Source organism: Mus musculus, chromosome 1, assembly GCF_000001635.26.
Source record: "Mus musculus strain C57BL/6J chromosome 1, GRCm38.p6 C57BL/6J".
In the NCBI taxonomy this organism is placed as follows: Eukaryota; Metazoa; Chordata; class Mammalia; order Rodentia; family Muridae; genus Mus; species Mus musculus.
In genome coordinates this window covers 174,010,160-174,082,248 of record NC_000067.6, presented here as the reverse complement: position 1 = coordinate 174,082,248, position 72,089 = coordinate 174,010,160, and the positions used below count along the sequence as shown (strand labels likewise).

The 72,089-nt window shown below is 37.8% G+C and overlaps 4 protein-coding genes and 1 pseudogene across 4 annotated transcripts; 1 reads left to right on the top strand and 4 right to left on the bottom strand.

Annotated features, from left to right (window-relative positions):
* Nucleotides 1–11,995: 11,995 nt before the first annotated feature.
* Olfr430 (olfactory receptor 430) lies at nucleotides 11,996–12,949 on the bottom strand. The gene has a single exon (NM_146718.2). The coding sequence runs from the start codon at nucleotides 12,947–12,949 to the stop codon at nucleotides 11,996–11,998; it is 954 nt and encodes a 317-aa protein (NP_666929.2).
* On the bottom strand, nucleotides 29,709–30,617 carry Olfr431-ps1 (olfactory receptor 431, pseudogene 1; annotated as a pseudogene).
* Olfr432 (olfactory receptor 432) lies at nucleotides 30,936–31,874 on the bottom strand. The gene has a single exon (NM_146716.2). The coding sequence runs from the start codon at nucleotides 31,872–31,874 to the stop codon at nucleotides 30,936–30,938; it is 939 nt and encodes a 312-aa protein (NP_666927.2).
* Nucleotides 31,875–39,312: 7,438 nt separating this feature from the next.
* Olfr433 (olfactory receptor 433) lies at nucleotides 39,313–40,316 on the bottom strand. The gene has a single exon (NM_146717.2). It carries the CDS (start codon nucleotides 40,295–40,297, stop codon nucleotides 39,353–39,355), a length of 945 nt encoding a protein of 314 aa, NP_666928.2. The 5' UTR covers nucleotides 40,298–40,316; the 3' UTR covers nucleotides 39,313–39,352.
* A 10,177-nt stretch (nucleotides 40,317–50,493) lies between these two features.
* On the top strand, nucleotides 50,494–70,251 carry Ifi205 (interferon activated gene 205). Its single transcript, NM_172648.3, has 7 exons — nucleotides 50,494–50,625; nucleotides 53,767–54,051; nucleotides 54,923–55,056; nucleotides 55,563–55,721; nucleotides 64,593–65,015; nucleotides 67,102–67,290; nucleotides 69,961–70,251. The coding sequence occupies exons 2-7, from the start codon at nucleotides 53,787–53,789 to the stop codon at nucleotides 70,003–70,005; spliced, it is 1,215 nt and encodes a 404-aa protein (NP_766236.2). The 5' UTR covers nucleotides 50,494–50,625; nucleotides 53,767–53,786; the 3' UTR covers nucleotides 70,006–70,251.
* The last annotated feature ends 1,838 nt before the right edge of the window (nucleotides 70,252–72,089 follow it).

Genomic DNA, 72,089 nt, shown 5'->3' with positions numbered 1-72,089 from the left:
AGAGGACCGCTATACCAGGCTCTTGTTAGCAAGCACTTCTTGGCATCAGCGTCTTGGTGTCTGCAGATGAGATGAATCCCTAGGTGGGGCAGTCTCTGGATGGCCTTTCTCAGTCTTTGCTCCTTCTGGGTCACAATGCTTGAGATGGGTGGTTCTGAGTATGATTCCATCTCCCCTTTGTTGGGTATTTCAGCTAATGTCACTCCATTTGGGTCCTGGCGACCTCTTGCTTCTCTGGCATTTGAGATTTTCTAGTAGCTATCCCTAGTTTCCCATCCCCCAACCACTACACATCTTCATTCAATTTCTTGAGGCTCTGTACTTCTTCCCAATCTCCTCCCACACCTGATCCTGTCCCCTCCTTTTCTCTCCCCCATCTTTCTCCCTCCAGGATCCCTCCCTTCAGCAATTATTTTGTTCCCCCTTTTATGTAGGCCTAAAACATCCACATTTCAGTCTTCCTTCTTCTTGAACTTCATGTAAGCAACAAGTTGTTCCTCTTTCTCCACATTCTGGCCAGCATCTGCTGTCACCTGAGTTTTTGATCATAGCCATGCTGAGTGGTGTGAGGTAGAATATCAGAATTGTTTTGATGTGCATTTCTCTGATGCCTTAGGCTGTTGAACATTTCTTTAGGTGCTTCTTAACCATTTTATATTCCTCAGAGACAGGAAGGTATATCAATGGACTAGAGTTGAGGACTCAGAAATAAACCCACACACCTATGGTCTCTTGGACTTTGACAAAGAATCCAAAACCATCCAGTGGAAAAAAAGACAGCACTTTTAACAAATGGTGCTGGTTCAAGTAGCAGTTGGCATGTAGAAAAATGCAAATTGATCCATTCTTATCTCCTCTACAAAGCTCAAGTCCAAGTGGATCATGTGGACTTCCACATAAAACCAGATATGCTGAATCTAATAGAAGAAAACATGGGAAAGGTCCTCGAACACATCGGCACAGGGGAAAATTTCCTGAACAAGAACACCAATGGGCCAGGCTCTAAGATCAACAACTGACAAATGAGACTTCATAAAATTAAAAAGCTTCTGTAAGGCAAAGGACACTGTCAATAGGACAAAATGGCAAACTACAGATTGGGAAAAGATCTTTACCAACCCTATATTCAATAGAGGGCTAATATCCATTATATATATAAAAAAAAAACCCAAAACAACAACAACAAAAAACCTCAAACCCAACATCTCAAGAAGACTCCAGAGACAAAATAACCCAATTAAAAATGGGGTACAGCGTCAAACAAAGAATTCTCAACTGAGAAATCTTGAATGGCTGAGATGCATTTTCAAAGTTCTTAATATAGACCTTCTTTTTCTATATCTCCAAACATCTTACTTGAACTTTACATTCTCTTATTTACTTAAAATGGTTTCATTCTTTTTTTTTTTTTGCTTGTCCTAGGTAGGTGTTATACTGGTGATGTATATATATATATATATATATATATATATATATATATATACATACATTGATTTATATTTTGAAAGTTTTATATAATTCCAAAATCCTCCTTTCCCTTTCTTCCCACTGAATCTTCCCATATGCCTCTGAGCCCTGTGTTTGCAGATCATGATGATTTCAGCAGGAACAACTTAAATTCTACCTCTACAGGGCAAGCCAACCCAACAGAATCAGGCTATATGTTTTTAGAGTCTGTTGGATAGTCCTGGACAGTTACTCAAAAGTAGATTTCTCCTGTCTGATAGTGAGGTTTTGTGAGGTAGTCTTTGGCTCTTGGAGGGAACTTTTGAATCAAGATATTGCTTTATACCTTGATTATTATGAAATCAATTTTAAATAGTAACTTACTTTACTTAGATTTTTAAATTCTCTACCAGCCAATTATTAGTTAATTACCTATTACCATTTTTAATATTTATTTATTTACTTTTTAAATTTATGATGTAGCTGTGTGTATGTGCATGTCTGAATGAATGATTGTTCAGATATATAAGCCTGGAGATCAGAAGAGGGTATCAAACTCCCTTGGAACTGGGAATCAGTGGGATGATGCTGGGATCCTAACTCTGGTTCTCATAGGTGCACAGCATGTACTCTTAACCACTGAACCTGTTTACATCATTTCTCTCAACTTTAAATTAAGGCATTCACCTACTTTTTACAATCACCTATTTTCTATTACTAAAATGTCCTTAACTGATCTCTATCACTATCTCCAATCTAACTGATGTGTGTGTGCTCTATACTTAATATTTAATATTTAATTTTTTCTAAGAGAACCTAAAAACTAATGGCTTGAAGTGTCTTAATTTTTGTGATGCAGACAGAGTCTAAATTTAGGTATTTGAGAGCTGGCCTAACTATGTTTTTATTGTCTAATAATTTGTTGATTTTTTTACTTACCTTAATAGCATACGATATACAATATGAAAGTATACATTTGAGATGCTAAAGTACAACAGTATATACATTAGTGGAAAATCCCAGTTAAACTATCAAATCTATTATACACTTGAAGAATAAAGTCTAGTTGCTTTTTCTGTCAAAAATTTCTATTTCAGAGATGAATGAAAAAATTACAACAAAAAATATCTCAAGAAAGAAATTGGGAGCAAATCTACTTTTCTTAGTACTAGGTCAAGTGTTCTATAGTATGACACTCAAAGAATAAAAAGCCTTCATCAATATAAGAAATTTTTTAGATGCTTCAAAGAATACATATCTCCATAAGAACAAATTGTTGAAAATGATCTACCTACTATACAAATTGTACCTTGACTGTATAAAATATATTTTCAACTGAATAGCAGTAAGATGTATACATGATATTGAGAGACAGGCTGATCACTGGTTACTATCACCAGATGCTCTTGTAGAAGATCCAAGTATGATTATCAACACCCACAGTGTGGCACAATACCATCTATAACTATAGTCAAAGGGAAGCTGACACGCTGTTCTGGCCTTGAAGTACATCAGCATGCAAGTAGTACACAGATATGAATGTAGGCAACATTCATATACATAAGATAAGAAAATAGAAGATGAATGATCCAGTAGAATGATAATTAATGAATAACTAAGAGCAAAGGAACAAAATTAACTAAATAGAGAAGTACCTCATTTAAAAAAGCATATTTTCTTTTTTTATCTTTCTTTGTTGTTTTAAGTAAAGTAGATAATATAAATTTTCTATTCCACTATAGTGTTAATAAAAAGTTTCATTGTTTACAAAAAAACATCAGTAGAGTAAAAAAAGGAGCATAAATAGAGACTGAATGTATAGACGATGTATTAGATGATGTAGTAGCCAAAAATGTTGCAAAATCTGGAGAACTAAATAGACAACTGAATACATTTAGAGTCCTAAACATACAGTATCAGAGCAGAATTTATCCAGAGCCAAAGTCCCAAACACAGAAAGTAGGATGACAAGATGTCTCTGCAAGTAAAGGCACTCACTGCATAGCTGGACATACGGAGTTTGATCATAAGAATCCATGTGGTGCAATAGAAGAATCAACTGCCAAATGTTCTCTAGCCTGTGTGCACTGGTCATGACACACACACACACACACACACACACACACACACACACACACACACACACACACACACCAGAACAAATGAATAAAATTGCAATGAAAGTTCTGAAAATACAAAGAAAAAAAGTGATTTAAATCTGAGAGAAAAATATTAATTCATAAACAAAGGCATTGACATCAAAGTAACACTATATCTTTAACCAACAAACCAGAGACCCAGAAAATATCTGATATTATCCAAGGTTTGAAAGTTAATAATAGTCAACCAAGGTAGCTTTAATTAATAAAGTAATCCTTTTAAAATATTGAAGAAACACCTTAAAACAAGCACAAATTAATATGATTCAGAGCAATGAAATAAGAATTGCAGGCTATATTTACAGAATGCTACAAACAATGGAGGAAGACAGTCTCATCCATATAAGCATAGGAGGGAACATATTTCATGAAAGGAATCAATGAATAGATATAAAATAGGTACGTGAATAACGGAAAATAGATTATCCAACAGAAGAAGAGAAGGATTATCAATAATCTAGGCAATTGGAACAACTAAGAAACCTAGAAAAGAACAAACCCTTAAATGTAAATGGACTTAACTCATCATGTGAAAGAGAAAACTGATGAGATGAGAAAACAAGATCCAACTACTTCTTGTCTCCAAGAAACACACCTTCCTGAAAAAGTGAAACTCAAAGGATAGATATTAACCTGCAAAAGAAATAGAAGCTATAAACAAGCTAGCATAGCAATTCTCTATCAGATAAATATGACTTCAACCTAAAATTCATCAAAAAAGATAAAGAAGGAATTATGTGTTAATAAAGAGAAATTTACCAAATAATACAAATGATGCTTAGGCTTCTAATTTCATAAAAATAAACACTAAAGAGCACCAAGTGTTGTAGTTTGGCCTCTTGCTCTGTTTTGCAATGCTAAATTCTGTATTCAGTTTAGTTACTCAAGATGCAGAAATCCTCACATATAGTAACCTTTGTTGTATAAACCTTGTCTCTCCCCACTCCACATTATCCATGGTTGATTAATAACGATGCTGACAGCCTGTATCTGGGCAGAAGATACATAGGCAAAGCTTCAGTTCCCAGGTGGAGGCAAAGACTACAAGGGAGAGAAAGAAGAAAGAACGCACCATGGGATATGTGGATCATGAATGCATGGTCATGAGGGCAGGCCAGTTGGAGTACGAGCAGCCTAGGCAGAACATATGCTCAGCTCTTGTACTTTAATGTTTATTATAAATATAAAGGTTTTCTATCTTTTATTTCAGAACTAGATGATGTAAGGTGGGGTAAGAACCCTCAAATAATATTTACCACAACTACCAAGTGCCAGATATACCAGATACATTAATAGTAGGTGACATAAAATCCATCTCTCATCTTTAGATATCTCTACCAAAGTAAAAACTTCAAGCAAGAAACTTTACAGTTAAATTACACCACAGATCTACTGGATTTAAGAAATATCTATAGAATATTCAGTACAATATTTGGGAACATAGATTCTTTTAAGTGGTTTGGAAACTACTTAAAACCAGTCACATAATTTACAATCTGAGTCTTAAATACAACTATATTGAGAGCAATGATTTTATATAACGTCATACCATAGAGAAATAAACTAGAAATCCACAGTGACAGAAATGCTATGACTATTTGGAGATTATGTAAATATAATGCACTTTTGAATTATAGTGGTCCACTGATGGCATCAGTAAAAAAGAAAAAATTTAAATTACCTGGAATCAAATGACAAGAGTAGCTTTTTGCGGGAAATAATAAATAAGGATCACACCAACTCTCCTGCCCCGCTGGCCACATTCCTGCTCTAGTACCTGTTCCCGCTCTAGTACAGGCAATTGGAGGGCAAGGCACTATGGCCCAGCGGGGTCTCGCTAGGAGTGTTCTCACCCCCGACCTACTGTCTCCCAGCTAGCTGCTGGTGCACTTCTCTCTTCACCGCTAGTTCTTTCTCATCCATACACCCATGTAGTCGGCAATCTCACATTCCAGTAACCTAATGGGACCGCCAACCTCGCGGTCGCAACTCACAACACCCAGTACCCCCGTAGAATCATGACTCTTAAAGCTTAATTAACCAATCAGATTTATGTATCAATAACATCACAATTTACAAAGTGCCAATAAAATAATTTCAGAGCCAATTAATAATGATAAAAGCTTTATCCCAATATTTCCAACCTTGTGAAATCATAGCTACTTGTGGCTGGTAAATGGCATTCAGGTACACATCCAAAGCCATCTTGGTTCTTCTCCCTACCCTCTGGCACTGCTCCCTCTTCCTCTCCCTCTCTCTGCAACTCTTAGCTCTGCCCCCCTTATCTCTTTCCAATCACAGAACTCCTCTGCACTAATGTAACTGGAAGGGGAAATCTTGCTACAATAGCCCAAAATCTAGAACCTCTGGGATAAAGCAAAGGGAAATTTTAAAAATGAATTGAAAGCTACAAGTGCCTACATCAAAAGTAAAATAAATCACATGTAAATAATCTTATCATATACCTCATATTTCTAGTAAAATATAGGTTAAATATAAATATAGTAGATGGCAAAAATACATAAAATTTGGATAGAAACTAATGAAATAGGGATGCAACGAATAATACATTAAAAAAGAGCCAAGATTGACAAACTACTAGGAAAACTAGTTAAAGGAAGGCAAAATGCAAATTGACAAAATTAACAATGCAAAGGAATTGTTTCACAGACCAAAGAAATGATCAGAGGATATTAGTAGAAACTAATACATTCTAAGCATATATGGCTTACTAACACTTAATCAAGACATTTTTAGCAACCCATATAACCCCAAAATGAATAACATGATTGAAGGAGTAATTAAAAGTTCCTCTACAAAGACCATGACTGAACACACTGTTGAATTCTACCAAGCCTTTAAGATGTAACGTCAATACTTCAAAAATGACCCCATATAATACAAAAGGGAGGGATTCTCCCAAACTCATGCTGAAAGTCCATATTATTTTAATATCAAAGTTATATAAGGACAAAATGAAATAAAAGTAAAAGGAAATTACTTGGTATACTTAGATACAAACATTAACAAAACACTTCCAAAACAAATTGAAAAACACATTAAGAAAATCATGCACCATCACCACGTATGTTTCATCCCAAAGATGCAAAGTTGATTCTGCATATGAAAATCTGTAAAAGTAATGCATTGTATAAATAGAGTGAAGAACATTAATCTTCACCACAGGAAAAGCTGATTAACTCTCTAGTTACAGATAAGCAACTACACCTACACACAGAAATATTTTTACATATTTTGAAAGAAAGAAAAATATAACGTAATACAGGGCAGCCACATACATTAACTCAGACCAGTTGTAATAGTATGTACATAAGCATGACACATAACCTCAACTCAGACAACTTTACTGCATGGAGGGGCTGGGGTGGGCATAAAGTCCAATAGTAGTAAAGGGTTTTGGCAATTGATAGCTAATGAGAAAGGGAGAATCAGTTTTCTGCAGCAGTGTAAGCCTTGGTAAGTCAACTGTACTCCACTAGAAGGCCAAACTATTCAAGAATATATGGACTTGTTGAGTGTTAAAAGAAAAATAAACAGAGAGAACACAAAGTTGGGTGGGTAGGGAAGGAGGCTGGTTATGAAAGGAGATGGGAGGTAGAGTGAACATGATCAAAATATATTATTTCAAAGATCTAATAAAAAGATAAAGGTGGAAAATATGTTGAGTATTCAGGAAGAGTATCAAAGATGCTGTCATTTAAACTGACATCAATGATTGATTTGTATGTGAACAGATGTGCATGCATGCCATAAAATAGCTGTGGAAGTTAGAGGATAATTTTAGAGAGTCAGTTCTCTCCTTCCACCATGGTTGAAGGTATTGAATTCAAGCCACCAAGTTTGTACCATATGTGCTTACATGTACTAAACAATCAAACCAACGAAGTAAGGACAAATGAATTGCATGAAATGTTGGGGAAGCATGAAGGTTCTAAAAACCAAAATGAGCTTAATTTATAAGAAGGAAGTAAAACACCCCTAAGGAAAGACACCTGGCCTCCCTATGGGAAAGATCAAGAATGGAGAACAGCTAATATTAGAGAGATTGCAGAAAAGAATTTTGTTTAGCTTTAAAATGTGTGGTAAGGCTTTTGGTTTAATCTCATAAACAATTGCTTTTCCTGGGTTTTGTAATGGATTATCTAGTTTAGATTTAAAATATTAGATTCTTTTAGGATCTTTACCTATCCTAAATCAGATAGGGGACTAATATCCAACATATATAAAGAACTCAAGAAGGTGGACTTCAGAAAATCAAATAACCCCATTAAAAATGGGGCTCAGAACTGAACAAAGAATTCTCACCTGAGGAATACCGAATGGCAGAGAAGCACCTGAAAAAATGTTCAACATCCTTAGTCATCAGGGAAATGCAAATCAAAACAACCCTGAGATTCCACCTCACACCAGTCAGAATGGCTAAGATCAAAAATTCAGGTGACAGCAGATGCTGGCGTGGATGTGGAGAAAGAGGAACACTCCTCCATTGTTGGTGGGATTGCAGGCTTGTACAACCACTCTGGAAATCAGTCTGGCGGTTCCTCAGAAAATTGGACATAGTACTACCGGAGGATCCTGCAATACCTCTCCTGGGCATATATCCAGAAGATGCCCCAACTGGTAAGAAGGACACATGCTCCACTATGTTCATAGCAGCCTTATTTATAATAGCCAGAAGCTGGAAAGAACCCAGATGCCCCTCAACAGAGGAATGGATACAGAAAATATGGTACATTTACACAATGGAGTACTACTCAGCTATTAAAAAGAATGAATTTATGAAATTCCTAGGCAAATGGATGGACCTGGAGGGCATCATCCTGAGTGAGGTAACACATTCACAAAGGAACTCACACAATATGTACTCACTGATAAGTGGATATTAGCCCAAAACCTAGGATACCCAAGATATAAGATACAATTTCCTAAACACATGAAACTCAAGAAAAATGAAGACTGAAGTGTGGACACTATGCCCCTCCTTAGAAGTGGGAACAAAACACCCTTGGAAGGAGTTACAGAGACAAAGTTTGGAGCTGAGATGAAAGGATGGTCCATGTAGAGACTTCCATATCCAGGGATCCACCCCATAATCAGCATCCAAACACTGACACCATTGCATACACTAGCAAGATTTTATCGAAAGGACCCAGATGTAGCTGTCTCTTGTGAGACTATGCCGGGGCCTAGCAAACACAGAAGTGGATGCTCACAGTCAGCTAATGGATGGATCACAGGGCTCCCAATGGAGGAGCTAGAGAAAGTAGCCAAGGAGCTAAAGGGATCTGCAACCCTATAGGCGGAACAACATTATGAACTAATCAGTACCCCGGAGCTCTTGACTCTAGCTGCATATGTATCAAAAGATGGCCTAGGCCATCACTGGAAAGAGAGGCCCATTGGACATGCAAACTTTATATGCCCCAGTACAGGGGAACGCCAGGGCCAAAAAGGAGGAGTGGGTGGGTAGGGGATTGGGGGTGGGTGGGTATGGGGGACTTTTGGTATAGCTTTGGAAATGTAAATGAGCTAAATACCTAATAAAAAATGGAAAAAAAAATAAAAAAAAAATAAAATATTAGATTCTTTTAAAGATCTTTTTTTTTATGTGTATGAGTGTTTTGACTGCATGGATATCTATGAACTATGTGCATGCTTAGTGCCAATGGAGGCTAGACGAAGGGAACTGAGTGTCTTTTGACTGACTTTACAGAAGGTTGAGAGCTATCATGTGGCTTCTAGGAACAAACTCAGGCATTCTGGGGGAAAAAAAGCCAATGCTTTTCATTGCTGCACTGTCAGGAGCCTCTAGTGTAGATGAAAAGCTAGCAGGTGGTCTTCTAGAGATGTTTCACCATGAAACAAATATGGAAGAGACTTTGAGAGCTAAGTCCCAAAGGAAAAAAAATCTCAGGAAATGATTCTGCAGCTGGCATGCCTTTTCTGTCCTTATAAAAATAATAGCATAGCTCCTGGGCATTAGCCCACTCTATTGGGAAGATTTCCACATATCAATGAAGATGCACATATCAATAGTGATGCTATATAAGCAAATAGATGATTTCTTAATTCATAAGGACAATTCTATAAGAAATTATAAAATTATCCTAGTAATTATCAAGCCCTTTATAGTAAAACCCTCTCTAATAAGAAAACTGCTATTAGAACTCTGCCACTGTTCATGTGTCACAAGTTAATTGCTTCTGAGATAGGGACATATTCCTTAGAGCTATGGCAATTAACCAAAGTCCATAAAAGAGAAAAAAAATTTATTGTAGGTGCGAAGACAGAAGATTAAAATATTTACTATTCAAAACTTCAATGCTAGCTTAATCACAAGAATTATAGTTTTTAACTTTCAATAAACCTGTAGAACTAGTGAAAGAAAATAAATGTCTGGTTAGATAACTACTCTTAATAGAAACCCATGAAAACATCTCTGTTGTAAACTTCTTATTCATTTTATGATTTGAATTTATGTGTAAACTTTTAGTGAACATCTGTTCTTCTTTTTTAAAAAAAAGGATATTTGAAAAAAAAAACAAGTGATCTATTCTTCTAAAAATGGTACAAAAACCTTGTAATGAGGACATTCAGGCAAGGTCAGAAGAAGAGAGCAATATATAGAATGCAGAGAGAAACACAGACAAAGAAGAGGATGCAGACATAGTAGAGAAAGCAGGCATTCATCCCCTTACCATGGGACAGAACAGGTCTTTTCTTAACAGCAAGGCAGGCTTAGTCTTACTAACGAGGACAAAGCTTTTTTCTTACAGGTTTGGATTTAATTCATTTAGCAATAAAAGGATAGAAGCCTTTTCTTTATGTAAAAAAGACTGGTGCTCCATTTTCATTCAGAATGAGTTCTTTCTTTCGGCTCTGGTGCTTGGCATTTTGTTCCATATGTATATGTAAGTACAGTTATGTGAGTGGAGAGTATGTAAATATGAGATAGGTAAGTAGGTAGACCCAACAGGAATGCATGAAGATGTATGAGTGAATGCATGGATGTATACATGAATGTATGTATATTTGCTTGTGTAAAAGTTTTTCTTCTGTGAATGGTCACAGACTCTCTTTTCCTTGTTGAGTAAAAGTTTATTGCTCCAAACCTCCCTACTACCTGACAAACAAGAGGGGAGGCTTCTGGGTAAGAAAGGAACACTAGCAATTAATCTTTTACTTAATCCTCTGCTGTTTACCGACAATTCACCCAGTGGCCTGCAACTTCTGGCTCCAGAGTACATCAGTAATTCTAAGTTAATTAGCAAACTTTATTCTAGAAAGCAACCCAAATTTTCCCAAGACCAAGTCCACCCTGTCCCCCTATCCCACAGACACTCTTCCCATCAGCTGCTTCAGAGAAGATCCAGCCCAGCTCAGTCTGAGGCTAAGTTCCCAGCACTGGGCCTTCTCTCCAGCCCCTAAAATATCAGCTCTTTCATAGAAACACATAACGCAGTTCAGTTGGGAAAGGTCGGAATTTACACCAGATAGCAACACTAAAGAGAATAAGAAACAGATTTTAAAATGTATTTTGAGGAAGTGAATTGATTATGTACTGGACATATGAAGTACACATGATCATTTAAATTTTATATTACTGACACAGAGATGGAAAAGCATCAAGTTTCTAAGGTTGAGATTGTAAACATTTCATTTATGAAATCTCAGGGTTTAATTTTGTGGAAGATATCTAGAAAAGGAAGTGAGTCATCTCTTACAGAGTCTAGAACTCAAAAGAGATATCAGACATAAACAACAAAAATTTAAATTATCTTAACACTTGATACTGTAAGAATAAATGAGAATCTAGAAACATCATTCTATAAAATAAAATATGTCAAAAAAGACTTATTACAGAAGTGAGGAAGTTAGAGTTTACTGATATCATGAAAGTTGAGACAAACATTTTTAAGAAAGAAAATGGTCATGTGTGTTAAGATTTAAAGAATGGAGGACAAGACAAGTCTGATGGATATCTTTGGCAAAATGTTTCTTGGAAGAACTGGAACAAATACACAGTGCAATGGGTTGAAAATGAACAAAAGGGAAGAAGAGGTAAGTATTGGGACATTTAGGTGGAAAAGGGAGAAGGAAAAAATGTCAGAAATGTGTGACAAGGGAGTGTACATGTGTAAAACTTGGAACTAAGATACTGATTTTTCTTAATCCTGAGAACGAACACTGGTTGAGTAAAAATAAAAAGGGTATAGATACAGAAAACACAAACAAATAAGTCTTTGCTCAAGTGAAAGGAGTCTAGAGACTGTGTAACAAGGAAGAAATATTAATTAAGACCAGTTCAAATATACATAGAGCATTCAAGATGTGAACATTGAGGAAAGGGGGGGGGGCTTTGTAAAAAGTTAATGATGAGTTGGACTAGCTTTCTCCACTTTCTTGAAGAAGGTCCTCTTGATGGCCTGAATGAGTTCCTTGTTTCGAAGACTATAGATAATGGGATTGGCCAAAGGTGTTAGCACAGAGTAGACTACGGCTAGAGTGCGGTCAAGAGTCAATGAGTAGCTCTTCTTTAGCCGAACATACATAAAGATGATGCTCCCAAAGAAGATGAGCACCACAATGAGGTGTGAGGCACAAGTGGAGAAGGCCTTTCTTCTTCCTGCTGCTGTTTTGATCTTCAGCACAGCACCAATGATCCTCCCATAAGAGGCCATGATAAAAAGGAAAGTGATAAGGATAATGAAGGCATTGACAGCAAAGTCCACCAGAACATTAGTGGATGTGTCTTTGCAGGCCAGGCTCAAAAGAGGTGGAAAATCACAGAAAATGTGAGGGATCTCATTATAGTTACAGAAGGGGAGCTGAGAGACAAGGATAACCTCAGAAATAGGACACAGAAAACCACAAGTCCAGCAGCCAGCAGCCATCTTTACACAGAGTGCTGTGGTCATAATTGAAGGGTAGTGGAGGGGTCGGCAGATGGCCAGGTATCGATCATAGGCCATGGCTGTAAGAAGGTAGCATTCAGAGGCCCCAAGGGAGTGGAAAAAATAGGTCTGAAGGAGGCATCCTGCAAAAGAAATTGTCTTCTTCTCACTGAGAAGATTAGCTAGCATCTTAGGGATGGTGGTGGCTGTATACCATAACTCCAAGAAAGAGAGAACACTGACAAAGTGGTACATGGGTTTGTGGAGGGCTGCATCCAGTCGTATGACTAGGAAGATGAGCATATTACCACCAATGGTGAACAGGTATACCAACAGCAGCAAGACAAAAAGGCAGCTTCTGATGTGTTCCACATTGGGGAAGCCAAGAAGCACAAACTCAGTCAGGCTTGAGAAGTTGTGTTGATCCATGAGAGACTGAAGAGGACAGGAAGGTTGAAGAACCAAATTAGAGGGATTGCCAATATATATCAGAATCTTATTTATTGTCATTCCTCATAAATTGAAAGGCAGCATTTTTAATTACTGTCATTAATGCTAATGCTATTAATACTAAGTAAAACTAACAGCTAGATCTGGTTCTAAATACACCAAGTGGGACTATTTCATAGCATGAAAATTTTAATTTCTGTATTCCATTGTGTTCATCTCTAAGTTATGTGATCTTCCCAAAACATTATTTTTTCTAGGTCATACATGGTCTTTCTCTCAGTCAGCCTAAAATGATCAGTTAGTATACATTATTGGTATAACAAGTTTTTTTTTCTTGTTGTCCACCTCAAATCTATAAATCTTCATTGAACAAATACATCTCTGGACTAAGGAATACAAAACAAGGTACAATCCCTGATAGCAGAACTCACACGGCCATTTCGCCACAAGTTGATATGTGTGCCTACCACTGTACTCAGTATAATCTGGGACATATGAAAACATCATGGAATGACAGGAAAGGGGTGATTTATCAGAGCAGGGTTACTGAAAGGGAATTTCTGAAAAAAGGACAGCATTGAACCAACTTTTCTAAGCAGAGTAAGAATCAACGGCACAGGGAAAGAAACACTATAGACAAATACTATCTTTCATGGGCTGTAAAATACCTAGAAAGGGCACTGGGAAAAACCTACCCAGTGACTAGGACCCTATCTCAAAGATGCAAGGTGCTACTAAGGAATAATTACAAAAGAATGTTACAACCAGTTGTAGACAGATCGCCAACACAGATGAAATGTAGTTCTTATGTGAAGAACTTCAGAGATAGATGAACACAGGTGTCTTGTGGGTACCCCTGAAAGGAAAGTAAGATGAATGAGCAACACATTTAGTGAGGGAACAGGCATTTCAAATTAGGAATGATAAAGAACTAATAGGTAAAACCTCTGTATTTTCAGAAAACTAACCAGATAACACAAATGAAGAATAGGCAAATAACTTGGAGAAATACCATCTAAAAATGCTTTGGACATTCTCATTGTTCTCAAGCATAATGTGAAAAATATACAAAAGAAAGGGAAGGAAAAGAGAGCAAAGGGAGGAAGGAAAATAGAGAGAAAGACTGGAAGGGGAAGAAGAGAGGAGAGATCATAGTGTTACTTTATCTGGGTAAAAATGGTAACCTGAATCTGTCACTGTGCCTACTACTGATCATACTGTATTTGATAAGGACAATCTAATTCCAGACACCATAGTAAAAATTGCTTTTTATCTTTTTCACCTTAATCCTCAGAATAATGGTTGTCACCTGAGGGGTATTAAGCAAAAGTTATTTAATCAAACTAATTAAACCATTATCATGCAAGACACCTTCCCTTTGATTTGTTCCACTCATTCTAATCCAAATCCTTCCCACCATAAAATGCTGTAGAGATAAAGTTACAGATTTTATACTTTAAAATGATAAATCCATGCAAAGCAATTTCTGCTTAAGGGATTCTTTTTAAATCTTTCATAAAGAAACTGTATATTCACCTCTGCAATTACCAAAGATGGTTGTCAAAACAGGAATTCATGCTTCATTACATTATGAGTACATTTACTCCTCTTGACCAGTGGGCTCTGATTTAACTCTCATCCTGTTCCTCCTTCTGGAACCTACTTCTGTGTCTGTCACAATTAACTCAAATCTTATCTCCTTAATAAAACTTTTTTTTTTTTTGGTTTTCCTAGAAAAAGGTATTTATTCCTTCTTCTATACCATCATAACATTCATAATACCCAGTTAGCATAGAGTTGCTGCCTGTATAAGTCTGTCTTCCTTAAAAATTGGGGAGATCCTTGAGAGCAAATACATAACACTTGACTAACTAATGCATATCCCCAAGGAATGATGGCAATGAGAAACAGAGTTCAGGTTTCTTGCATGGTCATTTTTCAATACACCTTTCCAACTGCACACAAACACATCTCTATCCACTCAGCACCCCAAGAAGAAAATATTCAAACAACTTGCCTGATCTGCTAAAGACCTGCTTTTTATTACCTCCAACATAGACAAATTATCTATTTTTTTAAGGAACTGTATGCTAGATAATTTTTCTTCTCTCTACAAATCACCTTATCTAAATCCAACTATATGTTCATATTAAGGAATGTCTAGAAAGTTATTAGATGCTTTCAGAACTACTCTGAAGACCTCTGGACCCTAAATTCTTATACCAAGAATGCTTAATACTTTCAGAAGAAAAAAAAACTGAGTAAGGCTCTCTTTAAGTGAAATCTTTGCAAAACACCTGCTCCTGAGAGCTGCAAGACTTCATATGGTGTTAGCTACAGATCCTACAGAAACCTGAACCTTAAACCATCTACACTAGCATGTACCTTGTCTTCATCGTTCCACACTCCACAGAGTAGACAGTAGACAATCTCCCAGTTGAAGTGTAAACTGGTAAGGATCAGTCAAGATGATCTTTAATGTCTCCTTAGATCTGATTCTGTAAGTTTTGTAAAACCAGATTTTCTAAGTAAGTTATATTTCCACTGGATCTTACTCTCTGATATTAAAACAGCACCTGCTTTCAAATCCATTATTCCACTTCTTTGATCCCTGGTCCCTATTGATAGTCAAGCCCCAGTTAACTGACGAACCATGGTATATCCTCTGTTTCTGCCTTGCCAGGCTCCGTATGTGCAATAGATGAAGACTGGATAGAGCAGAACTTTCTCCTCCTTCATGACTCTTATCCCCACAGCCATATTCCCTGGAGTTAACAAAAAAGGTTTAGGTCACTTGGGACACAGGAACAAGAGAAACCCTTAGTTCCTGTGGCATGTGAGAATAAGGCTCAGATTGAGCTCCTCGGAGTATACATGAAATAGACTGCTCACTCCTGAGAGGTAGTTTCAGAAAATTTGTCCATCTCATTCCCTCCCTTGCTACCCTGTTTCTAGTGACTTCATAACAAAAAGGAAGTGTAATATTACCTAATATTTCTCTTTCTTTGAGAAGTCTCACTGATAATGGCTACCAATTTTGAAATAAAGAATAGGTATAGATCCTTAATTTTTTCCAATAAATATCTGTTTTCTGAGCTTTTGATGGTTAACAAATAGTTCTCTAAGCACAGGGCATTCATGAGCTAATACAATATTCACAATTACTCTGCAGTATTGTTATACTTATTAGTCCCATTTAATGTCTAAGTAAACTAAAGAAGAGCATCCAACACTGTTCCCTGGGTCACACACAGCATTTCAAACAAAACACCATAAAAAGGAGATCATGTCTGTGTCATGCCTCTCACAGTGTTAGCAATAATTAGTAGAATGTAACCAAGATCACAAAACCACAAAAAGATACCTGTCTCATGATCTGTGTTCTTAACTAGTATTTATTACCTATCTGCCCTTAGTTGCTTATTTGTTTTAATTCTGTATTATATTTAATATAAGTATGTGCCATAACAATTATATGAGATAAAATACCAAAAAACTATGAATTTAAAAATATTTTCCTATTTTTTTTGTTTTGTTTTCTCACTTTGTATTAGTTCTTTGAAAATTTGCTTTCCTTTTTTGACTTTCATGATTAAAGGTTTATATTAGTGTTTATCTAATTATAAAATAAATGGTATTTTCTGTGTAAACTTTATTTAGAAAATATTTCTTGATGGTGTTGTGTTTAAAACTATTGAATCAAAATTTAATTCATGGACTATTATGCTGAAACAAATTATATTTATTGTGCTGTTTTAAGTAAAGATATAAAAGTGATTCAGACATTTTAATTAGTTAAATATGCTAATTATAAAAATAAAATGTCATTAAAAATCAAGACACCAACAAACAATTCAAAAGCACTACACTATATTCACACATAAATTGCCACGCAAGTCAGAATTGTGATTTATTGTGTGATACTGTATAATTTTGTTTGCTATTTTTTTCCCTTCCTTCCTTCCTTCCTTCCTTCCTTCCTTCCTTCCTTCCTTCCTTCCTTCCTTCCTTCCTTCCTCTCTTTCTTTCTTTCTTTCTTTCTTTCTTTCTTTCTTTCTTTCTTTCTTTCTTTCTTTCTTTCTTTCTTTTTTTCTTTCTGGATATTTTCTTAATTTACATTTCAAATGCTATCCCCTTTCCCACCCACCTGCAAAACTCCCTAACCCAGCCCCCACCCCTTGCTTCCAGTAGGGTGCTCCCCCAACCCATTCCTGCCTCCCCACATGGGGCATCAAGCCTTCACAGGACCAAGGGCCTCTTCTCCCATTGATGCCTGACAAGACCATCCTCTGCTACATATGTGGCTGGAGCCATAGATCCATCCATGTGTACTCCTTGGTTGGTAGCTCAGTCCCTAGGAACTCTGGGAGGGTCTGGTTGGTTGGTATTCTTATCATAGGGTTGCAAATCTCTTCAGCTCATTCAGTCCTTTCTCTAACTCCTCCATTAGGGTCCCCATACTCAGTCCAATGGCTTGCTGGAAGCATCCACCTCTGTATTTGTCAGGCTCTGGCAGAACCTCTCAGAAGACAGCTAAATCAGGCTCCTGTCAGCATGCACTTCTTGGCATCTACAATAATGTCAACAATTAGTGAGTGTATATGGGATGGATACCATGGTGGGGCAGTTTGTTTCCTTCAGTCTCTGTTCCACACTTTGTTTCTGTATTCTTAAGAAGGACTGAAGCATTAACACTTTGGTCTTCCTTCTTCTTGAGCTTCATGTGTTCTGTGAATTTTATCTTGGGTATTCTGAGTTCTAGGCTAAAACCTACTTATCATTGAATACATATCATGTGTGTTCTTTTGAGGTTGGGCTACCTAACTCAGGATGGTATGTTATAGTTCCATACATTTGCCTAAAAATTTCATGAATTCATTGTTTTTAATAGTTGAGCAAGTTTCTGAGGAAATTGAACATCTCAGAAGATGGAAATTTCTCCCATGCTCATGGATTGGCAGGATTAATATAGTAAAAAGGGCCATCTTGCTGAAAGCAATCTACAGATTCAGTGCAATCTCTATCAAAATTCCAACTCAATTCTTTGTAGAGTTAGAAAAAGCAATTTGCAAATTCATTTGAAAAAACAAAAGACTCTGGATATTCTCAACAATAAAAGAACTTCTGGGGGAATCATCATCCCTGACCAAAAGCTGTAATACAGAGCAATAGTGATAAAAAACTGTATGGTATTGGTAGAGCGACAGGCAGGCAGATCAATGGAATAGAATTGAAGACCCAAAATTAACCCACACATCAATGGCCACTTAACAAAGTAGCTAAAAACCATCCAATGGAAAATAGACAGCATTTTCAACAAATGGTGCTGGTTCAAGTGGTTTTAGGCATGTAGAAAAAGTCCAAGTGGACCAAGGAACTCCACATAAAACCAGATAAATGGAAACTAGTAGAAGAGAAAGTGGGGACAAGCCTTTAACACATGGGCACACGGGGAATTTTCCTGGACAGAACACCAGTGGCTTATGCTCTAAGATCAAGAATCAAAAATGGGACTTCATAATATCACAAAGCTTCTGTAAGGCTAAGGACACTGTCAGTAGGAAAACATGACAATCAACAGACTGGGAAAAGATCTTTACCAATCCTACATCCAATATAGGGCTAATATCCAATATATACAAAGAACTCAAGAAGTTAGACATCAGAGAATCAAATAATACTATTTTAAAATGGGGCACAGAGCTAAACAAAGAATTTTCAAATGAGGAATATCTAATGGCCAAGAAGCACCTAAAGAAATATTCAACATCTTTAGTCATCAAGAAAATGCAAATCAAAACAACCCTGAGATTCCACCTCACACCAGTCAGAATGGCTAGGTTCAAAAACTCAGGTGACAGCAGATGCTGGAGAGGATGTGGAGAAAGAGGAACACTCCTCCATTGCTGGTGTGATTGCAATCTGGTACAACCACTCTGGAAATCAGTCTGGCGGTTCCTCAGAAAAACTGGGCACAGTAGTACCTGAGGACCCAGCTATACCAACCCTGGGCATATATCCAAAAGATGCTCCAACATATCACAAGGACACATGCTCCACTATGTTCATAGCAGCCTTATTTATAGTAGTAGCCAGAAGCTGGAAAGAACCCAGATGACCTTCAATAGAGGAATGGATACAGAAAATGTGGTGCATTTACACAATGGAGTACTTCTCAGCTATTAAAACAATGAATTCATGGATTCATGAAAAATTTCTATACTGTATTGTGATCATATTCACAGGCTCCACTCCTTTCAGAACCACCCAAATACCCAAGTTTATATCCTTTGAAAAAAAAAGTCAAATGCAGTAAATTCTGCATGTACTTTTTTTACTTGTGGTGCCCCACTGGAGTGTGGTCAACCTGCCAAGGGACTGTACCTGTTAAGAAAATGGCAGAGATATCAACTGCCAGTAGTTCTTTAGCTAGGGGTAGGAATTCATGGCTCTGCTCCCCATGTGGTAGAATTTTCTCTGGCTTGAGCTTATAAAGAAATTGTGCATGCTGTCACAACTGCTGTGAGTTTATACTTATAGTTGCCTTGTTGTGTCTGTAAAATACTGGATATAAACATTATATACATGTATGTGTGTTGGAACGTGGGAGGGGTCAAGCAGCCCTTTTCTCAATCTCTGAATATTTTTACTGCTTTTCTTGACTAAAGGCTTGGAGAACTTGGAAAGGCATTACAATCTGGCCTGCCTAATTCATATAGGATTATTATGGATTTGGAGGATTGTTTTTATTACTTTGCACCCTGATAATTGTAAAGGGTTTACTTTTAATCAGCTTGTAATTTTAAGGAGTCCATGAAGCAATATCATTGGAAAGTTTTGTCTCAAGGTATGGCTAATAGCCTTACATTATGTAAGATTTTTTTTGTCTCTACTTTAATACAAGAAGTTTGAATCTGCCAGTTTATATTATTTATTACATGGATATTTTATTAGCTAATCTCTCTGAAGGGGAATTTTACTACAATCCTTTGTTCTTATACAATGAACTTTAAAATTTTGGGGAGTAGTTGTTGCTCCAGAAAAGATTCAAAGGCAATATCTTTTTCAATATTTGGGGCCTCAGTTATATCCTAGAAAAACTGTGGCACAGAAAATTAAAATAAGAAAAGATAGTTTACTTTAAAAAGCTTCTATGGCTAAGACCTCACCTTCACCTCACCACAGGAGCATTTAAGGCTTTGTTGATAATCTCAAGGGGGATGCAAATTGGTGAGGGATGGATAGTTTTGCAGATAGTAGAGAAAGCTACTGTAATCAATTGCTGGCTGTTTATGTTATGTGCCCACAGCAATTCATTGGCAAAGGGAGCATTAATGTGGCTTCATCTTTCTAAATCTCCAAGTAAAGTTTTAAAGTCCTATTATGAAGCTGTTGCTGTGTTAATACAGAATTGTAGGATAGAATCTTGAAGTTAGTTTGGAAAGAATGTCTTAAGAACCTGATGAAATGTTTATTCCTTATTCCAAACAGAAATTGAATTGGTTATTTCAGAATACTGATATTTGGCATATTGTGTGGCAAACATTTAGGAAAAAGTGATAATCATTATCCAAAAGTCTAGTTGTTAAAATTTGCTTCTATGAATGTTTTTGTATTTCCTGTAAGGTTGTGTATTAGCCATTAGAGAAAGTGCTTACTGTATTTTCAGATGGCTTATTTTTTCCCATTTTTTATTAGGTATTTAGCTCATTTACATTTCCAATGCTATACCAAAAGTCCCCCATACCCACCCACCCCCACTCCCCTACCCACCCACTCCCCCTTTTTGGCCCTGGCGTTCCCCTGTACTGGGGCATATAAAGTTTGTGTGTCCAGTGGGCCTCTCTTTCCAGTGATGGCCACTAGGCCATCTTTTGATACATATGCAGCTAGAGTCAAGAGCTCCGGGGTACTGGTTAGTTCATAATGTTGTTCCAACTATAGGGTTGCAGATCCCTTTCGCTCCTTGGGTACTTTCTCTAGCTCCTCCATTGGGGAGCCCTGTGATCCATCCATTAGCTGACTGTGAGCATCCACTTCTAAGCCCCGGCATAGTCTCACAAGAGACAGCTACATCTGGGTCCTTTCGATAAAATCTTGCTAGTGTATGCAATGGTGTCAGCATTTGGATGCTGATTATGGGGTGGATCCCTGGATATGGCAGTCTCTACATGGTCCATCCTTTCATTTCAGCTCCAAACTTTGTCTCTGTAATTCCTTCCATGGGTGTTTTGTTCCCACTTCTAAGGAGGGGCATAGTGTCCACACTTCAGTCTTCATTTTTCAGATGGCTTATTTAATGGGAAGGCAGCATATATAATTGGATCACACATTTATTCTCTGGAGTTTCCCACCACTTCAGCACAAATAATTGAATTACATGCTGTAGCCACTGTTTCTGAAATATTAAAAATCAAGCTTTTAATTTGTATACTGATAGCCAATATGTAGCTCATAGTTTGCAATTTCTTGAAATTGTTCCTTTTTTAGATACTGCTAATTCTCAAATTTTGCAATTATTTATGCAAATACAACTCAAGTCAAAATTACTGTTCCTTTAAAGGACTAGATATTTAAGAGCTCATACTGGATTGCCTGGACAAGACCCCTTAGGGCAATGCCACATCTGATTTGTATACAAGATGACTATAGGCCTTACACAGGAACAATTGGCCATAAAATATCGTTCTTTACATCATCAAAATAGTAATAGCTTGAGACAATAATTTGGTATTTCTAGAAAACATGCAAGTAAAATTATAAAGACTTCTTTTCAATGTCCTCAGTGTCTACCTATACCACGTAATGGTGTTAATCCTCGAGGACTTACACTTAATCAATTATTACAAATCGATAATAGTCATATTCCTGATTTTAGAAAAGTAAAATACACACATGTGACTATTGGACACCTTGTCAGGCTTTCTAGTTGCAACTGCTTTAGCAGAAGAAACACCTAAAAATGTAATTAGTCATTTTCTGCATTGTTTTCTATGTTTGGTGTTCCAAATCAGATCAAAACAGATAATGGAACTGGCTATTACAGTCAAGCATTTGAGTGGTTTTTGTAGATCATTTAATATTACTCATATTACTGGAATTCTTTATAATTCTCAAGGGCAAGGTATTGTGGAACTTTAAAATAATATCTTCTTTAAAAAACAAAAAGGGGGAGTTATAAACCACAAATTTATTTAAATAATGTTCCTTTTAAATTTTAAAATTTGGATGCCAAGGAACACTCTGGTAAGTGTCTATGGCAACTAGGTATACTTATACCTCGGTGAAATGGAAGGATCCACTTACTGACATATGGCATATCCTAATCAGATCCTTAATATGGGGAAGAGGACATGTTTGTTGTTTTTCTGCAGGATGCTGCAGGAATATGCTAGCTGCCAGAGTGATTGGTGTGACGTGCTGATGCTGGGAAAAAGGATGATGCTGACCTGTGAGCTTGCTGAGTACCCTGACAATGGTGACAGGAAAGCTGTATTGGTAATATGTTCTTGACCCACCTTTGCTTGCCAGTATCTCAATTTGGAGAAGCTTCCTTGCTTCAAACTTTGAGACATTGTGGGACAGAGAACATGGAGACTGTGGAAACTGACTTAGAAAAATTAATCAATAGGAGAAGATATAATTAGTCTTTTCTTTCCTTTACTGTGACCAGTTATTTTGACTCAATCATGGACTGGTCTAGAAATCAATCCAGTATTGGAGATACCAAAGATGAAGGTGGCTCAAAATCCCTATCAGCCAGCTGAGTTAACTTGGTGTTCAGTTTCCACTCCTACTGGAGAGCAAGTGTTTTCTATCAGTTTTCAAAGCCACCCCCCATACACCTGGTGGCCAGACTTTTTGTTTGATCTATGCTAATTAGCAGCTGAATTGAATACCTGGGACATTCCTGCAGACAACTTTAATCTTGTTGCTTCTAAACTTTGACTTTGTATCTTAAGCAGATTGGTTGCCTTCACATAGGATAGTTTTCAGCAAGCTCAGCTATTCACTATGGCAGTCATTCACTGCTATGAAGAAATGCTTGTGTGCATATTCATATATATATTCAAAGTCCTTCGTGTCTTTGGTCTGAATGGGAAAAAAAAGGAGTGCTTATGAAGGCTGGTGGTCAGAGACAGGCAACTGGCGTTCTTGAGCTCCTATCCACATAAGACAAAGGCAAGCTCTAAAAGGCTATGTTTTGTCCAAACATAACACTAAAAGACTGTGTTTGTCCAAACACCAACAAGCTGTGCTTGCTCTCTGAGATGGGTAAGAAGGAGCGATATAGACCCAGACCTAAGACAGACATTGCTGCTTAGCCACCATATTTCCTACACAGGATCATGAAGTACATGTAAATCTTGTGCCCCTGTCCAGATCGTCTTTAAAAAATAAAAAGGGGGGATTAGTGCCCTTCCCCCAGCCTTGAATAGGCTAAACAAACCTCCAATGGTGGTTTTACAACCTGTCTGGGTCAGCAAATGGCCTTGCCACCTTCGCATTTCCAATTGGAGCCTTGAGGAGCTGACCATCTGCTGAGCTTGCTTTGCAACATTGTTCAGTCAAAACAAAGCAACATAATCTGGATGAAACAAAGGATGTGTCTATGGGTTTTTTTCCCTATATATATACAGGCAGAACTGAAAATTAAACTTTGAGCCATGGTCAGAAATCTTTGTCTTGGGTTCAATCTTCTCTTGCCTGCCCATCTTATTTCATGCCCAGCCTACCTTTCAGGTGTACCCACTTCTCCATGGCTGCTGGACAGCTACAATTGTATGTCTATTGAATTCTGCATGTACATTGCCTAGTACTCTTTCTGGCAGATATACACCCAACATATTTAACAAATATTTTAAAGGATCTTTTCTATATGCTTGTATTTGGAAAGTTCATTTATACTTGGTGTTTTCATTTGACATCCTCCTCCACTACAGTTCATTCTGTAAATTTTTTGGCAGTTTTCCAAACCTTTAACTTATTTTGAAGATTAGATTTTGTTATCTTTCTTCTTGTACATTTCACTAACTTTATATTAACTTTAAATTCAATAAATATATTATTTCACTTTCCATCTATCTTGATAAAAAAGCTGTAGATGAGCCTGTTGATTAAGTACTAACTGATTTAACAGAACCCTAGTTCTTTTCTTCATGGTCACTAATTAAACATTCATCAGAAAAAGTTATCCAATTTTTTTTTTACAATTAATTCCATTTATAGCTTTGTGTTTCACTCTAAGAGTATACATTACATATACCTAGAATTGGGATCAAAAATGCAGGAGGAAATAAAATATCAGAGGGCCTAAAAATATTAAATAAAGTTAAGAAAGGCCTGGGATAAAATATAGAGGGATTCAATGTCAGGACTCAGAATCACTAGTGGACAGAAGTCACACTGGAGGCCAATCCATCAGTATACAAAAGCATATTTATTTGTCCTAAGATTACAATTTCTTCTCAGATTATAACTGCATTCACAATTTTTCCAAGGCTGTAGTTACACAATAGCATATACTTTTGGTAAGAATCAGGTAACTAATTTTCTTCAAGAGCCAGATAGTAAATATGTTTGACTTGTCCGTTCTCCATGCTCTATCACAAGTACTCATCTCTGACTTTGTAACATGAAGCTATTCATTTTCAATACAAAAAGGGATGCCTGTGGCTCTGCTCTGGTAGAAATACATCTACAGCAACAGACTCCAGCTATATTTGGTTCAAGAACTGTAGATAAACGAAGGTTTTACATCTTGGCAATCTATAAATTCATGTAGAGCTCATACACAGAGTATACACACACACACACACACACACACACACACACACACACACACACACACACACAAAAGCACATACACAAACAAGCACATGCACAAGAATACATACAATTTTCTTTTGAATAACATTCTCTCATCTCAGTGGTCTGAGAATGCCATCACTTGGAATCATTGCTGACAAAACATGTCTGCCGAGAAAGCAACCAGAACATCCCAAATGCACAGAGAAAAGATTTATTTTCACAAAAGTTGTCTTTTATTTTTGCTTTCATATAATCTTTAAATGTTTGTTTTAATTAATTTTATTGACCCATCCTGACAGACAAAACACATATACATGTCCTTGCTATGAGTGGATTTGGCAGAAATAACTCCATAAAGCTGAAGAGGGCAGAAGTCAAAGGGGAAATGTCATTTGAACCTCCTTCTTAAGTAAGAAGTAAAAAATAAAAGCAAGACACCTCTTTTGAAGGTAATAAACACTAACTGCAAACATAAAGCCAATCGTTTAGATATTACTTCGTCAGAAATGTTTATTCTTTTTCTCAATAAAACTATATAAAATACAATTTTCTAAAACCCCATCACTAGGCAGTTGTGAATGTTAGTCAAATTGAGGCAAACATATTAGATATATTAAACACGAGCAATAGTGCCTCTGTCAGTCTTTCTTAAATACAGCACTCAGGTGCTTTTATTAAATAGTGAGCAAAAGAAATCAGAACACTACTGCTGGAAATCTTATTAGTAATTGAATGTAAAGCTTCATAATTGTCACAAGTTATTCAAATGCCAGGCAAGTTAAAAGATCCATGGTACTCCACATTCACCATGGATCATCTCCTGGGAAAGATGGATCTGGAAGTATATGGATCATGGAAGCTTGCATTACTTTGTGGTTCTCAGGACCACATATGCTGTGCAGAGAAGGCATAAGAGGAGAGAAGGCAGAAGGAAGAAGGAGTGGGAAGGGGAGAGAAGAGGGGAGGGAGAGGGAGAGAGAGAAGGGAAGGAGAGAGAGAGAGAGAGAGGAATATGGGGTAGGAGTAGAGGAGTAGAGAGGTGAGGAGAATCAGTGAGGACTCAAGGAAGAAGGAAATAAAATCAAAGTACATTGTATGAAATATCCAAATTAAAAAAATTAAATATACATTAAAAACAGATAAAGATGAGAAGGAAAAGTTGAGGTGGGAGAGGTGGCAGAACTGGAGAGGAGAGAATGGCAAATGGATATCTTTAAAACAGATTACATATATTTATGAGATTATTAAAAAATAAAATAAAGTCATAGGCTTCATGAAAATAGGAAAATGAAAGCATCCTTTCTTTTGTCTTTACATCTTTGCATGGTTCAAAAGCCAGTCCTTCCCACAGGGGCTGCATCCACAATGTTTCCTGGTTGCCTGGATTCAGAGTGCAGACAGTGATTTTATAACTGTTTACCAATTGCTAAGGCACATTTGTTTCCCATCCTATTCTCTTTCACATTAGAGGAAATCACGTTGTCTCCCAACATATTTTATCACAATATTGCTCAAGAATATTGAACTCCTTGTGTTCTACTTTAATATCTCACTGGTCTCCACCGCAGTATTTGCTCAATGTTCTCTTCCCACATCTTTAACTAATTTCAAATATCTTCTGGATCTCTCTCCAAAAATCTAGTCTAAAATGCAAACCCATAGCCAGCCCAGATACTGGAAATCAACACATCTCATTTTCTTGTTAAGTTCTGTCTGTCTAAAAAAGATGAAGTTCATTTCTTTCTTCCTCTTCAAATATATGTCCTCATATTCTCACACATTGGTACTTTAGAGAAAATATTTCTCCTACATTTTTGATTTGTCCTAATTGAAGACTGCTTGAGCTGAAAAGTTCATATATTATTGGAACAATTAGTTAATGATTTATATAAGTATCCAGCTAAATTTTCCAATTTATAAATGGTGAATTATAAAACTATAGGATTTCGAATTAACTTAGCACAGCCTTAATCCTCTGTGTGACCCTCTTAAAAGCCTCTTTCACTTCCTCAATTGTATGCTATAAAGGAAAAGATACAAAGAGGTTAGGAGTTGACACAGATGTACAATGAAAGGCAAAGGTTGTCTGGAGTTATGGATGATTTGTAAAAGGCCTTTTCCTCTATGGAGTTATGGGTTAGTAATATGGTGTCTGCCACACTCATTCAGTTCTTAAGGAAGTGTTTATTTATTCACGTATTCATTCATCCTTCAAATATAAATGAATGAAAATCAATGGTGTTGAATTAATTGTTCCCTCAGACATATTCAGACTATCTGCTGCTCATCAGCAGATATGTAAGCACACCTAGCCTACCATAGAGTATGAACCCCATAGAAATGGAGACCCACAATGTTAATAACCAAAGTGATGCAAGCCACTGCGTAGACAAACAACTCCTAGCAGTTCTTTCATGTTGACAGTGCAGAGAACACTTTCTTTCAGATCACAATCAGTATGTATATGAAGTTACATGCATAAAGAGAAAAAGGTTTAAATCTCCAAACAATAGCCAGCAAAATGATCATGTATGAATCCTCCAGTTATGTAAGGAATGTTTTGGACACTTGGTTGAGATGCTTCATTGGAATGTCTTAAGTATGCTGCATAACACCCTACAGTGTGAGATATGTGTAAAGCTAAGCATTCTCCAATAAATAAGTCCCTATTGCAGAAATGAGAGGGAAATGTTGGATAATAATCACTGTGTATGTAGTTCTTAAGATCCTTTAATGTACCCCCTTAACAGATTATGAAAATTGAGGCACAGCGATTTTAAATAACATTGTTTAAGCTCACAAAGCAAGTAAATATTAGAATTAAAGTTTGACCCCATGAAGAAAATCTCCATCCTCTTTTCTAATTATGACGGTGCAGTAATAAGGTCCATTTGTTTACTGAACATTCATTATTCACTGCAATCTTGAGGTACACTCATATATATTTTATCATAAAGTGAAGTAGAAAGCTGATTTTCCCCCCAGTAAGTAGAAATACAAAGAAAAAAAAGACAGGGAATTCTACCAATACATTTTCTTTCTCTAGGATATTTTGAATACGCTCTGCTGGACCTGCGTCACTCCTCAGACGGTGCCTTTGAAATTGTCACAATCCTGAAATGGAAACTTCTGAAACTGGATGGAAGCTGAGTAGCAATCCCTGCCATCCACTCAGTTTCCACACATGGATGAGGTCACCCTGTGAAGAGCAGCCTGACACCTGGTTGCCCTCTGGGTTGATTCTAATTCTTGATGGTAATTCCAACAATCCTTCTAATGTTTCTTGTAAAAATTTTGGAACAACAATCACCAGTCAGAGGAATGGATATTCTGAAGGATTTAAAGTTTATTTCAGGCTATATATGCTTGTGAAGCTGGTGTTCAAACTTCGTGTCACTAAAGAAGTACATTTTTTCCTTCTTCTCTCTCTCTCCCTTCCACTCCACCTTCCCTTTTATCTGCCCAATGATCAGCTCTCCTTTATTTTACAAATTAAGGTGGGAAGCAGGTTTACAGGAAATCACCTGAGTGCTGACTCATTCCTTGTTCTCTACCACTCACAGGAGAACAGAATTAACATCAAATATAATTATAGCCCCGGGGCTATCCACAACACAGGTTCAATTAAGCTCACATACCATAACCGCATACACCACATATATATCATTAGTCATATATATATATATATATATGTATATATATATATATATACACACATATGTATATATATGTATATATATCATAAATCATATATGTATACACACATTAATAACACACTCACACACAAATGCTACACAACACACACACACCATATACTGTACACATAAACACATCTGTGTATACATACAAACAATAATCAACAATCCTGATGTGGGGAGAATTAAAAATATCTAAATTTTTTTTAAGTGGGACATATATAAGAATGAGAACAATAGGACATATTCATCCAATTCCTAGGCTCTGCCAAGGTATTAATTCTGTCATTCCAATTACTAGACCATCCCTTAGTGTGTATCTGGTGACGCAGAATTCACAAATCTCTGAAGTGTATAAGCTAAAAGGAACAGTTTTATCACAAATCTGACACTGCGGATTTGTGTGGCATTTCCCTTTCCTGTGGAGCCTGAGATTTTTTTTTCTCATCCTCTTGTGAAATATGGCTTCAAATTCATTCTATGACTAAAAGAATCCATTATTCTGCAAGACCTCAGACAACACACTCAGCTCTGCTACTCTTGTTCCACAACAGACATGCGCACTGAGAGTTATGTGATTCAGAGCTGGTTTCTGTAAGATGACTCAAGATTACGAATCTCTATCAGCTGGGAGATTTTGGCTCCACATGAAACTCCACAATGCTGTCACTGGGTAATTTCTATGACCCATGCTTTCTATCTTAAACTGTCTGGTGGGATCATGTGTTGAAATCAGAGTTTGCTGCTAAACTTGGGTGGACTTTTAAATTTATGGAGACAATGACTGTTCATATTATCCCCTATACTTTAGAGATGTGTAAATTGTGAGCCATCAGATATCCACTTAGGGATAGTATGTTAATTAAAAAGGCAGATCTCAAACCTTGGCAGAGACCAGGTGCCTGGCAAATGATAGATAGATAGATAGATAGATAGATAGATAGATAGATAGATAGATAGATAGATAGACAATTCAAACATTTTTCTATGTGTTTTTAATCTGCTGTGACATTTCTTCATCATCATGCTGAAATGAATTCAGAGAAAATTGCCTTTCCTTCATTCTCCTCTATCTTTAATTGATCTGTCCAAAACACTGAGTGTGTGTGCATCATAGTAAGTGCTAAATTTAGTGGTACACTTATTGGCATTTATTTTGATTCTGCAAAATGATTCACAAGCCATTTGAGTTTTTTATTTACCCTGAATGTGGGTAATGTCAAAAGAGATAATTAGGTGTCCCTCAACAAAGTCCTGATCTTGTCACCGACCCTCTTCATGGTCTCTTTCACCTCTTTGTTGCGAAGGGAATAGATGATAGGAATGGAGTTAGGAGGGCATACACTAAGGCAATAAGCTAGTCAGTGCCCTCAGGTCTGCTCTGAGATGAACCCACATACATAGTAAAAGCAGAAGCATAGAACAGTGCAACCACTGTCATATGGGAGGAGCATGTGGAGAAGGCTTTGGCTCGACTGGCAGCTGAAGGCAGCTTCAGGAGAGCTGTCAGAATACCCCCATAGAGTCCCAAGATGAGGACAAAATTGCATCCAGTGGCCACACCAATCACTGCCCCATGAACCCGAGCATGCCAGCTTGTGTCTACACATGCCAACCGCATTAGTGGTGCCAGGTCACAAAAGTAACAGGCTATCCCTTTCAAGCAACATGGCAGTGAGACATGCAGGCACCAGGTCACCTGTAAAGCTAGCCACTCAAGTGGTACCTGCTAGCCATAGCTGTACCTGTCTGCTCATGAGTGCAGGGAACTGAAGACATTCATCCTTTTGTCTTTACATCTTTGCATGGTTCAAAAAGTCAGTTCTTCCCACAGGACCTGTACCCACCATGTTTCCTGGTCGCCTCAATTCAGAGTGCAGACAGTGATTTTATAAATTGTTTATAATGCCAATTGACTAGGCTACTTTGTTTCTCATCCCACTCTCTTTCCTATTAGAGGAAACCTCCACTCCATCTTCCAACATTATTTATCAGAATATTGTCCAAATGTACTGAACTCCATGTACTTTTGTGTTCTGTTTTCATATCTCCCTGGTGTCCATCCCAACATTTGCGCAATGCTCTCTTCCAAAATCTTTAACTAATTTCAATATCTTCTTGGTCTTTCTTCAAAAATCCGGTCTGAAACATTAACACATAGCCAGACCAGATTCTAGAAATTAAACCAACTCACTTTCTAACTAAGTTCCATCTGCCTGAGAAAAGGTGAACGTCATTTTGTTTCTTCCCCTTCAAATCTGTGTCCTCACCCACTCCTACGTTGGTAGGTTCAGGGACTATATTTGTCTTACAACATTTTACAATGTGTCCTAATGAAAGATTTCATGAGTTGAAAATTTGACATATCATCGAAACAACTAGTTAATTGTCTATACAATAAGCAGGGAAATCTTTCAATTTTCATATGATGGAATACAATAAACCTAGCAGACTTCAAGTCATTTCAGCACAGCATTAATCCTCTGTGTGACCCTCTTAAAAGCCTCTTTTACTTCCTTATTGCGAAGAGTATAAATAATAGGGTTGAAGAAAGGGGTGAGCAAAGTATATACCAAGGCAATAAGCTTGTCTCTGCCTTCAGCTCGAATCTCTGGTGGGCCCACATAGACAATGAAGGCAGAGCCAAAGAACAGTGTCACTACGGTTATATGGGAGGAACAGGTGGAAAAGGCTTTTGCACGACTAGCAGCTGAAGGCAGCTTCAGCACAGCTCTCACAATACCTCCATAGAGTCCCAAGATGAAAGTAAGATTGCATGTATTGATCATGCCAATCACTGCAATATAAAGCCGAGCATGCCAGCTAGTGTCCACACATGCCAACTGCATCACTGGTGCCAGGTCACAAAAGTAATGGGCCACCTCTTTCAAACAATAAGGTAAAGAGGCAGTGAGACCTGCAGGCACCAGGGCAGCTGAAAAACCAGCCAACCATGTAACCCCAACTAACTGTTTCTGTACCTGTCTGCTCATGAGTGCATGGTAGTGCAGTGGACGACAGATAGCAAGGTAGCGGTCCAGAGCCATGACACCTAGCAGGTAGCACTCGGTCATGCCCAAGGAGTGGAAGACATACAGCTGGACAAAGCATGCAGACGAGGGGATGGGTGAAGGCCCATGGAGCAAGGTATGCAGCAAGGTGGGCACTGTGGTGCTGACATACCAGAGTTCCAGGAAGGAGAGGACACTGATAAAGAAGTACATGGGAGTGGACAGCCCTGAATCTGCCTGGATCAAGACAATGATGAACAAGTTCCCTGCCAGTGTGAGGAGATAGATGCACAGGGTTCCAAAAACTGCAAGATGTTGCAGGGTGCCAGAGGTAGTGAAACCAGCAAGGATGAAGGTCCGTGTCCAGGTATAGTTGACATGATCCATGATTCCTGGGAATGAAAGAAAAAGGCAGTAAATAATCACCTTTATGTTTTTCCTCTGGACAATGTTCCCCAGAGACCAAAGTATAGAACACACAAGTCAAAATCACATATTGTCTACTCAATCCATTCCATCTACAGGATGAAAGAGGATTTGACTACTAGTAGTCAGAAGTGGTTTGTTTAATATCTGTTGGTGACAGTGGCCACATAGAATTATTGTTTTAATTCACAGAACAACATTTGTAGACTATGGCAGCAGTCAGGCCTAAGATTTTCTCCTCTCTGCTTTGCCAAAAAAAAAAAAAAAAAAAAGAAAAAAAAAGAAAAAGAAAAAAGAAAAAAAAGAAAAAAAAGAAAAATCCCAACAAATAAAATGATAGGAAAATTCTGCTTCTTTCTCCTACCATTCCTAGTTAAGTGCTCCCATGATAATTCGAAATTATGATCCTTATTGTATACTGGATTCAACAACTAGGATATAGTAGGAAAAGGAGACTTATGTTCATTCATTAACATCTAAGTCTTATTGGGGGTTCTCCAGGTTTGTTTAGAACTCATCAAGGTTCTTATCAAAGGTGGAAAGAGAAAATGATGGACAAGAAACAAGGCTATCTTAGGAACATATCTCAAAGCTGAATACTTTTGGGAAACATGAATAATCCATTGGCTAAGAGGATGTGTTTTCTGGAAGTATTCTAGTGGGAGATACACTTCAGAATACTGCAGTGGGTAGGAGAAAGGGAGAAGTACAAAGCAAAGCCCCTATGAGATGTGTCAAGAGGTGCTAAAGTAGTACAAGCAATGCCTTATTTCAGGAGTCGTATTTCCTCATTTGTCTTCACCACCAACTCAACGTGAATCTTGATCCAAACCAACACTTCCTCTGTGGCTGAAGTCCTGTAACTGAAGAAGTTTAAGTTACAGGTTCCCGAAGTTTCTGACGTGGTAATAGCTTATGATTCTCTAGTTATTGATTGATTTGTACTAGGTTCCTCATGGACAGCCTTTATTAATATCTGCAGAATGTCATGCTCATACTCAAATGGAAATTATTCAGAAAAGGTCAATTATTCAGCTGCCTCCTGCTGCTTTTTTTTTTTTTTTTTTTGCTGTTCTTACCTCTTGTGTGCCACCTCCAACCATTACCTCATTCTTTTGGTTACAACAGAACTAGTCTCATTCTTCTTGGTATCACTTCTATCCCAAGACACTCCCTTATTTATAATTCCTGCTCCTGGAAACAAAGCTCTCCCACAAACTCCTTAATAAACGTTCCCTGAGGTTACTATGACTAACTCTCAGTATGGATCCCTCTGGGGCAAGAAGTGAGGCCCACAGAAATGAGTCAGATGAGATGTGTGTGTCTCGCCAATGACTTACCTCTGCATCTACACTTTGGAGTTCTGCAATCTAATCCAGGGATATTGCCTGTCTTGCAATGACCATATAACATGACATTAAGGAAACAATCTAGTACTCATATCTTCATTCACACATAAAGAATAACAACTTTAGGAAAGGGGAATTGCTTTGCCCCTTTAAAATTACACTTGCCTGGAGATTTGCCATCATTCTGCATCATTTGCCTTATGACTTAACAACCTAATCCACACGGTAGCTTTTTGTTTTCTGCTGAATGACCCTATTTCTTCCTTCATACCATCACCTCATACTGCAGTGGCCATAATGGGTTCTCTGGTCCAATGTTCTGCAGATATTAATAAAGGTTGGCTGTCCATAAGGAACCTAGTACAAATCAATCAATAACTAGAGAATCATAAGCTATCACCATGTCAGAAACTTCGGGAACCTGTAACTTAAACAAGCTATCACCATGTCGGATGGGTGCTGAGCTTCGGGAACCTGTAACTTAAACTTCTTCAGTTACAGAACTTCAGCCACAGAGGAAGTGTTGGTTTGGATCAAGATTCACGTTGAGTTGGTGGTGAAGACAAATGAGGAAATACGACTCCTGAAATAAGGCATTGCTTGTACTACTTTAGCACCTCTTGACACATCTCATAGGGGCTTTGCTTTGTACTTCTCTCTTCTTCCTAGCCACTGCAGTATTCTCTGGTAGTATTCCAGATTTTATTTTACTTTTAAAATTATTGATTTATCTGTATTGTATACCTGCGTACCTATTTATGTGTGCTCAAAGACCAGAGGAAGGCATCAGATCATCTGGAGCTAGAGTTACAGGCAGTATGAGCAGCCAGAGATGGGTGCTTAGAGTTCCATAAGGTCCTCTGTAAGAACAGCAAGTATACTTACCTGCAGCACAATATCTCTAGTTCTCTGCTAATGCTATTCTAAATGCAGTATTCTAAATCCCCATCAATAGGATTGCTACCAGTTCTCAATAAATGTCACCACCATTTTTCCCCTGGACATCTTAATGCAATAAGTTTGTTTCTTTTTTTCTTTTCTTTCTTTCTTTCTTTTTTTATTTTTTTACAAAATATTTGTACTCTAATTTTCTTTAAAACTCTTTATATCAGTATCTGAATTTTTTTTAAATCTCATCTGAGTACTATCTCAGATTTTCATTTGGATAGATTTACAGTCCAGATGAATAACAAGATAACTGGATTTACCCACTGAGTGTGAAGCATTAAACTTGTTCATTGATCCAAAGGTACTGTCTTCTTAATGTCAATGAAAAAGACAAGGGAAGATACAGTAGTTAAGTGAAAGTAATAATGTATTCTCTTTATAATAATAGACAGGTCACATTAAGTGGGAATAAAATACTCGATCCCTGACATTGAGCTTCCTGTGGAAAGTTTAGCACTGGACACCAAGATATAATATATACATTGGTTATAACTACTAATACAGCTTCAGGATGGGCAGGGACTATAGCGTACTTCCTATGAAATATTTGACCATTCACTTGGGTAAATAATTGCAACTGTCCTTCAATACAATGCTGTATCTTCTCCAGTCCCAAACAATTCAGTGGCCACTGTTCATCTAAACTCTTAAATTAACAATGGGGCAGTCTCAGAGTGGCAAGGTTAATCCTCTGAATTTATCTTACCTTCACATCACATTTGTCCTTCTCCATTCCTCTTTTGTCTGCCAACTCTAAGAGATGTCATCCAATTTCTACATTTAATGAGATCTCTCCATTAACTGAATAGACTATGCATACCATTACCTATGTCTCTCGGCTTATTAATAATCAGATATAAATACCTGAGCATAGAAATGGTACATGCTATCTAGCATCAAGTAGAAGAGCAATGTGTAACCATTGAGTTGTAATCTAGAGCAAATCCAGGTGGCTTTTAAAATATTCTATTTTTTGAAAGTAAGACTGTACATAATATGTACAAAAATTCACTGGGCCATTAGTAAACATTTAAAAAATGTCAAATGATTATAAGAAATAAGGAGTGAATAAGTGAATACTTTATAATATTAAGAACATTATAGAAGAGTAAAAAGAAAGATTATAAGAGCCAGAGAGTGTGGATGAGTACAACAAGCATATTTTTTCTGGACATAACAAGGCAGATATCCTTAGGAACTCACATCAGTTATGACAGCATCCACTAGACTTGTTTAACATCAAGCCAGACAAAATCACAGCATGGAGAGCAGAGATGGACATGAAGTCCCGGTCTAAGCTGAGGAGCTATTGGTAACTGGTAGCTTTAGGTAGGGGGAGAGTCAGTTTTCTTTAAGGATATGGGCCTTATTCATGGAAGGTCACATATCTAAGGATATTCTGGCACCCCAAGTAGGGCTTGATGGGTTTACATTTAAAGTGGAGATAGGGGTAAAGAGGACACAGAGTTACGTTGATAGGGAAGTGGACTATATCTAGAAGGACATGGGGTAATAGTTGAAAGAAATCAGCCTACTTAGGAGGAAACTTTCAATTAGCTAAGAATGATGAGGAAGGCATGATGAGTTCAGGGATTATAGGCTTCTATTCATCTAAATATTTGATCATGATATCCTTAAACATAGCACATTAATATAAAATCATGGCCTAATCTTTGCAAAAATGATATCTTGTATAGTTAAAATGTAACTGATAAATGATATGTTGTGGTCTACAGTCATTCTACAAAACAACTGAGCAAGTTTGCATTCGAGGTCCATGGTGCTTACTAATTGCATCTTTCCTTGTTACCTATTGTGCTAGGATGAAGACAAAGTCCAAATATCCCGCATGTTGGAATGATGGGCCTACTCCAAGGGAAGTGTGAAGGATGGGTTCACTTTTAGTTGTGACCTCTTCTTGCTGTCTGTTCTAGTAAATTCATTATTCAGATCCCATTGTGGGACAAGTGGCAAAGTATTAGCAAGGATATTAAGCTTCATACACCACATTAGATATTTATATAATGTGACTCCATTTGTAGAAATACACAGCCACTTCCTGCCAGAGATGGCCCGAGAAACTCTAATTCCCTGCTGTACTATGTGTCTATGCAAAGGGTATGGAGAGGAGATGAAGACCCAGTAACATTATACAAACAAAGTATATAAATGTGGTTTGTATACTTTGAAAAGCACTGTGTAAGAATAGTCTCAACTGTATGGTATAAAGAGACAGATCCAATGAGATTAGGGGATGACACAGCTGTAAAATGAAAGACAAAGGAAGTTTGGGGTTGTGAATAGATTTGTGAAAGGCATTTTCCCCAATGGAGTTATGGGATAGTAATATAATATGTGCCACACTCATCTAATTCTTAAAGATCTGTTTGTTTATTCACCTATTCATTCATTCTTCAAATATAATTAAATGAAAATCAGTGGTGTATAATTGTTCCCTCAGGCGTATTCAGACCATTTGTGCTCCACAGTAGATATTTAAGCACCCATACCCTACCATAGAGCATGAACCCCTTAGAAACGGAGGCCCACAAAGTTAATAACCAAAGTGACAAACCACTTAATAAGCCACTGCATAGACAAACAACTCCTAGAGTTCTTTTATGCTGACAGTGCAGAGAACACTTCGTTCAAATCACAATCAGTACCTATATGAAGTTAGATGCATAAGGAGAAAATGCATTAGAACTCCAAACAATAGCCAACAGAACAGAGTATATTACCCAGCACTGAAGGAAACAGCAAAGGGTTAATGATCATGTACGAATTCTCCAGTCATATAAGGAGGATTTTGGACACTTAGCTGAGAAAGAGATGCTTCATTCGAATGCCTTAAGTATGCTGCATAACACCCCACAATGTGAGATATGTGTAAAGCCAAGCAATCTCTAATAAATAAATCCCTATTGCAGAAATGAGGGGTAAATGTTGGATAATAATCACTATGTATGTAGTTCTTTAGGTCCTATTAATATACCCACTTAACAGATTAAGAAAATTGAGGCACAGAGATTTTAATTACATCGTGTAAGTTCATAAATCAAGTAAATATTTGAATTAAGGTTTGACCCCATGAAGAAAATCTCCAACCTCTTTTCTAATTATGACTGTGCAGTAATAAGGTCCATTTATTTACTGAACATTCATTCTTTATTGGAATTTTTAAGTATTCTGTTGCATATATTTTAAGAATAAGTGAGGTCAGAAAGCTGATTTTCTCTCAGTAAGTAGAAAAAAAATAAAAAAGAACAGGGAATTTGACCAATACATTGCCTTTTGTCAAATACTCGGAACATGCTCTGCTGGGCCTGTGTCATAGTTCACATTGTGATTTTGAAAGTGTTGCAATACTAGAATCGAAATGTCTTCAGGTAGAAGGAATTTGAGAAGCAATTCCTGCCAGCCACTCAGTTTTAACACATAGATGAGGCAAGGTCAGCCTGACATCTGGATAACATCTGGGTTGGTTCTGGTTCTTGAAGGCAATTCCAGTAATCTTTCTAATTTTTTTGTAAACAGATTGCAAAAACATTCTCCAGTCAGGGGAACAGATATTCTAAAGGTTTTAAAGTTTATTTCAGGATATATGCTTGTAAGGTTGTTGTTCAAGCTTCATGTAGACTAAAGGAGTATATTTTAAGTTTACGGTCAGCCAGTTGTATGCAGCATATTTCAAATGAAGTTCGGATACAGCCTCTATTAAATTCATACACTATAACCACACAGCACACCACATATATATCATATACAATCCACATATACACATACTACATGCCACACATAAACACTACACACCAAATACCACACACACACACACACACACACACACACACACACACACACACACACACACACACCCCACATGCAGCACACATAAACATAACTGTGTATACATAAAAGCAATAATGACCAATCCTGATGTGGGGAGCATTAAAAATTGTAAATGTTTTTATTTTTGTAGTGGGACTACATAAGAATGAGAAAAGTAACATATTTCTCCCAGTTCCTAGACTCTGCCAAGGTTTTAATTCTGTCATTCCAAGTACCAGACAATCTCTGAGTGTGTATCTGGTGATTCAGAATTCACAAATCTCTAAACCTTAGAGGTTAAAGGGAACAGCATTGTCATGCACTGAGCAGACAATGGGGCCTGACACTGCAGATTTGTGTGGCATTTCCCTTCCCTCTGGAGCCTGAGATTTTTTTTCTGCTCCTGTGAAATATAGCTTCAAATCCATTCTATGAATAAAAGACTCCATGATCGTGGAAGATCTCAGACAACACCCTCAACTCTGCTACCCTTGTCCTTGAAGACACTAGGTTTGCAGTTCTAGACTCTAGCCATGCACCCTAAGAGTTATGTGATTCAGAACTGGTTTCTGGAAGATGATTCAAGATTACAAGTCTCTATCAGCTGGGAGCTGTTGGCTCTACATGAAACTCCACACATGCTGTCAATGGGTACTTTCTGTCACCCATGTTTTTTTTTTTTTTTGTCTTTTAAACTGTCTGTTGGGATCATGTGTTGAGGTCAGATGTTGCTGCTAGCTTTCGGTGGCCTTTTCATTTCAAGGCTGCAATGACTGTTTACCTTATCGCCCACACTTTTATGATGTATAAATTGTGAGCCATCAGATACCCACACGGGGGTGGTCTGATGATTAAAAAACAGAACCAAAACTTTGGCAGACCAGGTACAAGGCAGATAGACAGATAGATTAGACAGATAGATAGATAGGTTAGATAGATAGATAGATAGATAGATAGATAGATAGATAGATAGATAGATAGATAGATAGATTAGATAGATAGATAGATAGATAGATAGACAGACAGATAGATAATTATCAAAGTCACAAATACAATTCAAATATTTCTATATGCCAGTTTTTAATCTTCCATGGATTTCTTCATTGTCATGTTGAAAATGATTCAGAAAAAAATGCCTTTTGCTCATTCTGCTCTACCTCTGATTGATCTGTCTAAAAGACTGAACATATGCAGCATAGTAAGTGCTAAACTCAGTGGTACACTTATTGGCATTTATTTTGATTCTGCAAAATGATTCACAAGCCATTTGAGTGTTGCATTTACCCTGAATGTGGGTAATGTCAAAAGAGATAATTAGGTGTCTCTCAACAAAGTTCTGATCTTTTCACTGACCCTCTTCACGGCTTCCTTCACCTCTTTGTTGCGAAGGGAATAGATGATAGGGTTGAGGAATGGAGTTAGGAGGGCATACACTAAGGCAATAAGTTTGTCAGTGCCCTCAGGTCTGCTCTGAGGTGAACCCACATACACAGTAAAAGCAGAAGCATAGAACAGTGCAACCACTGTCATATGGGAGGAGCATGTGGAGAAGGCTTTGGCTCGACTGGCAGCTGAAGGCAGCTTCAGGACAGCTGTCAGAATACCCCCATAGAGTCCCAAGATGAGGACAAAATTGCATCCAGTGGCCACACCAATCACTGCCCCGTGAACCCGAGCATGCCACCTTGTGCTCACACATGCCAACCGCATTAGTGGTGCCAGGTCACAAAAGTAATGGGCTATTTCTTTCAAGCAATACGGTAAACTGGCAGTGAGACATGCAGGCACCAGGGCAGCTGAAAAGCCAGCTACCCAAGTGGCACCTGCAAGCCATAGCTGTACCTGCCTGCTCATGAGTGCATGGTAGTGCAGTGGACGACAGATAGCAAGGTAGCGGTCCAGAGCCATGACACCTAACAGGTAGCACTCGGTCATGCCCAAGGAGTGAAAGACATACAGCTGGACGAAGCATGCAGACGAGGGGATGGGTGAATGCCCATGGAGCAGGGTGTGCAGCAAGGTGGGCACTGTGGTGCTGACATACCAGAGTTCCAGGAAGGAGAGGACACTGATAAAGAAGTACATGGGAGTGGACAGCCCTGAATCTGCCTGAACCAAGACAATGATGAACAAGTTCCCTGCCAGTGTGAGGAGATAGATGCACAGGGTCCCCAGGAAGGCAAGAGGTCGGAGGGCACCAGAGGTAGTGAAACCAGCAAGGATGAAGGTCCGTGTCCAGGTGTAGTTGACATGATCCATGGTTCCAAGGAGGAGGTGGAGTTAAGGTCCAAGATTAACTACGTCAGGATCTTCCATCTCTTTGTGAAATACTCCTAGAGTCAAGAGCAGCAACTCTGAGTACATGGCTGAGGTTGGACATAATCTAATTAAATCCCTATGTTGTGATACTGGAGCTGCAGCCCCCTCCCATCCCCATCAATGTGAAATGATTGGTTTCAACATCAGTAGGTGGCTGGGCTAGAACTAGAAATGAAGACACCTGGTTTATTCTTCTGAGTGTTCTACTCCTGATCTCTTGAGTGTCCACCAACACAGTTCTCCCCTATCCCACTCTCAATAAAAGGAAATGGAACCTTTCTACTGTAATCTCTCCTATGACCTATATGTTTCTTGGGGACTCTGTGCATCTATTTTAGAATAATAAAATAACTAGAAGTGTTGGTCTGTTCTAAAGGAAGGCTTGATGTCTACAGAAAGTTATAGTGACTTTTTTCAGGAAGTCTTATACTTCATTGACTATTCTGGTAGGGAAAGATTAAGTGATCTATGCCTGACAATGATGCAGACACTCTAAGATTAATCCCTAAAATATAATGCCCATGAAATGTAATGGTTATTCACTTCCAGGCCCATCATATACAATGATTATTCAATTCTAGACCCATCATATACAATGATTATTCACTACCAGGCCCATGATATGCCCTGATTATTCCCTATCAGTCCTATGATCTCCTATGAGTATTTACTATCAGTCCCACAATCTTCTATGAGTGTTCACTCTCAGGCTCACGATATCTACTGATTGTTCACCCAACATTCATACCGTACCTTCTAAAAGTTGAGCTTCATGAGAGACAGATGACATGAATTTTCAAAGAAGAAAAGTGTGAGTCAGAATCCCCAGGCAGAAAAGAAACTTTGCAGTAGCTGTGAATTGGCTGCATGCCCTTGCTCTGACACACCCCAGCTGTACACTCTGAACTAGGGGATTTTTTTTTTTTACTTAACCAACTTCCTGTTTCCTAAAATGAAGAAGAAGAACAAGATTTGGCAGTTGGTTTCTGAAACTGTTATGAGTTCTGATCTCCCTAGGATATTGGGAAATGATTGTGAGTTTTGTGGTTGGGTTTTCCTTCCATAACCTGAGGCTACTCACTAGGAAAGATCAAAATCAAAACTCTTGCCTTATTCTCTTCTGGTAATCTCCTACACTCTACCACCGTCATCTATCACCTGACCATTTGGTGGCATTAGCATCCGTGTCATCCCCCTAATGGCAATTCCGATCTCTATCTACTTATATGAAACGGTCCTGGAAAGGCTGCTTTCCCAGAGGCCCCTCGTTGGGTGTTCCCTGGAGCTGTGAGTATGATGAGCTCTCAGAATCCCTCTGGAGCAAGAAGTTGGGTAGAGAGAAGTGAAACAGCATTTCTATTCCTAAGATGACTTCTTTGCTTCTTGCTACCAGGGATGATGCTTTTGTCGTGAAATCTATCCTTCTTAAGAGACAACTAATTAATAGTAAGGCTGTGGGAATTGATTTCAAAGGAAGAGATGAATAATTGTTTAAAATAATTTTACAGAGAATCTCCCCCTTTGGTTCCTTTATCTCTATAATAATAATAATAATAATAATAATTATTATTATTATATTATTATTATTATTATTATTATTATTACTATTAACATTACATCCGAATCACTGTCCCCACTTCTGGTCCCCCCTCGGACAGTGCTTACTCCTATCTCCTGCTGTAGCCTCTCAACCCTGGCACATCAAATCTTGCAGGACAAGGCACAACCTCTCCAACTGAGGCCAGACAAGGCAGCCCAGTTAGCAACTCAAGAGCTCTGTAGCAAAAGACTGCTTAAAAAACAAAAACAAACAAACAAACAAACCCAGGAGATTTCATGGATCTCATCTATAAAAATGAGAACACACTTCCAGAAATGATATGAAAAAAAAATCCAGAATGTGTAAATACACTTACATTAGTTTGCTTACAAGTTGTAAAAACACAATTAAAATTTATTTTGATGAATATGGTGGGTTTCAAAGCACAGAAAGGGGGAAACTAGGTTTTAAAGTTGGAGAAGCACTCACTCATGTTATATGCCCTGTGGCTTACTTTATTATAAAGGATAGAGTTATATTATCTACTGGAACAATTGTGCTCACCTTAAAAATTCACTTTCACATGATGACACTGTGTGCTGCTCTAGTAATCAACAATGAGCATTTATTTGCTTGCATTGTTGGGTGACTACTGAACACTCCATAAAACGTCTTTAGGTCTTTTGGTGTCATCATCAAGTATAGAGCCTAGAGATGAATTAATTTACTCTAGGAGAGAGTCAGCACTTCTTTTAGGCGTTACCAAGTAGTGTGCTGCTTGGGTAATATTCTGTTCTCCTCCAAACTACTGCTCAATATAGATGGTTGAACTAACTGCCATTAGGAAGACAAAAAGTAAGGAGAAAACTGAGTTATGGTACCCATTTCACATAGGCAAGAAGAATGACAGAATTCTCCAGGGTGTCACTGTACATGTTGGTACAAAGGCAAGGGCTGAGTTGAATTATTACCAGTTTGACTGACCTGCACATGATGAATGTGAAATATATAAAAGCCAAACAAGAACCTCCATTATGGAATTTATATGTAAAAAGTTCAAGTAGTGTCTTCCTCACATAGACACTTACTCCCCATGTGTTTTACATGTATCAAATACTTTAACAGATGAATTCTCTCAGCTTATCTACTGTCCTCATTTCACAAGAGGGAAAGACAAGCAACAAAGGGGTTAAGGGACAAATTCAAAGATATTAAGGAGAAAAAGCATCAGAAATAATGATCGAACCATGGGAAATGATGTGTAAATCCCATTTCTAAGCACCATCTGTCGTGTATATGGAGGAAAGGAGATCTGATACCAGACAGATACCCTCTTAAGTGTCCAGATCACAGTCAGCAACTTTGTATGTTTTATTTCTTTTAATATTTAGTTTGAATTCATTATTATATTTTATGGATAAGAAAATATAGTTCAGAAGAGACTTTTTGCCCAGAATTCTATGACTTAAAGGAGAAAAATATCTGGATATGTATAGACATATTGCCCTCTCTTTGCCACAGTCAGTAATTACTCATCTAACGCTGCATCGGATGTTTTCCTTTTTAAAGAAGAGCAGAGCAGGAAAGAAAACTCAGGAGGCAGAGTGCTTGCCTTGCACATTTAAGGTCCTAAGTTCAAAATGGTGTTGCAATCACAGAACCAAACTTTCTTAAACTGGAAAGAACCTGAAAACACATCCACACCCAGGACATGGTTTGTAGGGAGTGAGAGAAGCCAAGAATGTTGCAATAGAGCAGACGGGATTGCCAAAATGCATCTGATGAATGTGTGTCTCTTCATATATATGAAGTTCAGTCCAGAATTACTTCTATATTTACTTTAAATAATTTTCATGGTCTTTTCTTAGAAAGAATGTGTAAAGTGATGTAAAATTGGATAGTGGACTAGATAGGTGGACCAGTAGGTATTAGCATCTGCCACTAAGCCTGAAAGCCTGAATCCTGTCTCCAAGCCTCACCTGGTAGGAAATAACCAACTCTTGAACACTGTTCTTTGATTTCTACATGTACTCAAATGCACATGTGCAAGCAGCATGCACTTCTATGTGTGCACACACATGCAAACACACATACGCACAAACAAACAAGCAAAATAAACTTTTTAAAAAGAAGTGGGCATCTCCTGGTGTAATACAGAAATTAAAACTATTATTGACCAAATATAAATTAACTTTATTAAGAATATTCAAGACTCACAGACTAGTCTGTCTGTCTCTGCCAAGCTTTTTCTAAGGAGCTGTGCATCCTTTAGAGTATTATATCTCCTCCTTGGTTTTTAGTTCCATCACCAGAAATAGAGCTGAAGCAAGTTACCTCAGAGGAGAAAGTTGTGAGGAAACCAGGTGAGCATAAGGAAGGAGTCTTTAAGCTCCAACTTTGAATTTCTATTCTTGTATGTTTTCACATTGCATTTATAATATTTATATGTGTTTCTTCATATGTGATTTGTTCATTTGTCTTTTTAAAAATGGAGAAGTAGAGCTAGGGATATGGCTCAGTGGGTAAGAGCACTGACTGCTCTTCTGAAGGTCCTGAGTTCAAATTCCAACAACCACATGGTGGCTCACAACCACCTGTAATAAGATCTGATGCCCTCTTCTGGTGCATCAGAAGTCAGCTACAGTGTACTTATGTATTATAATAAATGGATCTTTGGGTTAGAACAAGCAGGGACTGAGTGAATAGGGCCTACCAGAGTGAATGGGGTTGACTAGAGTGAGCAGAGGTCCTAAAAATTCAATTCCCAACAACCACATGAAGGCTTACAATCATCTGTACAGCTACAGTGTACTCACATACATTAAATAAATAGATAGATAGATAGATAGATAGATAGATAGATAGATAGATAGATAGATAGACAGACAGACAGACAGACAGACAGACAGAAGATAGATACATCTTTAAAAATGGAGAAGTTAGTGTTTTCTGGGGAATTTTATTTCAGTTTTATATAAGATGGATAGGTCCACATCTTGCTAAGGCTGTGCAGCAATGAAGGAAAACAGGACACGTGCCTACCTAGTCACATTTTGATAAAAAACACAATCCATTGTTACCATGGAAACAGTCAGCAAGACTAAGGCCTCAGGCATGTGGACTCAAGCCTAGACAATGGCACTGACTGAAACCTCAGTGGTAATGGTCAGAGGATGTAGAATTTGATGGCCCTGCATATTCTGAATCAAGTGTCTTTAGGAACCGTACTTAACTCTTCTATTTGCTCTTCACTTTGGAATATTTCTGACTACTGAGTTCACTCCTGTCTTCCTTTTTTTCTACCCAGGAGATCCTTCTCCCACTCATAACCAGCTCGTTATCACAAGAGGCACCATTTCCTCTCTAAACTTATAATAATGATGGCATCTTTCTAAGGCTTTGTGTTCTTGTGAGTACAGTTCCATTAGTCAATACAGTACAAATGATATTGCTCCTATCCCATAATAGTGAATATTGCTCTCCAATTTCAAAGTTGGTATTTATAAATATATAGATTCTGGTTAAATTCTTACAACTGACCTAAATGGGATTTAAAAATTGGAGAGTTATAAACATCATTTCATCTAACCTTAGTTGAAAATTCTTCCAGCACAGTCAGTGTCTAGTACAGGCAAGTAACTGGAGCCTCTGATGTGTATTTGAAAAATGAAGAATGATGTACATGTATGGGACCTGTCTTGTTTCACTGGAGTGCCACGGAAGTAAAAGTGGTGAGCAAAGAAAATAAGCTGCCAAAGCAATACTCAGGGATTGTACAAACCCTAGACATGGAGAAGGGAGACAAGAATGCATGTGCCTCTCTGTTCAAAGGCTCACTAACATGAAATGATCCTGGAAATGTTTGAGCTGAGTGTTTAAAGCTACTCTCCACTATTCCTCCTTTTCAGTAGATCTCAGGTAATTGCCTTGCTCATCCCTATCTTTAGCTGGTCCAACTATTTGTTTACATATCCTGTTTCCACGACAAGGAACTTTGACCCCCCACTCCTGGCTACTGATGTAACACATCACCTGGCTACTGATGTAACACATCGTGTTGGAGCATTATGTCTCACAGGGAAGTGGATGAGGCAGACCTTGAGCAGCTTCAGAAATCCTCTCACAAAACTTTTCCTCAGAGCAACTCAGGGGAGCAGAGTGCAACACTAACAAGTTTGCTAATGAGAAAACAAACGAGTTGCTTAATTAAACTGGGGAAGTCAGAAGCCAGAGCAAGGGAATAGTTCCCAGGAGGAAGTCTATGCCCAATTAATGACACGGGCCCTCAACTTCAGTAATTATCAGCATTTTCTCTTCAGAGACCACCAGTGAAGAAGTTACGTAGTAGGAAGCTTTGGGGACGTTTCCTTTTGCTTCCTCCAATTAGTCCTAATTAAGTTCATGGGAACAGAGACCAAGATGTCAAAGAAGCAGTTTTAGGTTAAGTCTTTGTAGGAGTCCCTTTCCCTGGCTATGTCAGAGTTGTTCTCCAAATCATGTATTTGTTTCTCATACCCATTGGAGGTAATAATGTGGCTTAGACTGGCAGCCAGGCCAGAGTTTAAATCCAGACTTTCCCCCTAGCTATCGCCACTACAAAGTGAGCCACAGACCTTCCCAGGACTTAACCTTTAATACACAAAAGTGACACTTTATGACCTTTATGGTGTTTTGAACTCTACTTCTAAACTATGATAGATGAGATAGAATATAAAAGAAGTATGATAAGAGATAACCCCGTCCTAATATCAAGGTGCCAGCAACAGAAGAGTCAAATCAAGTCCAGTGGATTGACTCTTGATTACACACATACATACATGGAGGAGTTGGGTGGGGGAGAGATGTAGCATGTGAACTCAAGCAAATTACACCGTTTCTGGGTTCTTTTCTGCTCCTTTAGAACATGTTATAAGCTGTCTTTTCTATGAAAAGAAATCTCATCGTTTTTATTTCAAAAACGTTTCAATAATTGCCTGTCTTTCCATCCCTACTTGGCTGTACACTTTACATGTTTATTATGATTCTGAGGTGCTACTAAAAGTAAAACACACAAGTTAATAATATCATAGAATATTTTGTTAAAATCCTTAGACTTTAATTCTAATCCCACACACGATCAATTTTAAAAAAATTTCACACAATTTACATAATCCATTTTGGCCTAATTTGCAAACTGAAAGTAGTTGCCAAGTGCAAAACCAATGGGAAAACTTTGTAAAATAACTTAAGTGAACATACAGTAAGCTGCTACAGGAATGAAACCTAATATTGCTGACTTCTAGTATTTTTAAAAATTTTTTTATTACATATTTTCCTCAATTACATTTCCAATGCTATCCCAAAAGTCCACCACACCCTCCCCCCCACTCCCCTACCCACCCATTCCCATTTTTTTGGCCCTGGCATTCCCCTGTACTGAGGCATATAAAGTTTGTGTGTCCAATGGGTCTCTCTTTCCAGTGATGGCCAACTAGGCCATCTTTTGATACATATGCAGCTAGAGTCAAGAGCTCCGGGGTACTGGTTAGTTCATAATGTTGCACCAATGATCCTAATTCCAAACACACGAGATGATCTCTAAATCTTAGAACTACTGGCTTAGAGATGAGTTCAGTAAACGACTAAAATCCTAGAGGTCTTCGGTTTTGTAAACATGTGGTGTGTTTTAGAACTCATTAATCTCTGACAGAGATCAGATCTCTGAGATTTTGGCAATACTCATGACATGATTTAGACTCATCTCTCTTTGAAGGTCTGATTCTCTTCAGGTACATGAACTGCAGTTTGGCAAGGGCTAACGGGCCAGGATGAGCTAATATCCTTCGCTTCCTGGAAGGAAAGCTCAGCTCTGACAGTTCAGCAAATGCAGTACTGTCTTGATGATGTGTAGGGAAGGATCACAGCCCAGAAAAGTTTAAAGCTTGGCATGGAAAATAAGTTCAATTACTATTAAGGTTCTGTCTTCTCTACTGTGGCCTTCCTCACAGACCTGAAATACTTAACACATGGGCAGTCACACAAGATCTTGGCATCATAAAGAAGATACTTGATATGTTTTACTGCAAAAAATACCCAGTTACCTTTAAATTCTATGACGTTATTTTTGGATTATTTGTCTTTATCATTTGTGGAAATTTGGGGTTTATAGAAAAGGGTGTGAGGGCCAGAGAGATGACTCTGAATAAAACCATTTACTCACAGACCCAATTACCTCTATTAATTATGCTGACTCAGTGAAGTAGCCGGAGAGTTGTCCACTGATCTCCATATGATCACTAGGGCATGCATATAAACACACGCATGTAAACACACACACACACACACACACACACACACACACACACACACACACATACACACACACACACACAGAGGGGGGATTTAAAATGAATGAATGGTGTCTACATTACAGTCTCCATATATACTTTGCTCCAACTCATGTACCACCTCCCTCACTATCAGCATTTCCCAACACAGTGAGGCATTCTCTATATGAACACATTGATATGTCTCCATCAGCCAAATCTATAATTTGCATGAGATTTTTTTCTCTTCATGTTGTACATTTTGTGGATTGGGGCAAATGTGTAACATTAGCATCCTATGGAGCCCATTGCCCTGGATATGACCTGTTCTTCTCCTTCCTCCAAGTCGATGTAATGCCTGACATTTTTTGTTGGCCTCCATCTACATGTTTGCCTTTCTACAATGACAATTATTTGGAACTTGATGTGAAGAAAGCATCTCTCCTCAGGCCCAAGCAAAAGGCTCCATTCTCCCAGCAAACACAGCCATTCGTTTGTATGGGTAAACTCCTGTCATTGGAAGAAGTACAGTTTCTTGTTGGCTTTAAGGTACTGTGCCTTGGTTGGTGGAAAGACAGTCTTTCAGTTGCTTGCAGATTTACCCTGATTGGTACAAATTTTCTTGGCTGCAAACAGGACATCCACTCACTTTTGAGTAAGTGGAAAACTTATCCTAGTTTAAGCCATGTTATTATAATATTAGGCTCCATTAAAAGTTTCACTCAACTAGCCTTTTCTTGCCTTTTGTTTCTACCTGGTAGAGAGAACTAAACTGGTAACCATAAGAAAGGTAAGAAAACAATGATCAGAAGAGAATAGAGTGCCATTCCACAGTCAAAACTCTGACCCATAATTTTTTCTGTCTGGAAAAACTGCAGAGATGGAAATGGAGACGAGCCCGAGGAAAAGAAGATCTAGATACAGGCCCAAAGTGGGATCCAGCTCAAGGGGAGGTCCAAGGCCTGACACTATTACTGAGGCTATGGAGCGCTCACAAAAAGGGACTTATCATGACTGCCCTCTGAAAGACTCAACAAGCAGCTAGTCAGATGCAGATATTGGTAGGCAGCCAATGAACAGAATCTGCTGACCCCTGAGGTTGAATTAGGGAAAAGCTGGAAGAAGATGAGGAGGAGGGTGACCCTGTAGGAGGACCAGCAGTTTCAATTAACCTAACCCCCCCGAGATCTCTCAGACACTGGACCACCAGCCAGGCAGCATACACCAGCTGATAGGAGGCCCCCAACACACATACAGCAGGGGACTGCCAGGACTGGTTTCAGTCAGAGATGATGTACCTAACCCACAAGTGACTGGAGTACCCAGGGAGTTTAGAGATCTGGTGGGGTTGGGGTTGGAGGGGACATCCTCATGGAGTCAGGGGAGCAGTGAGGAGGTATGGGATGTAAAATAATAAGAGGGTAGACCAGGAGGGGAATAAAATCTGAAGTGTAAAATAAAAGAATAATTTAAAAAAGAGAGAGAGAAAATAGAGTGGTGGAAGTGGCATAGAGGTGTCAGGGATAAAGACAAGCAGGGCTATGAAGAGCTGAAGCCTGAGATACTGTTGACTGACTTCCAGGTGCATACCGAACAGCTACCAGTCCTTAAGGGCCAAGAATTCTAGCACCTCAGTCAATGAGATATGACACCAGCCACTCTCAAGGTCCCAGAATCACAAAGGCACTTCCTGTTTGTTACTATCTTTCACCTGCTGCTTCCAGAAGTTGATTATAAACTCCCAAATTCTGAGCTGGCAGTTGTGGTTAAATCCCAGAACCATAAATCTCCAATCCAAAACCTCTCTAACTTCTGAAGGGTTTGGTGCTTGTAAATCCTGGATGTGTTAGACTATTTCCTAGGCCTTGAGTACTTTATTGCAATAAAAACTCCGACTCAGCGGTCCATGACTCCTATCTAAGTAGAGCAGAAGAACCTTGGTCAGGGAGTTTTAACACCTTGATCTGGGTACACCATGTATGTGAGTTTTGTGTCTGGTGGCCAGTGTATATATGACTGCTACAAAAGTCAAAAGGTTAGGACTTTCTTATTTAGTGAGATTCAACAGAAAAGAATGTGAGCCTGACTAAGCTGTGATTTTTTTTTCCCATAGTGACCACAGTGTTTAAGGGAAGCTAAGAGGTTTCCCAGGCCAGGGAAATTGAAAGCTATGAACAAAACTGGGAGGAGGCCTGGCTATTTCAGCACTCCTCACCCGAGGGAGACAGCACAGTGAGAGACACCCAGTGCTGCTCAAGAAGTGAAACAACTCTGAGAGTGTCCTAACCACTGGTGTCTTCATTTATACCCCATTTTTCACTTTCTCAGTTACTGAATTATCTGCCTACCTACTCAAACCAAGCAGGCCACTTCTGTTGTTGAAGATCTCAGCACCTGTACATTGCTGCCGAAATTCCAGGGAGGTGAGTCCTGTCTGTTTCTTAAATATATGATCATATCTATCTGTGGAATATAAAGGAACATAGAAAAAAATCAGTATTGGAGTTGGGGGGGGGGCGGTAGCCAGGGCTAGTACCAGCTGCACTCACAGCCTTGAACCTGCTGTAGCTGGTTTCTGATGCTTCACTAGGAAGATGGCAGATGACAGAATAAAGATGCCATCCCTATTCCCATAACTTTTCATGAGTTAGTGTTTAACACTGGTCTTCAACTATCTTCACTAGAGAAGGCATGGGAGCAAGGTGTTTGTGGTGAATGACTGTGTAAAAGACCAGACAGAAATGAGAAAAATGATAACTAAAATAATGTTAAATGAAAACCACACTTCAACATGAATATAGTATCTAGTTTTGTGAATATACAAAACTGAGATTTATACAAAACATGAAAACTCATTATCCTATAGAAGAAAATGTTCCAGTTTTGTGAATAAAGTTATTTAAATAGAGTGTCTTGACATTTTTATGTTTAGCTCTCCTCCTAGCTCCCTTATGTATGAGATGTTAGAGACAATATTTGCCATACTCTGTTCTTCATTCCACTCTGGAGGTGAACTCTAGTGGGCTAAAGTTAAACTTGTTCACTGTTACTATTTTTTTCTCAAATGTTTCAAATTTTTTATCGTGCTTTGCTTAAATTTTCAGTAGTTGAGATATGCATAAATTTGAAACCATAGTCATGATTACTCAGTGTCGTATTTGTTTAAATTTATGTTATTGCTTGTTATTATTATTGTTGTTTGAAAAATAATTTCATTATTGAATCCTGGTTTGCCTGGAAAGTGGTGCATAGCTGAGGCCAGTCTCAAACTTATACTCTCTGCCTCTGCCTCTGCCTCTGCCTCTGCCTCTGCAGCCCTTGAATCATAAACATCCACTACCATGTCCCTGTTAAATGTCTATGATTAATTTTGTATTTTACTACATAGTACTATTTACTGTCATGGGAGTAATGTAGTTATAAAACTAAAATCTGTTATAATTTGGTAATTATATAATTAAAATGGTTTCACTTTTCTTGGTTTGAAATCTTTCACTACTAAGCAGTGAGCCTCCAGGTTTTATGATAATTTCTTGGATGGTCCTTAGCTATATTAATGGAGGATTTTGGTGTCTTTAAATTACTCTTTCAGCATCAAATTTTTCTAATATTTTTGAAATCCATTAAATAGTATTTTGTCAGCAATCCCAAGGTATTCTTTTTTTTCTAAACCACTTTAAAAATTGTCTCATTTTGTGCTTTTGTTTTGTTTTGATCTGTTTTATTTTTATTTTTTTTTGACAAGGTCTCACACTATGTAACATTGCTCGGCTTAGAACTGACTATGTCGACCACGATGGCCTCAAATTTAGAGATTTTTAACAATCCCTGCCTTCTAAATGCTATATACTTTTATATTTTTATTTTAAAAGAGTTATTATTTTTCTACCTTATAGACCTTTATAAGGCATACTATAAAATCAATGTGCATATATAATGGGTAGTAGTCTAGTCCAAGTAACAAGCACTTCCACATCTTCAAAAATCACTAATTGTATGTGTTAGAATTTCATATTATGGGATGAGACTTATGGTGTGTTTTGATGTCCTTTATTAAACTTCTTCATGTTTCCCCTGTCGCTGCCTCTTCCTCATCTCTATTGACCACTCTTCCATTTCATTCTGCAAAGTTTATTTTTGTAAACAACTGAAACATGATGTATTTGTGTCCCTTTATCTGCCATGTTTTACTGAAAATATTTATCTCCAGTTTCGTTCAAACTCATTCAAACTCCAAATGGCAGAAATTCATTGCTGTGAATGGCTAATGAATACTTGATGTGTGTTTTGTAGGGGAGTGAGCAGTTATATACTAATCTCAGTATGTATGTGGAAATCACAGAACAAATTTGAGAAGTTGTTTCTTTATAAAAGTTCCGGGGATCTAATCTCAGGCTATAAGGCTTGCACAGCAGATACTTCTCCCTGACCTCTTAATGTCTACTTTCCATGCAACTGTTTTGTTTGTTTTGTTTTGTTTGTTTTCATTTTTGTAATAGGGTCTCACAATCAAGAATGAGCGTGTGTTCCTGACCCTTCTCTCTCTACTTCCCCAATAGTGGACTTTCATACATGTACCATGCTACCTGGGTTCTCATTTTCTTTATAACTCATCCAATAAAAGATATTTAGCTTTATTCTGTGTTTCAGCTATTGTGATTAATAATGCAACAAATATGCAAGTGTAATTGTTTTCTGTGTATGGCTGTTTCATCTCCATTGGTTATATAACTAGTTTTTGAAAGGAGTGGAACACACTGGTTGTTCTTTTTGTATTTAAAGTATTTCTATATTATTTTCTATCATGTGTTCACACTAAATTATATTTCTTCCAACAGTGGGTTACATTTCCTGTTTCTCTGAATTCTTTTTAGAATTTATTTCTTCTCTGTTTAATAATAAACATTGATCTGCATATAACATTATATATCACTATAGCTTTTATTTAAATATTTATATAATTTTATGCAACTTACTCTGAAGATTTGAAAAACTGAACCATTTTTAAGAATGTATGTTTAGTAATTTTTAATTTTTCTTTATTCCTAACCATTTAATCCAGGTTTAAAGTAAAAAATCAAATCACTTTGTAACTTACACCAACTCCCCAATTTCTTCCCTCAACACATTCCCCCCATCCAATCTCAAATCTTCTTTTGAGTATGTTTGTGTAAGATAATCCACTACACCTTTGGTACAAGGAGTCAGGATCTGACAGACAGTTAACAAGGGAAAGGTTCAGGTACCTAAAAGGAAGAGAAGAGAAGCCACAAGCCAACACTCCCAAGTTCTTGCACAGAGGCATATCTCCAGACAACTATTCATCACAACTACACTTGACCCAACTCAGCTATCATTATTAATAACACAGATCATTTTAAAGGTTTTTCTAGTAAGGCAATTGTTTTCCAATATTCCTTGTAACATAAACAGCTACTATGATGCTCTCTTTCTGTGAACATACCTATGTGCAGTATTTCCACATAGCTCATTCATTCCCATAATCATGTCTTTTTAAAAAATTTCTGAATACATGTACAATATATGCGAACTTTTTCTTCTAGTATAACCAACAACTTGAAAGATGGAGAATGAATATAAGAGACTTGTTCTGCTGGAAGGACTTGAATGTATCAATAAGCATCAATTCAATTTATTTAAGTCATTGATGGTCAAAGATTTAAATCTGGAAGAAGACAACCAAGAGAAATATACCACGTTTCAGATTGCTAACATGATGGTAAAGAAATTTCCAGCTGATGCTGGATTGGACAGACTGATCAACTTTTGTGAACGTGTACCAACTCTTAAAAAACGTGCTGAAATTCTTAAAAAAGAGAGATCAGAAGGTAACATGGAACAAACAACCCCTATCCCACCTGTGTCTTACTGTCTCTACTCCCTTCATAACCTTGAAGTCCACACATAGCTGTCATATCTCCGGTTTACACCTCAAAGACCATGGCCATATTGGTCATTTGGATTGGCTGCTGAGGACGTTCATCTTCCAGTGGTTATTTATAATTTATGGAGTATATTTGATGCATGCATTAAAGACAAAAATAGAAGTTGATCAAAGATTGGGGTTTCAGATGTAACATAGATGTTCAAAAGTAAGAAATTCCAAATAAAAAATTATGTTATATTTAAATATATATATATAAATCATCTCACCAGTTCTATTAAGAATACTAATCTATTTATCCTCTTTATTAACAAAAATAAGGATATATTTTGATTAAACATTGCCCTAAGAAGGCACGAGGCAGCACTGCCTTTCATAAAATTATTGAGTTGGGTAATAAATTTTAGAAAGTTTTAATCACATTTTATAAGTTTATGTCAGATTTCCTTTTACTTGTATCTATTATTTGAGTGTATTATACACAAAACAAATCAATGTGATAAAATTTTGTATTTTAAGAGAATGTAGGAGAATGGGAATGAGGATAGCTTGGCTGAGGTACATGGGAATCACAAACATGAAGGATTTTCTCATTTTCTATGGGACAGGTAAGGAAAACTGACTAATGGGAGATGGTATCAAAGCTTGTGCCTTTGGTGCTATGTCGCTAGAGTAAGCTATGGACTTAGCATCGATATAAATGCAGCAGAGAGGAAATGCTAGAAATACTGATGGTCCCTAGACCATCTATTTTGCTAAATGCTGGCTTTCTTTTTTATGCATTTGTTGTGATAAAAATAATCTCCCTATCCTAGTAACAGAAGAAACATCACTGGAAATAAATAGGCAAGAAGCAAGTCCTGCAACACCTACATCAACTACAAGCCACATGTTAGCATCTGAAAGAGGCAAGACTTCCACAACCCAGGAAGAGACTTCCACAGCCCAGGTGAGCCTGAGGAACAGTGGTGGCCTGGCAGTGCAGACAGGCAGAGGTGATTTCTTCCCCCAACCCCTGCTCAGTCTATAATGTACTTATTGCCTTATCAGCTTCTCTGCAAGTTTTTATTGAAGCTCAGAGGATAACTGATCAAGTAGCATTAATATGTGTTTATTCCTACTAGAAATCTCATGAACCTGAAAAGCAGGTAGAACGATGGTTGTTGCATATTTACACAAACATAGTTTTCTAATTCAAATTCAATTATGTTCTACAATAGAAGTAATAATAGAAAAATCATTCATATAGCTTTTCTTCTCCATTTGCTTGACAAAACCACTTATACACACATTTTTATGACTATTAATGATAAAATTTTAGACCTGACCAGAGGGTGGGTGCTACTCCTTCAAGTTCCCAACATATTCAGGCATAATAAATCTACTAACTAATAATGAAAATGCACTCTGCTCAACTGATTAGACTCATTAACAGGGCAATGGCTATACTTTCAGAAAAGGAAAGGTATGAGTGAAGAAAAGACTGACGTGAAGAAGATCAAGGCATCTGGGAAAGCAGATCAGCCTCCCTGTTGTGAAGGACCCACAGCCACATGCCAGTCACCAATATCCCAGGTCTCATCTTCGGCTTCATCTAACATTCCTTCGGCTAAGGTACAAGCTTTCTGTTCCCTTTCATTTCTTCAATCCACATATCAGGAACAAGTCTTGAAATTCTGACCATGTCCCCCACTTCTCCCTGAGATTTAATTAGTCAAACATACACAGATACTGGATATGATAAAGATCATCATACAAGGACAGAAACAGATGCAAAAAATATGTAATACAGATATAGAATTGGCTGACTCATACACAACCTTTCATTTAGATAGACTGTTTAATGAACTTGTTTCCTCTGTCAATGAGGAGTTTGTCTGCTTGTTTTGATCCCAGGTAAGAAGAGGCAAGCAAAGAGTCAGAAGCAATGGACTCCATTCTCCTCTCTGTACTCTCACATATCTTTCTTTTATACAACTAACCTGTTAACTTTTTTATAATACATATTAGGGTACTCACTTCTTCAAAACACTTAACACATTGTACAGCGATTCCATCTTAAAGGGATATAAGTGTCGTAAACCAATCCTCTGAATTCAAATGTTGGTACCTTGCTCTAGCCTTAATAAATCCCTCCAGAACTCCTATCCGTGCTGGGTTGGAAATCGATAATGCTTAACTAAATAATATACTCTTGTATTATTACCAGTTATGACACAGAACCAATGTTTGTTTTCCACTTTGCTGTGTATTTCTTAAGACCATGATTTTCCTATTTTTCCTAGAGATACGTATAACCTGATATTTCTTTGAATGCCAGAAATGTGAAAGGACCATCATATCTAAGGAGGGTAGATGAAGGTTGTCTTGTCCAGTTAAGGCTCTGATAGATATCTGGTGAGGCTTAGAGATCACAAAACAAGTAATACAGCTGAAATCAGAGTAACTAAGAACTTTTGATTGAGATTAAGGCCCATCTCAAGAGATGGAACCCATACCAGACACTGCTAAAGGCATCAGGAATCTGAGACTAAATAGGTCATGTGCCTAGGAGAAAACCTACAACTATTATTCTACTAAAGGAACATAGCAATAAAATGAATCCTAATGACATGTTGCCATACCTATAGAGCCGTACCTCACTCACCTCTCATCAAAGATGCTTCTTGCCAAAGGTGGCAATTGACACAGAGACCCACAACTACCTTATGTGCATACTGTGAGAGATTTTAGAACAGTCATTCTTCAATGGTATACCTTTATCAGATCTGTCTCCTCAAGACCCAGGGATCTACATGAAAGGGAAGGATGATTCCAAGGGAATAGTTATTCTTTGTATTTTTTCATATTTCTTATAATTGTATAGAATAAGCTCTAGTATAACATGTTACAATAGTTACTAGTCTCTTACTTGTTTTTCCAATTTTACATATCAGGACTGTTTTTCCAAGTCCTTAAACTATAATGAATATAAAATTCAAGGACTACATCATTATTTGTGTTTCTCTATTGATTGATTAACCACTACCTCAAACTCAATTTCTCCTTCAGTGAATATTCTTGAAATGTGTGCCTTAATGCCCACTTTGTAGTTTTCATGATAGCCCACTAATTTATTCTATACATATCATATAAATTTCTTTCAATTTGAATCAAGTTATTGCTATTTCTGTACATATACAAAATCACCACCACTAATTGTATTTTTTTTACTTTATACTAATTGGTTGCACCTATCAAAAAATTAGATGCAAATATACACAAATTATTCTTAAGTGATGACTGTGTGTGGCATGCTAGATCAGACTATTTACATCTCCGTCAGTTTGTGGAGACAGCACCACTATCTCCATATACTCAAAATCTACAAAGTTCATAGCTTTTCATTACTTTGCATATTGTCTTATAGGTAGACAATTTTCTCTCCATTAAAATACTCCATTGAAATCCAGGGAGCTCAGGCCACTATACAGAAAAGAGATCAGATCCTACCAATATTTCTCAGTTTCCAGAAATCATTGCTGTTGAGGAATGTTACTATATCTATGTTTAAGGACATGACTCTAACCAAAGTAACTCTACTTGAGCCTACTTAAAAGAAAGGACTGTGAGCAAGCTAGTATTTTTGATCATTTAATAATAGAAGATTGTTATATCTTGTGGATATTGTGATTTGTATCCTCAAAATTACCGACAGTGAGTCCAGTGGTAACTAAAGACCTGTGATACCTTTAAGGTATGTGATAATTATTCTCTATTTTCAACAAAATTTAATTTTCCACTTTTATCTGATTTGGCCATATTGTAAAGATTGTGTTTGAATTAATTATATTTTTACTTAAGCATGTCATAAAATTGCTCTCAACAGCATGTGCTCTGTTTATGTTCAACACTTTTCTTTTTTTTTTTTGATTCTTTTTTCCATTTTTTATTAGGTATTTAGCTCATTTACATTTCCAATGCTATACCAAAAGTCCCCCATACCCACCCACCCCCACTCCCCTACCTACCCACTCCCCCTTTTTGGCCCTGGCATTCCCCTGTACTGGGGCATATAAAGTTTGCGTGTCCAATGGGCCTCTCTTTTCCAGTGATGGCCGACTAGGCCATCTTTTGATACATATGCAGCTAGAGTCAAGAGCTCCGGGGTACTGGTTAGTTCATAATGTTGTTCTACTTATAGGGTTGCAGATCCCTTTAGCTCCTTGGGTACTTTCTCTAGCTCCTCCATTGGGAGCCCTGTGATCCATCCATTAGCTGACTGTGAGCATCCACTTCTGTGTTTGCTAGGCCCCGGCATAGTCTCACAAGAGACAGCTACATCTGGGTCCTTTCGATAAAATCTTGCTAGTGTATGCAATGGTGTCAGTGTTTGGATGCTGATTATGGGGTGGATCCCTGGATATGGCAGTCTCTACATGGTCCATCCTTTCATCTCGGCTCCAAACTTTGTCTCTGTAACTCCTTCCATGGGTGTTTTGTTCCCACTTCTAAGGAGGGGCATAGTGTCCACACTTCAGTCTTCATTTTTCTTGAGTTTCATGTGTTTAGGAAAATGTATCTTATATCTTGGGTATCCTACGTTTTGGGCTAATACCCACTTATCAGTGAGTACATATTGTGTGAGTTCCTTTGTGAATGTGTTACCTCACTCAGGATGATGCCCTCCAGGTCCATCCATTTGGCTAGGAATTTCATAAATTCATTCTTTTTAATAGCTGAGTAGTACTCCATTGTGTAGATGTACCACATCTTCTGTATCCATTCCTCTGTTGAGGGGCATCTGGGTTCTTTCCAGCTTCTGGCTATTATAAATAAGGCTGCGATGAACATAGTGGAGTATGTGTCCTTCTTACCAGTTGGGGCATCTTCTGTATATATGCCCAGGAGAGGTATTGCTGGATCCTCCGGTAGTACTATGTCCAATTTTCTGAGGAACCGCCAGACTGATTTCCAGAGTGGTTGTACAAGCCTGCAATCCCACCAACAATGGAGGAGTATTCCTCTTTCTCCACATCCACGTCAGCATCTGCTGTCACCTGAATTTTTGATCTTAGCCATTCTGACTGGTGTGAGGTGGAATCTCAGGGTTGTTTTGATTTGCATTTCCCTGATGATTAAGGATGTTGAACATTTTTTCAGGTGCTTCTCTGCCATTCGGTATTCCTCAGGTGAGAATTCTTTGTTCAGTTCTGAGTCCCATTATTTAATGGGGTTATTTGATTTTCTGAAGTCCACCTTCTTGAGTTCTTTATATATGTTGGATATTAGTCCCCTATCTGATTTAGGATAGGTAAAGATCCTTTCCCAATCTGTTGGTGGTCTTTTTGTCTTATTGCCGGTGTCTTTTGCCTTGCAGAAATTTTGGAGTTTCATTAGGTCCCATTTGTCAATTCTCGATCTTACAGCACAAGCCATTGCTGTTCTGTTCAGGAATTTTTCCCCTGTGCCCATATCTTCCAGGCTTTTCCCCACTTTCTCCTCTATAAATTTCAGTGTCTCTGGTTTTATGTGAAGTTCCATGATCCACTTAGATTTGACCTTAGTACAAGGAGATAAGTATGGATCGATTCGCATTCTTCTACATGATAACAACCAGTTGTGCCAGCACCAATTGTTGAAAATGCTGTCTTTCTTCCACTGGATGGTTTTAGCTCCCTTGTCAAAGATTAAGTGACCATAGGTGTGTGGGTTCATCTCTGGGTCTTCAATTCTGGTCTATTGGTCTACTTGTCTGTCTCAATACCAGTGCCATGCAGTTTTTATCACAATTGCTCTGTAGTAAAGCTTTAGGTCAGGCATTGTGATTCCACCAGAGGCTCTTTTATCCTTGAGAAGAGTTTTTGCTATCCTAGGTTTTTTGTTATTCCAGATGAATTTGCAAATTGCTCCTTCTAATTCGTTGAAGAATTGAGTTGGAATTTTGATGGGGATTGCATTGAATCTGTAGATTGCTTTTGGCAAGATAGCCATTTTTACAATGTTGATCCTGCCAATCCATGAGCATGGGAGATCTTTCCATCTTCTGAGATCTTCTTTAATTTCTTTCTTCAGAGACTTGGAGTTTTTATCATACAGATCTTTCACTTCCTTAGTTAGAGTCGCGCCAAGATATTTTATATCATTTATGACTATTGAGAAGGGTGTTGTTTCCCTAATTTCTTTCTCAGCCTGTTTATTCTTTGTGTAGAGAAAGGCCATTGACTTGTTTGAGTTAATTTTATATCCAGCTACTTCACCGAAGCTGTTTATCAGGTTTAGGAGTTCTCTGGTGGAATTTTTAGGGTCACTTATATATACTATCATATCATCTGCAGACAGTGATATTTTGACTTCCTCTTTTCCAATTTGTATCTCCTTGATCTCCTTTTGTTGTCGAATTGCTCTGGCTAATACTGCAAGTACTATGTGAAAAGGTAGGGAGAAATTGGGCAGCCTTGTCTAGTCCCTGATTTTAGTGGGATTGCTTCCAGCTTCTCTCCATTTACTTTGATGTTGGCTACTGGTTTGCTGTAGATTGCTTTTATCATGTTTTGGTATGGGCCTTGAATTCCTGATCTTTCCAAGACTTTTATCATGAATGGGTGTTGGATCTTGTCAAATGCTTTTTCTGCATCTAACGAGATGATCATGTGGTTTTTGTCTTTGAGTTTGTTTATATAATGGATTACATTGATGGATTTTCGTATATTAAACCATCCCTGCATCCCTGGAATAAAACCGACTTGGTCAGGATGGATGATTGCTTTAATGTGTTCTTGGATTCGGTTAGGAGACTTTTATTGAGGATTTTTGCATCGATATTCATAAGAGAAATTGGTCTGAAGATCCCTATCTTTGTTGGATCTTTCTGTGGTTTAGGTATCAGAGTAATAGTGGCTTCATAAAATGAGTTGGATAGAGTACCTTCTACTTCTATTTTGTGAAATAGTTTGTGCAGAACTGGAATTAGATCTTCTTTGAAGGTCTGATAGAACTCTGCACTAAGCCCGTCTGGTCCTGGGCTTTTTTTGGCTGGGAGACTATTAATAACTGCTTCTATTTCTTTAGGGGATATGGGACTGTTTAGATGGTCAATTTGATCCTGATTCAACTTTGGTACCTGGTATCTGTCCAGAAATTTGTCCATTTCATCCAGGTTTTCCAGTTTTGTTGAGTATAGCCTTTTGTAGAAGGATCTGATGGTGTTTTGGATTTCTTCAGGATCTGTTGTTATGTCTCCCTTTTCTTTTCTGATTTTTTTAATTAGGATTTTGTCCCTGTGCCCTGTAGTGAGTCTAGTTAAGGGTTTATCTATCTTGTTGATTTTCTCAAAGAACCAACTCCTTCTTTGGTTAATTCTTTGAATAGTTCTTGTTTCCAATTGGTTGATTTCACCCCTGAGTTTGATTATTTTCTGCAGTCTACTCCTCTTGGGTGAATTTGCTTCCTTTTTTTCTAGAGCTTTTAGATGTGTTGTCAAGCTGCTAGTATGTGCTCTCTCCCGTTTCTTCTTGGAGGCACTCAGAGCTATGAGTTTCCCTCTTAGAATTGCTTTCATTGTGTCCCATATGTTTTGGTACGTTGTGGCTTCATTTTCATTAAACTCTAAAAAGTCTTTAATTTCTTTCTTTATTCCTTCCTTGACCAAGGTATCATTGAGAAGAATGTTGTTCAGTTTCCACGTGAATGTTGGCTTTCCATTATTTATGTTGTTATTGAAGATTAGTCTTAGGCTATGGTGGTCTGATAGGATACATGGGACAATTTCAATATTTTTGTATCTGTTGAGGCCTGTTTTGTGACCAATTATATGGTCAATTTTGGAGAAGGTCCCTTGAGGTGCTGAGAAGAAGTTATATCCTTTTGTTTTAGGTTAAAATGTTCTGTAGATATCTGTCAGGTCCATTTGTTTCATAACTTCTGTTAGTTTCACTGTGTCCCTGTTTAGTTTCTGTTTCCACGATCTGTCCATTGATGAAAGTGGTGTATTGAAGTCTCCCACTATTATTGTGTGAGGTGTAATGTGTGCTTTGAGCTTTACTAAAGTGTCTTTAATGAATGTGGCTGCCCTTGCATTTGGAGCGTAGATATTCAGAATTAAGAGTTCCTCTTGGAGGATTTTACCTGTGATGAGTATGAAGTGTCCCTCCTTGCCTTTTTTGATAACTTTGGGTTGGAAGTCGATTTTATCCGATATTAGAATGGCTACTCCAGCTTGTTTCTTCAGACCATTTGCTTGGAAAATTGTTTTCCAGCCTTTTACTCTGAGGTAGTGTCTGTCTTTTTCCCTGAGATGGGTTTCCTGTAAGCAGCAGAATGTTGGGTCCTGTTTGTGTAGCCAGTCTGTTAGTCTATGTCTTTTTATTGGGGAATTGAGTCCATTGATATTAAGAGATATTAAGGAAAAGTAATTGTTGCTTCTTTTTATTTTTGTTGTTAGGGTTGGCATTCTGTTCTTGTGGCTGTCTTCGTTTTGGTTTGTTGAGTGATTACTTTCTTGCTTGTTCTAGGGCATGATTTCCGTCCTTGTATTGCTTCTTTTCTGTTATTATCCTTTGAAGGGCTGGATTCGTGGAAAGATATTGTGTGAATTTGGTTTTGTCGTGGAATACTTTGGTTTCTCCATCTATGGTAATTGAGAGTTTGGCCGGGTATCGTAGCCTGGGCTGGCATTTGTGTTCTCTTAGTGTCTGTATAACATCTGTCCAGGCTCTTCTGGCTTTCATAGTATATGGTAAAAAGTCTGGTGTGATTCTGATAGGCCTTCCTTTATATGTTACTTAACCTTTCTCCCTTACTGCTTTTAATATTCTCTCTTTATTTAGTGCATTTGTTGTTCTGATTATTATGTGTCGGGAGGAATTTCTTTTCTGGTCCAGTCTATTTGGAGTTCTGTAGGCTTCTTGTATGATCATGGGCATTTCTTTCTTTATGTTTGGGAAGTTTTCTTCTATTATTTTGTTGAAGATATTAGCTGGCCCTTTAAGTTGAAAATCTTCATTCTCATCAATTCCTATTATCCGTAGGTTTAGTCTTCTCATTGTGTCCTGGATTTCCTGGATGTTTTGAGTTAGGATATTTTTGCATTTTGTATTATCTTTGATTGTTGTGCAGATGTTCTCTATGGAATCTTCTGCTCCTGAGATTCTCTCTTCCATTTCTTGTATTCTGTTGCTGATGCTGGCATCTATGGTTCCAGATCTCTTTCCTAGGGTTTCTATCTCCAGCGTTGCCTCGCTTTGGGTTTTCTTTATTGTGTCTACTTCCCCTTTTAGTTCTAGTATGTTTTTGTTCATTTCCATCACCTGTTTGGATGTGTTTTCCTGTTTTTCTTTAAGGACTTCTACCTGTTTGGTTGTGTTTTCCTGCTTTTCTTTAAGGGCCTGTAACTCTTTAGCAGTGCTCTCCTGTAATTCTTTAAGTGACTAATGAAAGTCCTTCTTGATATCCTCTATCATCATCATGAGAAATGTTTTTAAATCTGGGTCTAGATTTTCGGTTGTGTTGGGGTGCCCAGGACTAGGTGGGGTGGGAGTGCTGCGTTCTGACGATGGTGAGTGGTCTTGATTTCTGTTAGTAGGATTCTTACGTTTGCCTTTTGCCATCTGGTAATCTCTGAAGCTAGCTGTTATAGTTGTCACTGTTAAGAGCTTGTTCTTCAGGTGACTCTGTTAGCCTCTATAAGCAGACCTGGGAGGGTAGCTCTCTTCTTAGTTTCAGTGGGCAGAGTATTCTCTGCAGGCAAGCTCTCTTCTTGCAGGGAAGGTACCCAGATATTTGGTGCTCGAACCGGCCTCCTGGCAGAAGTTGTGTTCCACTCGCTAGAGGTCTTAGGATCCCGTGTGGAATCCTGTGTGGGCCCTTGCGGGTGTCAGGCGACTCTGCTGGCGAGGTACCCTGGTGCTCGAGTGGAGTGGGAGGGACTTGTGCCCCAGGTCAGGCCCAGGTAGTCTGCTTCCCTATGTACTGCAGTCTCAGGTTCAGCGCGATTGGATTGGGGCAGGTGCTGTGTCCCACTCACCAGAGGTCTTAGGATCCCTTGGGGAATCCTATGTGGGCCCTTGTGGGTGTTGGGCGAGTCTGCTGGCCAGGTACCCTGGGGCTCGAGTGGAGCGGAAGGGGCTTGTGCCCCAGGTCAGGCCCGGGTAGTCTGCTTCCCTATTTCCTGAGGTTTCAGGTTCTGCTTGATTGGATTGGGGCAGGCGCTGTGTTCCACTCACCGGAGGTCTTAGGATCCCATGGGGAATCCTCAACACTTTTCTTCATGTTAGAAAATAACTATTCTTTCCAGTGAAAGTGTTTAAATGTCAGTGGATGGAGACCCATGCTTTAATTCATTGGCCTTTTGGTCAACTAAAGAATTCCTGTTTAGATTATCTTCAGTTTTAAAAATTCATAAAAATTATTAGGAACAATGTTGAGATTGAGATTTGTCTCATGTAAAGGTTAATTTGTATTTCTGCTAAACTCATATGTTTATATCCCTGTATTTGTTCAACACAGAACCAAAAATCACAACCCCAGAACCAGAACATTCCCAGAGGTGCTGTTCTCCACTCAGAGCCCCTGACAGTGATGGTGCTCACTGCAACAGACCCGTTTGAATATGAATCACCAGAACATGAAGTAAAGAACATGTTTCATGCTACAGTGGCTACAGTGAGCCAGTATTTCCATGTGAAAGTTTTCAACATCGATTTGAAAGAGAAGTTCACAAAAAATAATTTTATCACCATATCCAATTACTTTGAGAGCAAAGGCATCCTGGAGATCAATGAGACTTCCTCTGTGTTAGAGGCTGCTCCTAAACAAATGATTGAAGTGCCCAACTGTATTACCAGAAATGCAAATGCCAGTCCTAAGATCTGTGATATTCAAAAGGGTACTTCTGGAACAGTGTTCTATGGAGTGTTTACATTACACAAGGTAAGGTGTGAAAACTTGTCTTTTAACCTTCTACATCAACACCTGGAAACAAATATTGTCCATAATAATTTTTCATTTAGTGCTTAATGACAGTATTGCAACACAAGACTCTACCTTGTCTAGGGATAAAAAGAGAAATCATCAAATAGATTAGGGAATAAGATTGGGTGATCTCTTAACACTCAATTCCCTAAGATAGATCTGAGAGAACTCTCTGGAAATGGTGTACAAGATACTTCCTTTTACTACTTACAAATACCTACCCTCAGCCACAGTGAGCAGGAATGTGAGAGGGCACAGGTTGGTGTCATGCTAACAGTTTGTATTTGAAGCTCTACGCAAATATACAACACTTATTAATTTCTTCATTTTGTCAGCTATATGGTTCTTTAGTCTGTCTTTTTTTAAAGCTCCTTGTGGGGAACTTTTTGGATAGCATTGGAAATGTAAATGAAATAAATACCTAATAAAATAAAAAATAAAAAATAATAAAATTTTAAAAAATGGGAAAAATCCATTGTTTTATAGCACACTCTCCAGAGACTATGAATATGAACATAGTTGAAAAGTTTATGGGTTATAGCTTGAGTAACGTTTAATACAGTATAAATTGGAGACTGTTTCAAAAATTACCTGAACAAGTGTGGATATTGTAACAACTTTGTAGTCATAAGTACATTAGATGGATAAGTGCATCCTCTTAAACTCATAACCATTCAATAAAACAAATTGACTATCTCTACATGTAGCAGGTTTAATCATTTAAACCTGATCAATTAATGTATTATTTCTGATTAGCTTGGCAACTGACAACTATTAAATGAAATGACATTTTGAAGGCAAATCAATATACATTTCTACATTCACTAGATTTAGAAATTTACTAGATATATACAAACATCTCATTTGTGCATCAATGGCAAAATTCAGGCTTTCAGAATTCAGATAAAAACTGATAACTTTGGTGAACTCAACAAATGTCCTAAAAACTTTATAGGTTTATTTCTTCTTAGTCTGTCATTTTTTAAATTCCGTTTTAAAACCTCCATTGCTTTATAGCATACTATTTACAGATTATGCATATAAACACAGTTGAAAGATTATGAGTAATAGCTTGAGTAATTGGGGACATTGGCTTAATAGGACATGATATTGTAGAAAGGTAGGAAGAGAATCTAAGTGACTAAGTTATTGGAATCTTAACCCGTTTTGAAGATTCCCTGTAACCTATTGAATGAACGAACATAAGGAACAAATGTCAATTCATCCCCTTACATGCAGAAGATAGAAAGAAGGCTGCTCAAAGTTCTGATTCCCGTGACCTCAGGTAATTTACTGGGAATCCAGGCTGTTGAGGAATAAGAAGCGGTGGAAACAGGCAGAACATTTATTGTCCTAGCACTTCCAGGAAGAAATCCCCAAATCTAGAAAGCAAATCATTACAGTTGTAGAGAACTGGCATGAGGAGACTGCTCCCAGCTTGCTAGCTGTGAGGAAACCTGGGATCTTTGTCACTCTCAGAAGAATGAGTGAGGAGATATACTTTCTCAAGGAGGGAATCCTGCTGTTCTGCCAAGTAACTGCAATCCTGAGGAAATGGCCTTGTTTTTCCTTCTCTCATGAGAAAGTAACTGTGTTTATAGATTAACTGAACATCATACCTCAGAGGTGGACTTCAGGCAGATGTCTCAGGCTGCAAGGAGGTTTGGGTCACTTTAAACCAAGATAAGCTATTGCTAAGAAAACAGCATCTGGTGGGAAACTGGAAACTGTGGGAAAATCTTTCTTCTGCTTTGCCTTTAAAAGAAGTTGGAACTTTGAGTAACTGTGCATTAGCTGACTTGATTGTATACCAGCTATGTCCTCATTAATGATGCTCTACCCTTGGGATACAGACACACTAGATGATGCCAATAGTAATAAAACTTCCTGGGTAAGACTTCACTGAATATACATGTTTCCTATGTCTTTAACAGGCTTCATATTCTCCTATTATTTCTTCTAGTAAATGATCTTTTTGAATGTATAATAGTGAATGTAGATAAGATAACTTTTCAGAAAATGAATGCTAATTTTACTTTTCCAGAAAAAAGTGAAAACACAGAACACAAGCTATGAAATAAAAGATGGTTCAGGAAGCATAGAAGTGGTGGGGAGTGGACAATGGCACAACATCAACTGTAAGGAAGGAGATAAGCTCCACCTCTTCTGCTTTCACCTGAAAAGAGAAAGAGGACAACCAAAGTTAGTGTGTGGAGACCACAGTTTCGTCAAGGTAGGATGTAGACAGCAAATGGATTTTCCAAAAAGGAACTTGACTTTTGCTTTAAGACTCTGAACATGAAGTGTTTAATATGTTACATAGACAGTTCTGTGTCTGGAGAAACAAATTCAGATGATGCCCTTATACTCATTTCTAAGGGGAAGAGTTTTATAAACAGATATTGGAGAAATAATCCAAAACTTTTATATATTTGCTAAATAACACGAAGTATGAAGAAGTTAGAATGACATGGAAATAGATTTCCATGTGATTAAGAACAAGGATGTTGATAAATCAAATATGCTTTGAACATCAGCTTTAATCATTAGGAGTTGGCTGATCCCGGGGAAAGTTGAACATTAAATCAACATTAAGAGAGGAAATGACTGTCTATTCGTAAGTTATCATGGTCTCTAGCACATCATGAGAAATTTGTGGTTCTATTTTCTTAACTCTGTGAAGAAATGAGAGGAAATGAGAGAGAGAGAGAGAGAGAGAGAGAGGGAGAGAGAGAGAGAGAGAGAGAGAGAGAGAGAGAGAGAGAGAGAGAGAGAGAGAGTTAGTTTGAAAATATACCAAAGTTTGGATTACCACTATTAATTCAACTACATATGGAAGAGAAAGACTTTGAGAACATGAGGCCAAAGAATTGCTTAAAAGGTTGGAGAAATGTTGCATTGTCAGAAATAAGAAAATGGATTATTCATTGTCCAATAGGTAAATGTTGAAAGGTTTTATAGGGATAAAAGCTTAAACATTTTGACACAATAGTAAAAAGAATTTTGTACCTGTCTTGAAAATTTGTCTTACAGAGAAACATTTGGAGGGAGAAATATTAGTTAGACACAACTACCAGTTATTCTATGTAATGTATTATATATTAATATTATATGTTGAGGAACTTTGTAAACTGCTTATAAAATATTAGGCAGTATGAAAATCACCATAGATGTACACCATTAAAACTTGCAAAGACTACCACTTTAAAAACCAGGCAGCTACTTTACCAACACATTAAAGAAGTTATTTAATAATTGTATTAAACAGAGGAAAAATAAATGAGCCTTTGATCAATGGAGGTATCCACTGCTTAAGAATAAAAGGACCCTGTGGTTTTATTACAGCTTGGGAATGGTAGTGAAAAATAAAATACATTCAAAGAACATCGAAAACAATTGAGAGATAACATTATGAAACTGGATAAATGATACTGATACTAAAATTGGGAAAGAAGAAAATGACCTATGGCGGGCAGAAATATGTTCAGATATTGTTCATTCCCAGCTGCCTATAAGAAATTTAGTAAATATCTCTAAATCTTTATAGAGACTTAGAAATCTATAGAAATAGATCTGAAATAGAAACAAACTTCATGTGTATTTTCAAATTTAGGGATACTTGACAAATCTTGTACTTGTACTATATTTAAAAAGTGTATGATAAATGTTACATTTATACTAAGAGAGAACACCCACCAAATATTTACTATTATTTGGGACTTTAAACAGCAATAGAGATAGCATTTCCATTTCATAGATGTAACTTCAAATACTCAGAAATAGTTACTGACAAAGACAATGAGTAGTGGAACTGAGATCCACCTAGGCTACTGTGTGGAGATACCTAGACAAGATGAATATGCAGATGAGTGAAGGCAGTTATAGATCCCAAGATTGGGGAACAATAGCTAGAGATAAAGTGCACTCCAAAGTAAGATAAACAAAGGAAGCACCTAAGATACATTGAAAGCTGCATGAAACCCAGTTATAGAACATTTAAAAGAAGAAGGGGGTCAGAGTCAACATAGTTCATGACAGACATAATTATCAAGGGGCTCTTGTGAAATAAATACGTTGAAACATAAGAATTGGCTTTAACACAATACATACCCTATATACAGCAGTCCAAATACTGCTGCAGCATTTTGACACAGGAACATATGCATTAGTTGTTCTATTTTCAAGATTCATCAATGCAAGAATACATCAGTTCCCACTGAACCTAATAACTCAGCCCAATAGAAAACCAAAGCTTCATGTAGTTTTGCTTTGGTATTTTGTTTTCCTTGTTTGTTGTTGTATTTTGTTTTTCTTTAAAGATTTATTTATTTGTTTATTTTACATATTAACTAGTACACTGTCACTGTCTTCAGACACTGCAGAAGAGGGTATCAGATCTTATTACAGATGGTTGTGAGCCAACATGTGGTTGCGGGGAATTGAAATCAGGACCTCTAGAGGAGCAGTCAGTGTTCATAACTACTGAGCCATTTCTCCAGCCCTGTTTTGTTGTCTTTGTTTTTGTTTGTTTGTTTTTGTTTTGTGGGTTTTTTTGTAGTCTAATTAATGCTTCAAACAAGATAAATCAATCCTTTTTCTTTTTGTTATAATTCCTCTCACCATATCTGGGAACAAGTTAAACTACCCAAATAAATTCAAGTTAACTCAAGTTAAATGAAAAGATCTATCTCTTCAAGGGCCACATAATCAGAAATGGGTGGCTCAAAATAAGGCAATACAATGAAGGAGATAAAGCAAAGAGGATCAGCAGCCTTTCAGAAGGCAAAAGGTTTTATATGGCCCTTGAGTGGAATAGGCACGGATGGGTGACTGGAGAAAAATAAGCAGTGCTTTATCTCAATTGCTTGGATCTTATTGAATCTCTCTCCCTATCTATTTTAAGGTCACCAAGGCTGGGAAAAAAAAAGAAGCATCAACTGTCCAGTGAAGCACAAAAAATGAAGAAGAAAATGATTACCCAAAAGTTGGAATTAAGGTAGAGATGCCAAAATAGAAATGTCACCTCTAAATGACAGCTTTAGTAGTATATCCAACCATTGATTAATCTTCATACCTGATTTCTGATTTTGTGTTTTCATTTGAAAAAAATTCTTATTGTTCTGTTTTTCTATGAAAATAAAATTTGATTTCATTTCTCTACTGTAAAAATAATAAACATGTCTTTTTAAAGGGACATCATTACAAAGTGCAGTGTGTCATTTGTTTAATTCATAAGTGATCTGTTTGAAAGTGGTAGATGCTCTGTGGACAAATCTGTCAGAATGCATCAGATTTCATCATTTTTGAATTCCAGTTGGACTTCCAGAGTATAGTCTATTAAGATACTCTCCCACTCTGTGGTCTGTTTTATCTCTCCATGAATTGTTCTCTTTGCTATCCACAATTTCTATACCTTATGGGGTCCCATTAATCAATTGTTGATCTTAGTTCTTAGATGAACAAAGTCCTATTCTAAAGTTGTCTATTGTGAGAAACATTCTTGTTGTCTTTTCTTTATTGAATATTTTCTTTATTTACATTTTCAATGTTATTCCCTTTCCAGGTCCCCACCTCCAAACCCCCTATCCCATCCCCTCCCCTGCTGGTTCTATGAGGGTGTTCCCCCAGCTATCCACCCATTCTTGCCTCCTCATCCTCATATTCCCTACTCTGAGGCATCAATACTTCAGAGGATGAAGGGCCTCTTCTTCCATTGATACCTGACAAGCCATCCTCTGCTACATATGTGGCTAGAGAAATGGGTGCCTCCATTTTTACTATTTGATTGGTGGTTTAAGTACCTGGGAGCTCTTGTGGGTCTGGTTGCTTGATATTTTTGCTCTTCCTATGAGGTTGCTAACCCCTTCTGCTCCTTTGGTTCTTTCTCTAACTCCTCCATTGGGGACCTTGTACTCAGTCCAATGGTTGGCTTTGAGCATCCACCTCTGCATTTGTCAGGCTCTGGCATAACCTCTCAGGAGACAGCTAAATCAGGCTCCTGTCAGCATGCATTTCTTTGTATCCACAATAGTGTCTGCAATTGTTCACTATATATGGGAAGAAACCCTAGGTGGGGTAGTCTCTGGATGGCCTTTCCTTCAGTCTCTGCTACACACTTTGTCTCCATATTTGCTCCTGTGAGTATTTTGTTCCCCTTCTAAGAAGGACTGAAGCATCCACACTTTGGTCTTCCTTCTTCTTGAGCTTCATGTGGTCTTTGGATTTTATCTTGAGTATTCTGAGCGTTTGGGCTAATATCCACTTATTGTTGTCTTCTTAAAAACACGCGTTTACCACATAAGATATTTAAAGCTAACTCTATATGGAAACACTAAATGAAACAGTCTTTTGGTTATTCACACAGAGAGTAACACACAGGCATGTACTATGTTTTGTGTAGCATGTTGCACTTTTAGCTATAATGAATTGTACTGTGTTCTGTGAAATGAGTATATGAAAATACAAAAAGTAATGATGAAATGTGTTCCCATACCAAAATAAAGCAATTGAAAAGCAGTGTGTCCTAAATTCAGTGTGAAGATGTAGTCACAGCAGCTTTATTTTGAGAAACATTCTTGTTGCATGCTAAAGAACACACATTAACCACATAAGGTTTTTAAAGCTAAAGAGAAGAAGAAGAAGAAGAAGAAGAAGAAGAAGAAGAAGAAGAAGAAGAAGAAGAAGGAGAAGGAGAAGGAGAAGGAGAAGGAGAAGGAGAAGGAGAAGGAGAAGGAGAAGGAGAAGGAGAAGGAGAAGGAGAAGGAGAAGGAGAAGGAGAAGGAGAAGGAGAAGGAGAAGGAGAAGGAGAAGGAGAAGGAGAAGGAGAAGGAGAAGGAGAAGGAGAAGGAGAAGGGAAGGAGAAGGAGAAGGAGAAGGAGAAGGAGAAGGAGAAGGAGAAGGAGAAGGAGAAGGAGAAGGAAGGACAAGAAGAAGAAGAAGAAGAAGAAGAAGAAGAAGAAGAAGAAGAAGAAGAAGAAGAAGAAGAAGAACAAGAACAAGAACAAGAACAAGAACAAGAACAAGAACAAGAAC

What these genes read in the sequence shown, in the direction of transcription:
- Olfr432 (NM_146716.2), bottom strand. Translation starts at nt 31,874, where the DNA reads ATGGATCATGTCAACTATACCTGGACACGGACCTTCATCCTTGCTGGT.
- Olfr433 (NM_146717.2), bottom strand. Translation starts at nt 40,297, where the DNA reads ATGGATCATGTCAACTACACCTGGACACGGACCTTCATCCTTGCTGGT.
- Ifi205 (NM_172648.3), top strand. Translation starts at nt 53,787, where the DNA reads ATGGAGAATGAATATAAGAGACTTGTTCTGCTGGAAGGACTTGAATGT. An exon ending in TAAAAAAGAGAGATCAGAAG is followed by an intron (nt 54,052 to 54,922) that starts GTAACATGGAAC and finishes TCCCTATCCTAG; the next exon opens with TAACAGAAGAAACATCACTG. An exon ending in CTAACATTCCTTCGGCTAAG is followed by an intron (nt 55,722 to 64,592) that starts GTACAAGCTTTC and finishes TGTTCAACACAG; the next exon opens with AACCAAAAATCACAACCCCA.
- Olfr430 (NM_146718.2), bottom strand. Translation starts at nt 12,949, where the DNA reads ATGGATCAACACAACTTCTCAAGCCTGACTGAGTTTGTGCTTCTTGGC.